At 56.3% G+C, this 70,070-nt stretch overlaps 2 protein-coding genes across 3 annotated transcripts; both read right to left on the reverse strand.

Annotated features, from left to right (window-relative positions):
• Window positions 1–6,970: 6,970 nt before the first annotated feature.
• GNAT1 (G protein subunit alpha transducin 1) lies at window positions 6,971–10,192 on the reverse strand (the record flags this gene model as incomplete). Its single annotated transcript, XM_079713091.1, has 8 exons — window positions 6,971–7,161; window positions 7,276–7,429; window positions 7,723–7,852; window positions 8,111–8,239; window positions 8,325–8,482; window positions 8,585–8,726; window positions 8,833–8,875; window positions 10,087–10,192. The coding sequence occupies 8 exons, from the start codon at window positions 10,190–10,192 to the stop codon at window positions 6,971–6,973; spliced, it is 1,053 nt and encodes a 350-aa protein (XP_079569217.1).
• Window positions 10,193–19,640: 9,448 nt separating this feature from the next.
• On the reverse strand, window positions 19,641–44,041 carry SEMA3F (semaphorin 3F; the record flags this gene model as incomplete). Of its 2 annotated transcripts, XM_079713349.1 has the most annotated exons (18): window positions 19,641–20,964; window positions 21,666–21,799; window positions 22,071–22,138; window positions 22,329–22,486; window positions 22,670–22,711; window positions 22,844–22,932; window positions 23,570–23,792; window positions 24,654–24,798; window positions 24,964–25,033; window positions 25,194–25,308; window positions 25,428–25,567; window positions 25,783–25,902; window positions 27,281–27,374; window positions 28,939–29,031; window positions 29,717–29,836; window positions 29,959–30,021; window positions 30,117–30,277; window positions 43,930–44,041. In XM_079713349.1, 18 exons carry the CDS (start codon window positions 44,039–44,041, stop codon window positions 20,554–20,556), a joined length of 2,358 nt encoding a protein of 785 aa, XP_079569475.1. In that variant the 3' UTR covers window positions 19,641–20,553. The 2 variants fall into 2 exon arrangements, with proteins under 2 accessions (XP_079569475.1, XP_079569476.1); XM_079713350.1 differs by lacking the exon at window positions 28,939–29,031.
• Between the last annotated feature and the right edge of the window lie 26,029 nt (window positions 44,042–70,070).

The raw sequence follows: 70,070 nt of genomic DNA on the forward strand, positions 1-70,070 counted from the left end.
AGCAAAGGGGCAGCCCGAGCGCTAAGGAGCCTTAGGAGAGCAGCTGCTCCGGGAGGGGCTCAGTTGAATCTTGTTGGGGGAATGCTTTAGTCCAAAGCAGATTCTCTCTGAGGTCTCTGAGCGCCCCCTAACCCCTGAAATGCTCTGCCCTCACTTCCCTCAAGCCAGAAGGGACTCTTCAGCTAAGAGGAATGGGAACAGGGCCATGCTTAACCTCAGCGAAGGATGCCTTGAACGGGGGACTTTCACATCACTTAGGCACAAGACGTCTTTTCTGCCTGCCTCACCCTTCCCAAGCAGAGGTGGGATAGGGTGAGGACAGGGGCTCCCTGCATCAATTCTGTCTTCACCCCAGATACTCAGAAGAGATTGAGGGTAGACAAGGGTAGGGGCAGTGAGGACGGGGCGGGGGCGGGCAGGGGGTGCGGGGAGCAAGTCTTGGAGTCTTGGCTCACGCTGAGCCTTGTCTGGATCTCCCTGGCCACGCCCCCATTTCCTTATTTCTAAAGAGTAGGAGACAGCTGTGTCTGCCCATGGGAAGTGGGGCCTGGGACTTGGTGCCTCAGGGGAAGGGGTTTTAGGGTGACCCCATTCCTGGCTGAGGGCTCCTATCCCACCCCTGCCTGCTTCCCACCCAAGGCCTTAGTGCTCAGAGGTGGGTGGTGGGTGTTAAGGCCCACCAGCCCAGGAGCAACCAGCAGGAAGCTGGGGGAGGCCTTGACCTTGGGGGTGAGCTGGGGGGGGTGTTTGCAGAACAGCTGTGTCCCTTGCTTCTCAGCCACTGGCTCTGATCCGATTAATCCATGGCCTCTGCTGTTCCTAGTCAAGCTGGATGTCTCTGTGTCATGTCTGCCACCCTCCCTGGTATTGGGGAGAATGCCCTCAGAGGACAGGCCTCACCCCTTCCCTGTCCTGGGCTGGGAGTCAGGACTCCAGGATTCTCTTCCGCCTGACTCACAGCACCCCCGCAGCCAAGCCCTAGCGTACCTCAGTTTCCCTCTGCGTCACAAGGAAATGGCTCTGGCTTTTCCCCTGGCCTGAAGGCAGTGGGTTAAGGGGAAGCTGTGAGCCAAGGGGACTCAGCTTTGGCTGGGAGTACCAGGGGATGGGAGGACTAAAGAGAAAGGCATTGGGATTGTGGCAATCCTTGAAAACCTCAAACCATCTAAGCTCCCTCCCTGCTGATGGCTGAAAAATAGGAAGGGACTGGCTCTCCCCCTTGATCTGGGGCTGGCGTAATCCCAGATCACAGCTGACTTTGGTCATGAGAGACCCTAAGACCCTCACCCTTTGAAGGGGCTTGAGGACTGCCTGTGGGACAGAGTCAGATAGGAGAGGTGTTGACCAGGGTCTCAGGTGTGCCCCCACCTCCCAACTCCAGACATCCTGGATGCTCACAGAAGCTATTTGCAAAGGGCTGGGTGCTCCTATTGGCTGTTCCTGAGGAGCCAGGCCTGGCTTCAAGGTCATCCAGCATGTGTGTGTTGGGGTCCTCAACCCAGACTGGAGGGAGCAGGGGCCAGCTGGGCTGGGCTGCTGTGGGAGCCCTGAGGGTGGTGTGAGGTGGGGTCCCTGGGCCAGGCCAGTTGTGGCCAGGCTGGGGGAGGGGCTGCCCGATTGTTGATGCTAGGCCTGGGCCCCAGCCAGGGCAAACACGGCTCAGAGGCCTTTCCCACCACCTGCCAAATCTCCCAGCCCAGCCTGAGGTGGCTGGACAGTTGGCAGCCATTATGGGGCTCTGAGAGGTACCAGGCGCCTTCTCCCAGAGGCTGGAGGGAATGTCTATCCACGCAGCTGCTGTGCTGGGGGCAGCCACCTGGAGTGGAAGGTGGGGGGAGCTTTATCTCAACCTTCGGCCCAGTCCCCTACCTCCAATCCCCCATCTCCAGAATCTGAGACACAGGCCCAAGAAACTGTCAGATATATGAGACAGAACTTAGGATCCCAGGATCACTCAGACCCTCCTTCCAGGGTCCTGGCAGCCCTTTGCTCTGTTCCTCCCTCTTTAGCCTCCAGCTAGGCAGCCCCCTCTCACCACACCAGCACCTGCCCTGGCACACCATCTACACAGTGTCCCAAGACCCTCTTTTACAGTGAGGCCCCATCTTCACCTCCAACCCAGTCCTCCCCAGAGCCTAGCATCTGTATCTACTGATTCCTCGTACACCCTGCGGGCACCTGCCTCACACCCAGCTGGCCTGCCTGACATCCTCCCAACCTGCTCCTCTTCCCAGCTGGCCTCTTCACCTCCCCCACTGCCCGGCTGTTCCAAGAACATGCCAGCCTTCACCTCTCTGTGCCTCTGCCCTCCTGGTTCCCCATCCTGTCCCACCTCCTTGGCAAACTCTCACTTGTCCCTCAACACCCAAATGAAAGATCGCATCTGAGAACCGTGCCTGAGCCCCTGGAAGAGCCAGCTCGTCCTACCCTGACTGCGGCTGCTCTTGCCACCCTACCACACAGCCCAGGCTCAGTGTCTCCAAGCGCTCTGTGTGGGCCCTCTAGACAGGAAAGCTGCTGCCAGGCTAGAGTGTGCGGATCAGGAAAAGTCTGATGGAGAAGCAATCCGTGGGCTTGGCTCTGCCAAGGGGAAGAAAGGCACATGCCAGGGTGGGGAAGAGAGGGTACTGTGGATGGAAGGAACAGCTTGGCCACAGGGAACCTTGAGTGCATGTGGGATTGGCACTGAAAGGCGGAGGACTGTGTGCAGGGGCGGGACCCTTGGCCTGGAGTCATGCTGGGGCTTTCAGGGCCTCACAGGAGAGGGTGGTTCTCACCTCCATACCCCAGGGTTGAGGACCCACACCCATAGCTCCTGAATACACTCTGCCCATCTTGGTGTCCGGGAGGCTCCTCTCTGGGCACTAGCAGGGGTGCAGGGTTGTGGAAGTATAGAGGGCATCCAGAGGCAAACCCACCTGTCTGGTTCTCCCCTGGCCTGAGTCCACAGAGCTGGTGACCTCTAGGCTGGAGCCTGCCCCCACAGCCCCAGAGGGACCCCCCCTCCCCTGAGCTCTGGCACCCAGCTTCTCTGGCCACTGAAGCGGCTTAATGCGCCCAGGTCACGTGGGCCGTGCTACTGCCCGTGGGGAGGGCCCAAGCCCCCACCCAGTAGCCACCCGACCGGGCCCTGACGTCAGCAGCATTAACGGTTCGCCAGGCCTGTCTAATCTCTGTTCCGTGGCTGGGCCAGGTTAGTCCCGCCAGAGCCAGAGTCGAAGGCTGGGAAGGCCCCCAGGGGCACCTGAGGTTGAGGTCAGGCAGGGATGGTGGAGGCTGGAGGTGCCCACAGTAAACGCCCCCTGACTACAAGACTAGGGTGTAGTCACTGTGCCGACTCTGGGCCAGCTCCCTCTGATCCTCGTCCCTGGACTGTGAATCAGGCATTAGGCACCCATTGATCCTGCTGGTTAGGGTGCAATTACACAGGTGTGTTAAGCGGGGCTGAGGAGGCTTCAGGCCAGGAGACTCGACCCCCCACCCCCATATTGCTGGCCATGAACAGGGCAGCTTGAGGCCAGGCAGTGTCCTCAGTCCATGGGATCCAAGAATATTGGTTCAGAATCCCAGTCCCTAGGGGCAGAACCTGGAGCGTGGGGTCCAGCCCCTGCATGGTGTTTGGCCTCCTCTCTGTCCCTTGCCTAGGAAGGCTGGGGAGCTCATTACCTTCCTTCCAAGACAAGGTGACCATGCGGAAGACCCCGCAGCTTCCTCTGTCTCAAGCCTGCCACCGCCAGCTTCTCAAAGCCTTCTGTCTTCCACCTTGCCCTTCCCCATAAATCCCACCATCACTCTCCCCTGCCCCACTTCACTCCAGTAAATTGTTTGGGCAGAGGGTCCTTAGCAGGGATGAGCAGCCCAGCTCAGCCAGGCCCAAAACCACCCAGTGAGGTCCTGAACCACTGGCCTGAGCCTCATCCTACCCTCAGGACTCTAAGCAGCACCATTGTGGCTGCCCATGTGTCCTGGGCTCTCTAACCCATCCAGCGTCCCTCCCCTCCACCCCATGCTCAGGCCTGGACACCCTCACTCTCCCCTTCTAGCCCCGCACAGGCTCACAGTGCCACTTCCACCTGGACATTGAGGATGCTGCCCACATGCTGCCTTCTGCCCAGCCCCAAGTATCTGTCTGACTCCTGGACCTCTCCCCCAAGTGGCCACAGGTCCAGAAAACTCAGTCCCCTCAACACTCCTGTGCAATCCCAGCTTGGTGGGGGCATCACATGCACTTGGTCATTGCACAGATCCAGACCCTTGTCAGTGAGTCCCGCTCCTTGCAGATCCTGGCTCCACGGGGTAATGACATAAGTCTCTTCCTCATGGACCCTCCCAGCCCCACTCCTCTCCTCCCCCACGCCCAGCTCCCAGGAAAAATATGTGCCCCTATATACATGTTTTTATGAAAATTTTTAATGATTATTTTTTCCAGAAACAGATTTGGAAAATATCATTGATGATTTTATTTCCATTAAAGCCAAGAAAATAAAAGTATAAATTCTGTTTTAGGTATAAATAAAATATTTAATCTTAAAGTAATATTGTGAGTTTTAATATACCTACTTACAATTTGTTCGATGTTATTTCAACTATAATGTTCTGTAAAAAAAAATTAACCTTTAAAAATACATAAAAACATATACAGGAGTGGACATTTTTCCTTTTGCTTCAGGGTCCAATATGGCTCTGCAGGGCTCTCTTGGATCTTGTCTTTATTTAAAATTTTGATACTCTGTTCATTATGGATTTTTTGGCAGTAATTTGATTTTGAAAGTATTGTATTAATATTTATCTTGGTTACTGATATTTTTGGCATCACCTTAAATCTTAACACCTGAGGTGAGTGCCTCATTTGCCTCACCCTAATCCCAGCCCTGCAATTATGTTCTAGCTTCAAGGGCTTCCTGGACCCATGATCTTCTGGAGGAAGCACAGGCCCTTAGGCTGGCGTTTGACATCTGTCCAGTCTCCCCACCCCGTCTCCCCTTCCCTGCTCCTATTCCACTGAACTCCTGTGGCCCACCAGCCCATGTTCCTGGGCCTTATACACACTACAGTCCCTGCCAGAATGAGCTTCCACCTCACAACCCCCTCTTGATCCAACATCGTCCTTGTGAACATTTCCCATGGCTCCTTTCCCCCCTCTCAACCCCTCTCAAGACCCCAAATTGATCCCATGCCTCCAAGAGTGCCCCCTGCCATGTTAGGTCAGGTGCTTCTCCCTGGAAGGGACCACCTTCCCACTCACGTCCAGCCCAGCACTGGGCACTTAATAAATTTGCATGACTCATGATCATTAACACTCTCCCCCTCCCCCCAAGAAAGGACAGCTGGGGCCTGATGCAAAGATTTATTGCTGATTCTGTGTATCTAGCTGAAGGGAGTGCAAATTATGCCCTGGCCTTGTTAGCTAGGTGCTCCTTGCCCTCGACTACAGCACAGGCCCCAGCCCACGGGCATCAGCGAGGACTTGGTGCTTGATGAGGAAGTAGGGAGCAGGGGTGTGGGGACATGGATGCCTTTCTCACTGATGGTTCAGGCATGGACCTCAGTTTTTCCCACCAGGGAATGGGCCCTGAATGGGAAGGATGAGAGAAGCTGCTGGCAGGGACAAGAGGGTCACCTGGGTTTGCTTATGACCCTACCTGAGGCAGACCCCTCTGGGCACAATCTGGGCCTCCTTCCTGTCCCAAATCCCCTGCCTGGGGCTGATCGATGGGAGCCGGACTCTGATCCCAGCCACCCCTTAGGACAGTTCAGCCATTGGCCACAGCTGGTGTCAACAGTACCCTCCCTCAACAGACTGGCCTGGAGTACTGTGGGTGTGTAAGTGAGTAGGACATGAATACAGTGTCCAAGCATGGAGGGGGCAGAGCCTGTGGGGGAAGGGGTTAGGATATGTGGAGAAGGGTCCAGCTTGAGTCTCTTCCTGGCACCAGGAGCTCCCAGGCTTGCCCCCACTCACTAATTCGTCTATGTATGAGTTTCACAGGCCAGAGCTGGCTTGGACTTTGGACCCCTAAAGCTGCTGGGTGGGGCAGTCACTGGCCACTGGGCAGATGGGTGTCAGACTTGTCACATGGAGGTGGTAAGGCTAGAATGGGCTGATGGTAAGCAGCAGGCCTGCTTGGAGGAGGGTTCCCTTCCTGCCCCCCTGCCCTTCATGAAACTCTGGGAGGGAGGGCTGTTTGCTGAACCCAGACCCACCAGGTGAATCACGGGCCTCCTGGGGCAGGAGAGCAGCAGGAGATTGGTCAGTGGGGTACTGCTGAGTCACCGTGAGCTGTAGCTGCCCCAAATACTGCTTGCTCCTAGCTGGGGCTGGCTGTGGTGGGTCCTGGAGGCCAGTGCAGCCAGGCCGTGAAGGGCAGTGCTGGGGTGGCTGGGGGCACCGGACTCTGGGAGACCTGGGAATCCTGGGAGCCATGGGGGAGGGTAAGTCCCTCAAGGTTAGCAGGGCTTAGGGTTTTGAATCTGTGGCTGGTGGGGCCACAGGCTGGGGCCCAGGAGTCCTGGGGGGCTGATAGGGGTCATGCGGATTGGGGCTACAAGGCGGCAAGGGCTACAGGGTCTCAGGAACGCCATGAGTTCAGGCACCTGTGAAGAGAAAAAGGAACAGAGTCAACATTCCTAAGCACCCAAATAATTGGGTTTAGGCTGAGAGACAGGTGGAGGTGGGCTTGGAAGCAGTGACACCTGGGGGGTTGGGGCGGGGTCAAAAGAGCTTGAGTGGGTGGAGCTTGTGAGCCAGGGGAGGGGCCTATGGCCATGGGGTGGAGCCTGAGGAGTCAGGGTGGGGCCTGGAAGCAATAGGGTCTGGAAGTTGGGGGCCAGAGGGCAGGCAGTGGAGTGGATCTGGAGAGCTGGGGAGGGGCCTGCAGTCGAGAGGTGGGATGGGGAGCAGGGGATGGGGCTTGGGGTATTGAGACCAAGAGGCCCGACAGGGGAGCATCCCGGCCCGCGAGGAGCCACCTCAGAAGAGGCCGCAGTCTTTGAGGTTCTCCTTGATGATAATGTCGGTGACAGCGTCGAAGACAAACTTGACGTTCTGTGTGTCGGTGGCACACGTCATGTGGGAATAGACCTCCTTCACGTCGCGTCTCATGTTGAGCTCGAGGAATTGCACCTTGATGTAATTGCCCGCGTCCTCATATGTGTTGGGCCCTGGCGGAGAAGGGGGAGTTCTCCGGTAGGTAGCAAATCCTCCCCGCGGCGGGAGGAGCGCAGGCCGAGATCGTGGGTTTGCGACGCCGCCTGGCGGCGGGCCGAGGTTCTCACCATTGTAGTCCGGAAAGCAGATGCTGAGGTGCGCCTTTTTTATCTTCTCCAAGAAAACGTCCTTCTTGTTGAGGAAGAGCACGATGGACGTGGTGGCGAAGTAGCGGTGGTTGCAGATACTGTTGAATAGGTGCAGGCTCTCGTGCATACGGTTCTGAGGAGGGCAGAGGCTGTCGGGCACCGGGGACTGCGGCCGCCGCCCCCACCTGGCTGCGGCCGGCGGGCAGACCCCTGCTCTCTGGGCTCCGGGGCCTCCCTGCCCAGACAGCTCCAAGACCGTCTCCCCCTTCGCCCCCCTGAGCAGGGCAGCAGGCTGCCTCATCTCCTCCTTCAGACCGCTCTGGGTCGAATGTCCTCTCTCAGATGCTCCCCGCGCCCGCAGCGCTGTCTCTGCTCTCCGCTCTCCTCCTCCCCGCTCAAACGCTCAGGCCCTGCTGGAGCACTCACCACTTCGTCGTCCTCCACAAGCACCATGTCGTAGGCGCTGAGCGCCGCGATGAAGATGATGCAGGTCACACCCTCGAAGCAGTGGATCCACTTCTTGCGTTCTGAGCGCTGCCCGCCCACATCGAACATCCTGCGGGGCCGTGGGAACCTAAGCCGGCGCATCGAGTCCCCTGGACGTGCCCACAGGCATCCCCTGGTTTCCTAATGCTGGCTGGGAGGCACCCAGATGGGAGTGGCATCCGGAGGGGCCGGGCATTTCTGCGGGCGGGTTGTCCGAGAAGGGGCAGGGTCTCTCGTAGGGATGGGACCTCTGGGATCAGACGGGGCCTCAGGCAGTGAACTTGCGGACAGGCCCCCGGAGAGCGAGAGCTAGGGCGCGGGGTCGTACCGGAAGTTGAGGTCCTTGAAGGAGAACTGCGTCTCAATGATACCAGTGGTCTTGACACGCGAGCGCAGCACGTCCTGTTCAGTGGGCACGTAGCCCGGGGTTACCAGGCGCTCCAGGTCCGAGAGGTAGCTGCGGGAGATCCGGGGTGTAGGTAGGGTTGGGTGGAGGGGCGTGGCAGGGTCCCGCCCGCCCCGCGCCCGGCCTGTGCTCTCACTAGCCAGCAGAGTCGTTGAGCTGGTACTCCGAGGCGCGATCGAAACAGGCCTGGATACCCGAGTCCTTCCACAGCCGCTGGATGATGTCTGACATCTCCTTGGGCATCGTGCCCTCCTCAATGGTGTCCGCCATGTGCATCAGCTTCCGGGCATCGTCCTGGGGGTGGGGCAGGGGAGTGGTTGGTGGTGACCATGGACTTGGGCCCATCCTCGCACCTCGAGTCTCCAGAAGCCCTGTTCAGCTAGTCTCTTGGCACACCTGGCGCGCAGAGTCTCCATACTGGATATTGAGCGTGGTCATGGCGCGCACGATGGCCAAGATGGACTGTAGCGTGTTGCCATATATGATGGCAATGAACTCGAGGCACTCTTCCAGCGAGTACCCATCCTGGTGGATGATCCTGCAGCCGTGGGGAGCCGGGTCAGCGCCTCTTGGGTAGGTGGGGAAGCACAGACCTCGTGCGTGTGCCCACCCCCAGGGGCCTCGGGTAGGGCAGGGGCACTCACTTCATCTGCTTGACAATGGTACTCTTCCCGGACTCACCGGCACCTGGAATGGAAACCCTACCTCAGAGACGCGCTGACCGCTCTGCCTCCTCTATCACACCTGTTTCGCCCCCAACCCTCAAAGTCAGGTCATGATGCCCTGGCGGCAAAACGTAAACGTCAGGAGTGACAGAAGGGGGCTGACGAGGGGAATCGACAACCTAGACTGTGCTGAGGAGCCTTCAAGAGCCGGGTATTTTCAGTTTTATTATTCTGAGGACAAAAATAAAGAAACCTGGAGCTCCACCTTGTGGAAGACTCTGGTACTGCATGCATGGGATTATTTGAGCCAGGTCAACCCCTGCTTTTCACCTGTGGTGGGAGGAAGTGTCTCCAAGAGGCTCAGAGGGAATTAGCACCTTTTGCTGGGGGAGAGGACAGAGCTAACAGCCCCTCTGAGCCTGTTCTCATGAGGGTGTTGGGCACAGTTAATGGGATTTCTGGCTTAGCCTCTCTCTCTTCCCTGGGGTACTCTGGCTTGGTCCCTCTGCCCACATCCAGCTGTCTGACTGGACCCTGGAGAGCCTGGGTAGAGCCTGCACTGCCCTCTCAAAGCAGCTCCTTCTTCCCTTGGGGGGAGGAAGTGGCCTTGGGGTACTAGATCAGCCCCATCTCCCCTCACTACCCATGGGACCAAGGACATGGCTTTCCCTATTCCCGGCTGGGCCTTAGTACCCCCTACCCCCTTTAACTGTCTGCAGGTCTGTCAACAATAAAGCTCTGGAAAGTGAGGGTCATTGTCTGTGGATCTGGATGATCCTAGAGGCTGCCCACTCTCAGGAGGACTGTGACCTTCTCCTTCCCAAGGGAGCAGCCTTGTTGTGGGGCTCCCAAGGAGGCCCCTGGTTTCTGAGCCCTGCCCAGCAGGCCCATCAAGCCAAAGCCTGGTGTTTGAGGGAGCACAGCCAGGGCAAAACTAGGCCTTGTACACACATCTCTACAAGAGTGAGATTGGCACACACTTCTTGGGAGGGGAGGTTGCCTGAGGCTGGGCCCTCTGGAGAGGGGTTCTGTGGGATATCCAGCCTTAGGGAGCCAAGACATCACTTGTCAAGGCTTGGCCAGGGCTTGCTTGGCCAGGGCTCCCACTCTGTTTCCTGCCAGGTTGCAGGCTCATTCTGTTTCCCAAGTCACACTTACTTCACAGAAGGGCCACCTGCCTGCCCCTGGGCCTCTGACTAGTAGCAGTGGCCTCAACGCAGCCCACACCCTTACCCAGAAGCAGCAGTTTCACGGTTCGAGCATCCTTCTCGGCATCTTCTTTCAGCTTCTTTTCCAGCTCCCTTGAGTGCTTCTCCTCAGCGCTGGCCCCAGCCCCCATGGTCCCGGCAGGAGGTGAAGGAACAGGGTGGTCAGTTGGCTCTTCTGGATGAAGGGGATCCCCAGAGCCAGGCTCAGGCCAGCCTCTGGCCTCCCCAGACACCCTTCTGACCTCAGAACTGGCAATCAACTGGCTGTCCACAGACCTGTACAGGCCCTGTTGGGGCTGCTTAGTAGGATTTGGGGGTTGTTGGTACCCAAGAGCCAATCAGAGACAAGGACAGGTGAATCCAGCTCAGCCCCCAGCCGCCCTAATCAGGCTGGCATGGCCCCAATCCCTCAACTGCTGACTCCGCACCCCCTGTACGCTGCTCCCCAAACCCTCTGGGAGAGACCCTGGAGGTAGTCCAGCCCTGCTCCAGAGCAGGGAGACATGTTCCATAGGATCCAGGCTCAGAAAGGGGAGGAGAGGGCCTCAAGTTCCAGGGTGGGGGCATTGGGGAGTAGGCCTGGCAGCAGGGAGTAGAGGGAGAAGCATGCAAGGAGCACCTGACACCTGCCCAGCACTGGGCTTAACATTGCTCCTTACCTAGCTCACACCAGCCCTGGCAGATGGGTACCCACATCATTTTACTGATGAGGAAGTGGAGGCTCAGAGGGTCACACAGCAGGATGTAGTTGAGAAGGGCTGTTGACTCTGAACCAGGGTTCCATGCTCAGCAGGGAGTCAACAGGGAAAGATGGACATTGCATTTGCCCTGTACCAAGGTCTAGATCTGACCTGGTCAAGGCCTCTACATGCCTCCATGATTCCAATGGACTTGGGTGGGTGTGCATGTCTGCTACGTGTACTGGGTGTGTGCATGTATACTTTACTGGCACCAAGCAAGGCAATGACATGACACGTTTGTCTGTGTATACTTGTGTGTTTATGTCTGCATTTTTATGCCTTTGTGAGTGCATATGTGTGTCTATGCTTGCCTGTGTACCATGTGTGCATGTGCATGGATGTGCTTTTGTGCATTTCTCTTCATGTGCAGATGTGTTTGTATGTGTACTTTATTGTGCTAAACTGGGTTAATGTGTGCATGGGTGTGCATGAATGTATAAGTGCATGTATACGTGCATGTGTGTGTGCACTTGCCTGTGTACATGTACATTTATGCATGTGTCTGCCTGTATGTGTGCACACTTGCACATACCTGTGTCTAGGTGTACCCATGGTGCAACACTCTGACCTGCAGATGTGGCCAGGCTCTTCCAGGGAATGTTTTTCAGGCCTGTTATCAGATGGGAAAACTGAGTCCTGAAGCAGGTCTGGTGTTCCCAGGGGAGGAGCAGATGAGCCTCACTCTTCTTCTGTCCTGTCGGTAATCTGGGACCTGCCTAGGGGTATCTCCAGGGCATGCCTGCCTCAGTTTAGGGGTCAGAGGTCTCTGTGGGGATTTAGATGGGACAGGACGTGCTGCTGAGTGGAAGTGGTTTAACTGAGCATGTAATGTTGAGTTCCAGCCTCTGGAGATTTGCCACCTCCCATCAGAAGACCCAAATCATGGGCTCTCAAGGCCCCCTCCTGGCTGAACTTCCCAGAAACCTGGCTGTCTTAGGACTCAACTCTTGCGGACCCGGAGTGCGAGGGCCCCAGATATTGAGCATTGAAGACTGTCCCTAGTGTTGGGAAAGCTGGACAGGTGCATGTAAATCAATGAAGTTAGAACACACCCTTACACTATACACAAAAATAAACTCAAAATGGCTTACAGACTTAAACACGACACCATAAAACTCCTAGAAGAGAACATAGGCAAAACATTCTGACATAAATTGTACCAATATTTTCTCAGGTCAGTCTCCCAAAGGAATAGAAATAAAAGGAAAAATGAACAAAGGTGACCTAATCAAACTTAAAAGCTTTTGCACAGCAGAAGAACTACAATTCTGCAGCCTGTGGAAGGAAAACCACATTCACAGAAAGATAGACAAAATGAAAAGGCAGAGGACTTTGTACCAGATGAAGGAACAAGATAAAACCCCAGAAAAACAACTAAATGAAGTGGAGATAGGCAACCTTCCAGAAAAAGAATTCAGAATAATGATAGTGAAGATGATCCAGGACCTCGAAAAAAGAATGGAGGCAAAGATCGAGAAGATGCAAGAAATGTTTAACAAAGACCTAGAAGAATGAAAGAACAAACACCTAGAAGAATTAAAGAACAAACAAACAGAGATGAACAATACAATAACTGAAATGAAAAATACACTAGAAGGAATCAATAGCAGAATAACTGAGGCAGAAGAACGGATAAGTGACCTGGAAGAGAGAATGGTGAAATTCACTGCTGTGGAACAGAATAAAGAAAAAAGAATGAAAAGAAATGAAGATAGCCTAAGAGACCTCTGGGACAACATTAAATGCAACAACATTCGCATTATAGGGGTCCCAGAAGGAGAAGAGAGAGAGAAAGGACCCAAGAAAATATTTGAAGAGATTATAGTCGAAAACTTCCCTAACATGGGAAAGGAAATAGCCACCCAAGTCCAGGAAGTGCAGAGAGTCCCAGGCAGGATAAACCCAAGGAGAAACACGGCGAGACACATAGTAATCAAATTGATAAAAATTAAAGACAAAGAAAAATTACTGAAAGCAGCAAGGGAAAAACAACAAATAACATACAAGGGAACTCCCATAAGGTTAACAGCTGATTTCTCAGCAGAAACTCTACAAGCCAGGAGGGAGTGGCACGATATATTTAAAGTGATGAAAGGGAAGAACCTACAACCAAGATTACTCTACCTGGCAAGGATCTCATTCAGATTCGACAGAGAAATCAAAAGATTTACAGACAAGCAAAAGCTAAGAGAATTCAGCACCACCAAACCAGCTCTACAACAAATGCTAAAGGAACTTCTCTAAGTGGGAAACACAAGAGAAGAAAAGGACCTACAAGAACAAACCCATAACAAGTAAGAAAATGGTAATAGGAACATACATATCAATAATTACCTTAAACGTGAATGGATTAAATGTTCCAACCAAGAGACACAGTCTCGCTGAATGGACACAAAAACAAGACCCATATACATGGTGTCTACAAGAGACCCACTTCACACCTAGGGACACACACAGACTGAAAGTGAGGGGATGGAAAAAGATATTCCATGCAAATGGAAATCAAAAAAAAGCTGGAGTAGCAATACTCATATCAGATAAAATAGACTTTAAAATAAAGAATGTTACAAGAGACAAGGAAGGACACTACATAATGATCAAGGGATCAATCCAAGAAGAAGATATAACAATTATAAATATATATGCACTCAACATAGGAGCACCTCAATACGTAAGGCAACTGCTAACAGCTATAAAAGAGGAAATTGACAGTAACACAATAATAGCAGGGGACTTTAACACCTCACTTACACCAATGGACAGATCATCCAGACAGAAAATTAATAAGGAAGCACAAGCTTTAAATGACACAATAGACCAGATAGATTTAATTGATATTTATAGGACGTTCCATCCAAAAACAGATTACACTTTCTTCTCAAGTGCACATGGAACACTCTCCAGGATAGACCACATCTTGGGTCATAAATCAAGCCTCAGTAAATTTAAGAAAACTGAAATCATATCAAGCATCTTTTCCAGCCACAACGCTATGAGATTAGAAATCAACTACAGGGAAAAAAACATAAAAAACACAAACACATGGAGGCTAAACAATAGGTTACTAAATAACCAAGAGATCACTGAAGAAATCAAAGAGGAAATCAAAAGATACCTAGAGACAAATGACAATGAAAACACGAAGATCGAAAACCTATGGGATTCAGAAAAAGCAGTTCTAAGGGGAAGTTTATAGCAATACAAGCCTACCTCAAGAAACAAGAAAAATCTCAAATAAACAATCTAACCTTACACCTAAAGGAACTAGAGAAAGAAGAACAAACAAAACCCAAAGTTAGTAGAAGGAAAGAAATCATAAAGATCAGAGCAGAAATAAATGAAATAGAAACAAAGAGGGACTTCCCTGGTGGCGCAGTGGTTAAGAATCCGCCTGCCAATGCAGGGGACATGGGTTCGAGCCCTGCTCTGGGATGATCCCACATGCTGCGGAGCAACTGGGCCCATGCACCACAGCTGCTGAGCCTGTGCTCTGGAGCCCATGAGCCACAAATGCTGAGCCCGCATGCCAGAACTGCTGAAGCCCACGCACCTGGAGCCCGTGTTCTGCAACAAAGAGAGGCCACCGCAATGAGGAGCCCGCACACCGCAACAAAAAAAGAGTGGACGCCGCTCGCCACAGCTAGAGAAAGCCCGCGCACAGCAACGAAGACCCAAAATAGCCAAAAGTAAATAAATAAATTAAAAAAAAAAAGAAACAAAGAAAACGATAGTAAAGATCAATAAAACTAAAAGCTGGTTCTTTGAGAAGATAAACAAAATTGATAAACCTTTAGCCAGACTCATCAAGAAAAAGAGGGAGAGGACTCAAATCAATAAAATTAGGAATGAAAAAGGAGAAGTTACAACAGACACCGCAGAGATACGAAGCATCCAAAGAGACTACTACAAGCAACTCTATGCCAATAAAATGGACAATCTGGAAGAAATGGACGAAATCTTAGAAAGGTATAACCTTCCAAGAATGAACCAGGAAGAAATAGAAAATATGAACAGACCAATCACAAGTAATGAAATTGAAACTGTGATTAAAAATCTTCCAGCAAACAAAAGTCCAGGACCAGATGGCTTCACAGGTGAATCCTATCAAACATTTAGAAAAGCGCTAACACCCATCCTTTCAAACTCTTCCAAAAAATTGCAGAGGAAGAAACACTCCCAAACTCATTCTATGAGGCCACCATCACCCTGATACCAAAACCAAAGATACTACAAAAAAAGAAAATTACAGACCAATATCACTGATGAATATAGATGCAAAACTCCTCAACAAAATACTAGCAAACAGAATCCAGCAACATATTAAAAGGATCATACACCATGATCAAGTGGGATTTATCCCAGGGATGCAAGGATTCTTCAATAAACACCAATCAATGTGATACACCATATTAACAAATTGAAGAAGAAAAACAATCCGATCATCTCAATAGATGCAGAAAAAGCTTTTGACAAAATTCAACACCCATTTATGATAAAAACTCTCCAGAAAGTGAGCATAGAAGGAACCTACCTCAGCATAATAAAGGCCATATACGACAAACCCACAGCAAACATCATTCTCAATGGTGAAAAACTGAAAGCATTTCCTCTAAGATCAGGAACAAGATAAGGATATCGACTCTCGCCACTATTATTCAACATAGTTTTGGAAGTCCTAGCCGTGGCAATCAGAGAAGCAAAAGAAATAAAAGGAATACAAATTGGAAAAGAAGTAAAACTGTCATTGGGCTTCCCTGGTGGCACAGTGGTTGAGATTCCGCCTGCCGACGCAGGGGACACGGGTTCGTGCCCCGGTCTGGGAAGATCCCACATGCAGCGGAGCGTCTGGGCCCATGAGCCATGGCCGCTGAGCCTGTGCGTCCGGAGCCTGTGCTCCGCAGCAGGAGAGGCCACAATAGTGAGAGGCCCGCGTACCACAAAAAAAAAAAACAACAAAAAAAACTGTCACTGTTTGCAGGTGACATGATACTATACATAGAGAATCCTAAAGATGTCACCAGAAAAATACTAGAGCTAATCAATGAATTTGGTAAAGTTGCAGGATACAAAATTAATGCACAGAAATCTCTTGCATTCCTACACACTAACAATAAAAGATCAGAAAGAGAAATTAAGGAAACAATCCTATTCACCATTGCAACAAAAAGAATAAAATACCTAGGAATAAACCTACCTAAGGAGGTAAAAGACCTGTACTCAAAAAACTATAAGACACTGATGAAAGAAATCAAAGATGACACAAACAGATGGGGAGATATACCATGTTCTCGGTTTGGAAGAATCAATATTGTGAAAATGACTATACTACCCAAAGCAATCTATAGATTCAATGCAATCCCTATCAAATTACCAGTGGCATTCTTTACAGAACTAGAACAAAAAATCTTAAAATTTGTATGGAGACACAAAAGACCCCGAATAGCCAAAGCAGTCTTGAGGGAAAAAAACGGAGCTGGAGGAATCAGACTCCCTGACTTCAGACTATATTACAAAGCTACAGTAATCAAGACAATATGGTACTGGCACAAAAACAGAAGTATAGATCAATGGAGCAGGATAGAAAGCCCAGAACTAAACCCACGCACCTATGGTCAACTAATCTATGACAAAGGAGGCAAGGATATACAATGGAGAAAAGACAGTCTCTTCAATAAGCGATGCTGGTAAAACTGGACAGCTACATGTAAAAGAATGAAATTAGAACACTCCCTAACACCATACACAAAAATAAACTCAAAATGGATTAGAGACCTAAATGTAAGACCGGACACTATAAAACTCTTAGAGGAAAACATAGGAAGAACACTCTTTGACATAAATCACAGCAAGATCTTTTTTTGATCCACCTCCTAGAGTAATGGAAATAGGGCTTCCCTGGTGGCGCAGTGGTTGAGAGTCCGCCTGCCGATGCAGGGGACACGGGTTCATGCCCCGGTCTGGGCAGATCCCACATGCCGTGGAGCGGCTGGGCCCGTGAGCCATGGCCACTGAGCCTGCGCGTCCAGAGCCTGTGCTTCGCAACGGGAGAGGCCACAACAGTGAGAGGCCCGCGTACAGCACAAAAAAAAAAAAAAAAAAAAAAAAACCAATCAAAAAATGGGCAGAAGTCCTCAATAGACATTTCTCCAAAGAAGACACACAGATGGCCAAGAAGCACATGAAAAGCTGCTCAACATCAGTAATTATTAAAGAAATGCAAATCAAAACTACAACGAGGTATCACCTCACACCAGTTAGAATGGGTATCATCAAAAAATCTACAAACAACAAATGCTGGAGACGGTGTGGAGAAAAGGGAACCCTCTTGCACTGTTGGTGGGGATGTAAATTGATACAGCCACTATGGAGAACAGTATGGAGGTTCCTTAAAAAACTAAAAATAGAACTACCATATGATCCAGCAATCCGACTACTGGGCATATACCCAGAGAAAACCATAATTCAGAAAGACACATGCACTCCAATGTTCATTGCAGCACTATTTACAATAGCCAGGTCATGGAAGCAACCTAAATGCCCATTGACAGACAAATGGATAAAGAAGATGTGGTACATATATACAATGGAATATTACTCAGCCATAATAATGAATGAAATTGGGTCATTTGTAGAGACGTGGGTGGATCTAGAGACTGTCATACAGAGTGAAGTAAGTCAGAAAGAGAAAAATATCGTATATTAACGCATATATGTGGAACCTAGAAAAATGGTACAGATGAACTGGTATGCAGGGCAGAAATAGAGACAAGATGTAGAGAACAAACGTATGGATACCAAGGGGGAAAGTGGCGGGGGGGTGGTGGTGGTGGGATGAATTGGGAGATTGGGATTGACATGTATACACTAATATGTATAAAACAGATAACTAATAAGAACCTGCTGTATAAAAAAATAAATAAAATTAAATTTAAAAAATAAAAGCTTTTGCACAACAAAGGAAACCATAAAACAAAAAGACAACCTACAGAATGGGAGAAGATATTTGCAAACGATGCGACCAGCAAGCGCTTAATTTCCAAAATATACAAACAGCTCATGCAGTTCAACAAAAAAAACACCAATAATCCAGTTAAAAAATGGGCAGAGGAACTAAATAGACATTTCTTCAGAGAAGACATACCGATGGCCAACAGGCAGATGAAAAGACGCTTAACATCGCTAATTATTAGAGAAATGAAACTCAAAACTACAATGAGGTACCACCTCACACTGGTCAGAATGGCCATCGTTAAGAAGTCCTCAAATAACAAATGCTGGAGAGGGTGTGGAGAAAAGGGTACCCTCCTACACTGTTGGGGGGAATGTAAGTTGGTGCAGCCACTATGGAAAACAGTATGGAGGTTCCTCAAAAAACTAAAAATAGAGTTGCCATATGATCCAGCAATCCCATTCCTGGGCATATATCTCGACAAAACTATAATTCAAAAAGATACATGCACCCCTATGTTCATAGCAGCACTATTCACAATAGCCAAGACATGGAAACAACCTAAATGTCCATCAACAGATGAATGGATAAAGATGGGGTACATATATACACTGGAATACTACTCAGCCATAAAAAGGAACAAATGATGCCATTTGCAGCAACATGGATGGAACTAGAGATTATAATACTAAGTAAGTCAGAAAGAGACTTATATTCCACTTATATGTGAAATCTAAAATATGACATAAATGAACTTTCATGAAACAGAAACAGACTCACAGACACAGAGAACAGACTTGTGGTTGCCAAGGGGGAGTGGAGCGGGAAAGGGATGGAGTGAGAGGTTGGGGTTAGCAGATGCAAACTATTATATACAGAATGGATAAACAACAAGGTCCTACTGTATAGCACAGGGAAATATATTCAATATTCTGTGATTAACCATAATGGAAAAGAATATTTAAAAAAAAAGAATGTATATATAACTGAATCACTTTGCTCTTCAGCAGAAATTAACATCGTAAACCAACTATACTTCAATAAAAAAATTCACACACACACACAAACGCTGTCCCTAAACGTGTGGGAAGTGGATACTGGCTCTGTGAGCTGGTGGCTTCAACATGTACCCTGTTGGGTGAGGAGAGATCTGTCCAGGAGCAACAGATCATTCGTGCCACCTTCAACCTTTAGGCCCCATTCGTCCTCTACCCCACCACCATGCTGTAAGTGGGCCCCGGGAGTCTCTGCAGCCCCTACACACTGCCCAGGGGGTTGGGGTGGTGCAGGAGCCCAGGTTAAACCAACAAGAACCTTTCTACATATTGGGTTTACTTAAAGTGGGACCATTCCACTGCCTCCCCGTCGCCACCTGGCTCCCCTTGCCTGCTACATATGGCCCTAAGCCGTCCTGGATCCGTGCGCCTCCATAGCTATTGGCTTCTCCTGCCAGAGCTTGACTCGTTAAATTTGGCCTGGGGCCCCCAGCCCCACCTCCTCCTCTCCAGCAGCTCCCCACATATCCTGGTCTTCCCCGCCTCTGGACATTTGCTTGTGCTGGACCCTCTGCTGAGATCTGGCTGGAAGGATACAGGAAGAATGGGAATTTTGTTGATTCCCAGGGCAGGGGCAGCTGAACTGTAAGGGCTGTGGATTTGTCTTGCCAATTCTGAGTCCTGAGTTCCTGGCAAGACACAAAGCCAGGTGAGAAAGCAATGTGAACGAATGATCAAACAACTGAGTGAGTGAATGGACGCTGGGCTTGCAAAAGAGACGGTGGGGGAACTGGTGGTCAAGCCACATTGGTGGGGGGGGGCAGGAGGGACAGAATCTGGGTGTGGGCTGAACCCCCGTCCTCCCTCCTTTGCCAAGGAGAAAGCCAAAGTCCAGTCCCAGAGCCAGTGTTTATTAGCAAGATGGAACCCAAGGGCAGGTGTGGCCTGGACAGCAGAGGGCTGCCAGGAGCCCCCACCCACCTACCCAACTGCCCCCCAGAGCTATTTACACCCATCATCTGAAGTGGTGGGCAGAAGGGAGCCCTGGGGAGCCCCTGCAAGCCCCAGGCCTCCACCATGACCCCCTCTGCCCTCAGCGCTGCCTGAGCCTGGCCCCTCTGCTTTACTCCCAGCCCCTGCATCACAGCAGCACGGAGAAAGCAAAGAGGAGGTAGAGTGGCCAGGCAGGGAGGGAAGGAGGGGCTGGAGGGGCTGCCCCACCCAGGCAGGGCTCCTCTTCTCCTGTCCCCAATAAATAGAGAATAAATACCCAGGAAAGGGCTGGCCTTGACTGAGTGCCCCTCTCCCAGGCAGGGGCCGGCATCCTGTGCCAGCCCCTTCTTCCCTTCTCTGAGCGCATCTGAGCCCTCAACCCCCACCCCCGGTCTCCAAAGCAGTCCTCGCATCCACATGTATGCCACCAGCACACATGGGCGAGGGTGTACAGTCCGTGCCCCATCCAGGTAGAGCTTGCTCCCTCCCTGTGTCCTGTAGATCCTGGCGGTGGCTGTCGAGCAGGTAGACTCCCAGCTGAGCCTGGGGACTGTGTGGTCCTGGCCCGGCCCGGCCAACTGGCCGGGCCTGGTTAGGTGGGCTCTGTTTTCTGCCGTCTCTGACCAGCATGGGTCTAAGTTTTGGATGATGCTGCCGCTGAGGCAGGCTATTTTACAACCCACCAATAAATACTGTCTTTGCAGGGGCAGGGCGTATATAGAATATAGATATTTTATATATATATATATATTTATCTTTTATATTAAAAGGGACGAGGACTAGGCCGGCCCATCGCAGGGCTCAGACAGCAGGCCTCATGTGTCCGGCGGGTGATGGCGGCGGTTCCGGGGTTTTTTCTGGTCCTGGGGTTCAGGAGGCCTGGGTGCCCCTGGGGCCTCCCTGGGACTTGGGGGCACATGGCGCCAGTAGCCCTGGCAGTACTGGTGGATGAGGCCCACTTCTGGCTGGGCCAGGAGCTGGGCCAGCTCCTGGTAAGGGGGTGTGGGGGGCCCAGCGCCTGGGGCTGGTGGGACGCTCACAGCTGGGGGTGGGAAGAGGGCAGCATGGACGGCATCCTGGCCCAGTACATGCAGCTGCACTCGTGTGATGACATGCTTGAAGTTGTTCTCAGTGGCTGTACAGGAGTAGAGGCCGCGATCACCAAGCTGCAGGGCACGAAGCAGCAAGCCCTGTTCTGTGCGCAGGAAGCGGTCGTCTGCACGCATCTGTGGGGGCAGGGGCTGGGGCTCAGGGGCTGCAGGACCACCCTGTTGCCCCGGCCAGTTCCCCGATCAGACCACCTCTGGGGCCACCCCATGCAGGGGCACCCATGTGGAATTTCCATATACCAAGAAAAACAAGTTTCCGTATAACATCTGAATAATAAACACTTCCATTTTAGGAGGAATGACCATAAGGGGATTCTGTACAATGAGAGAATTCTGGAGCATACACACAATTTCTATTTAATGAGAATAAATAGATGTTGGGGCACCCTCATAGAATTTCCATGTAGAAGGGATTGCCTAGAATCCCTTCCATGTAGAAGGGATGGCCTAGAATCCCTTCCATGTAGAAGGGATTTCCACAATAGGAAGGCTACCCCACAGAATTTCCATATGCTGGAACTCATCCACGTGACATTTCCATAGAATGAGGTATACTGCCAATAAAGTACACATATGGAATTCTCATATAAAAAGGCACGCCTACAAGTAGTTTCCATGTAATATGGACACACCACAGAGTTTCCATATAACTGGATTCACCCAAATGATCTCCACATAGAGAGGGGAGCTTGGAAGGACTTTCTTAGAATGAGGGCTGCCCCAGTTTGGTTCCTATACCACATTTCACCCACGTAGAATTTCGACTGTACAAGGGACTCTCCCAACCATGGTGAGGACTGTGGGGCACAGGAAATCACCTCTCGGCGCCGGTCACTCGGATCTCGCTGGAACAGCCACTTAACGGTAGCCTGGGGCGAGCGGGGCTGGCACTCAAGGAAGGCTGCGCTCCCTGCCACGCCATACTGCACAGACTCCACGGCATTCTTATTGGCTGTAGAACACGAGGGTGCCACATGAAAGCAGCACTACCTCTTGGCAGACTGCAGGCTGGCGAGGGGCATATACAAGGATACCCACCCATACAGGCAGGGCTGTGCCATCAGGCATCCACTCCTTGAGAGGGTAGCCGAGGACAATCCTTCTCCAAAACCCCTCACCCCCTCACCCCCAGGACCATGTGAGAATCCTTCCAGTGGGGGCCCCACGAGCAGCTCTGTGGGCTCCACACCGAGGAGCACCCAGTGGTGAGACACAGCACTCACCGTTGGAATTGAACCCACGGCACTGCCTGATGGGGTTCCCGTGCCGGACGTCCTGACGGCGGCTCCGCCTGGATGAAGATAGCTCCTGAAGGAGTATTCCCGAGAAAACTTGCCCCCCAAGTCTCTATAGCCCCCAAACTCCAGGGTAGGATGTCTCACCCATAAAGTCCCCCAGGGTAATATCACATCCACCTCTAGACCTCCAGGACAGAGCCCTGGGTCTGGTGGCCAAAATTCCAAGGGTCTCGGGGTTCACACCTCTTAGAGGACGCTGTGTAGCGGGAACAGGCTTGGCCATCCCAGGCACAGTAGGGGTCCCGGGCAAGGCAGCAGTCGGCACAGGCGGCCCCATATGCCTGGCAGCGGTGCAGGCTCAGGTGTGTGACGCCCACGGCTGAGGCCACGTACAGTTGTTGCTGCGGGCAGGGGTAGGAGCTTGTCAGTTCCCTCCCCATAGCCAGCATTCCTTAGGAGCCAGTTGGGCCAGGCTCCTCCCCTTCTTGTTCTGTGCCTCAGTGTCCCCATCTCTTTGCCAAGGGCTTGACCCCAAGGTGAAGCAGCCTCCATCCCTACCCTCAGCCCACCTCGCCAAAACTCACCCTCTTGGAAGAGATGGTCATGGTCTTAACAGATGCTGGGTCCTAGAAGAAGATAGGGATTAGCTTATGACCCTGGGGACCCCCTTCCTGTCCTGACCTGGAGGTCTGAGGTCAGGAGGTGGTAGTGAGGAGGGCCATGGTGAGGAGGACAGGACTGGGTGGTGTCACACCCACCTTGAAGACCTCCACCTCCTCTAGCATGAGCTCCTCCATCTCCTGGTCATCCTTAGGCAGCACAATGACCTTCTGCACTGTCCCGCGGTCTGGAACGGGCCGGGCAGGGCCTCAGTGGGGCTGAGGACGCTGGGAAAGGGGCACCAGCCTCAGCCCCTTCCCCCACCAGGGCCCAAACCCCCCAAGGGCAGTGGAGTGGGAGAGCTCTGTGCCAAGGTTGAAGAGTTGCCCCCAGATGAGGGGAAGAGGTCTAAGGGGACTGGCCCTGGACAAGGGAGGAGTCACAGCTAGAGTCTGCCCCTCTGACCCCAGACCCTCATTTTGGGAAGCTGCGAACAGGCTGCAGGAAGTGTTCCCTTATGTTGAGGGCTACTGGAACAGCGGTGGGTGCAGTTTGCATGTGCACACGAGAGCATGTGTGTCAGTATTTGGACCCAGGTATCCTGGAGGTGTCTGGCTCTGTCCTCCCTCTTTCCGCCCAAACATGGGTCCCCAGGCACCCAGTGTCCCTGCTCTCCCGGCCACCAGGGATAGGGATGAAAATGGGGTTTCGCCATCCCCATTCTCAGTTATCCTGGTAATAGAAGCCTCCAAAGGATGAAGGTGGCAGAGCTGACATTGACAACCCTGTAATAACCCCCTAGCAGGGCAGGGCCCAGCCCTATGGATCAGTACCCTCCACCCAGTGGGCCCAGTGTGGGAGGGGCCGGGAGCAGCAGTGGGTACCTGTGCCCAGGAAAAGCACCTCATAGCGCCCGTCGGCTGCATCCACCTGGTCCACAGCAACGGTGGTGAGACGGTAAGGAGAGCCTGTGCGGACCACTAGGGGCCGCCGCTGCAGAGGGTAAACGGCCTGGTACATGAGTGGGTGGGTGCGCATGAAGTTGATCACTTCATCAGGATAGTCCTTGGTGGACTTCATGGATGGTGTGAAGGTTCCACCAGGGCACTGCAGGCAGATGATGAGCGTCAGGCCCAGGCTGCCCAGGGCACTCTGGACCCATTAGCTTCAGAAGAGGTCTCTGCTCTGTCTGTCCCCACCAGCTCCACCTGCTCCGCTTCTCAGAACACCCATCTGGGCTTTTGCCCAATACCCAACCTCTCTGCAGGTCCTGTACCAGCTGAGGTCCCAAGGTCTCACATGGTCAAATCCCATGGCCATCTCCCCAGCTTCATGTGCCATGACTTTGTGGCAGCATATGGCAGAGCTGACAATGGCCTTTCTAGGTCCTCATCCCCACCCGCTTGTCTCCTTCCTCTGACTGTTCTTCCAGTGCACCCCTTCCCCAGCTCCACCCCTACTCAGCAGGATGGCAGGCCCAGAGCTCCTTTAACACCCTAGGCATGTGATCAGATCACGAAGCTCTCCTGCTTAGACTCCCGCAGTGGTCCATGTCACACCAAGATCAGGTGAATCGCCTCCCACTACTGCAGGGGCTCCTGCTCACCCCCACCTCCAGCCTGCCTTGAAAACTTCCCTACAACTTTCAGCTTCCAAACAGCCTCCCAGAGGGAGCAGCCTGCCATACCCAGCCACCATCTTTGTTTCAGGATCCTACCTGGATTCTTTCACAGCCCGACACTGTGTGTAAATGGTGGAGTTTTCCTTACAGTGTGTTTTGTTATAACTTCAGCTTTATTGAGGGTGAATGGTGAGTTTATATGTGTGTATGGTCCACCTCCGCCCCCGCCCCCGCCAACTTGGCTGTGAGTGCCACGATGGTGCGGCCCATGTCTGCAAAGGGCCTGACCCAGCACAGTTCTCGTGGAAAGAGAGGAAAGGGAAAGGTGGAGTGAGTGGGGTCCTCACCGTGCCGGGCCGTGGGTAGGGCATCTTCCCTGAGAAGGGCATCCATTGGTAGTTGGGGCCCTCTTTGTGGGCAAAGGGCCCATTGAAGACCATGCGAATGTCAGCCATGGAGTAGACACACACGGCAGAGCCTCGGAACACAGAGCTGCGGGCAAGGCAGGCTGCTGCTGCGGGTGGGGCAGACCCTTGGCCCAGGGTCCCTCCCCAGCCTACCCTCACCCACAGCTCCCCACCAGGATGGGGTCCTCCACAAATCACAGCCCCCAACTCAGCCATACCCTGCCACTGCTGGCCCCAGCCCCAGTCTCACCCCGAGGAGGTAAAGACAGCGTAAATGACTGGGTTCCTCACATCCTGGGTCTGCTGGACAAACACATCCTCTGGGGACAGAAGGAGAGGGGGCTGGGAGGGGTACCTTGGCCACGAGCCCCAAGGCCCTGCCCACTCCTGGGTGGGGGGCACCAGGCTTCCCCTGACCACCCATCCGGCTGCCATCCCCTGAAGTAGCTATAGGCCCCTGCCCGCCTGCCGGGTGCTCACGGAGCTCGTCAAAGTGGGTCTCGATGCCATCCTCGCCTGGCACAGAGCAGACCAGCCTTGCCTTCAGGAATGTGCTCCACTTGTTGACCAGGCAGCAGTGGCCGCCATCATCGTTCTGGGGGGGAAGGGGCAGGGGCTGGGTCAGATCAGCTCACTCACCTCAAAGACCCTGCCAGAGCAGGGCTGACGGAACCAGGACTGGGCCTGGGGAGGGGGCAGCAAGGGGCCTCATACCAGGCAGATCCGCCCGATGCGGGCATACACGGCGGGGCTCTGTGGTGCCTCCGCGGACCGCTCACGGAAGAAGAAGTAGAGCTTGTCGTCGTTGCGCTCGGCGCTGTCAGGGATGAGCTCAGCGTGGATGAATGAAGGGTCTGCAGGTGTGCAGGCATCAGTGAACCGCACCCTCCTTGGACAAAGCCTCTTTCCCAGGCCAGGTACAAGAAGACCCCCGAGTCTTCCCGGGATAAGAAACTACCCCCGCTCTAGCCAGTCAAGGGCCAAAAATTCTCCCATGAGTGTTTCTTTATGATCTCTGTGCCGCACCCCAGACATGCTGCCCACTGGAGGTGTTGCAGGCTCTGCTCACCATTGAGCCACCGGGAGTTGTACTGATCCGTGCGCATGGCCGTCTGCTTTCCAAGCGTGCGGAAGATGGCTGCGTCGGTGCCCATGAAGTCGATGTACACACCCGCATAGAGCTCCTCGTCTGTGGGTGGGCCAGTGGGTCAGTCAGGGGGACGCCCTTGGCTAAGGCCGGTGCACAGCACACATGACCTCCAGAGCAGGGTCCCATCTCCCCCTCAGGTTCTCCAAGGCGATTGTATCAGTGGGGCGTTGGTGAATGTTTTAACAACTGGCTCTGGGAGGACTGGGATTAGCAGCAGTTGGCTCTGATTAGCAGTCAGAGCCAATTTCTGTGGTGTAAATACTCCCACCATGGCTGATTTCAAGCTACTAACCTGAGGTCACTCACTGAAAGTAGAGTTGGGAAGACCTGCCAAAACCACTGTCTAGTATTTCCACCCCATAGATACGAGAAATGTAAATAATCTCAAGGACATAGATAATAAAATGTAGTAAAATAATTAGCAAGTAATGAGTTTTGAGTATTTTTACCTTTGTTTTTAAAGTAATTTATTTAACTATAAGTGTATATAATTTACTTTCTAATAATAGCTGTGTTTAACAGCTGGCTCACAAAATACGTGAAAATTTAAACAGAAAATTTGACAAACACACTGGCTCCAGCACACCACTCCAAGTCTTCCCTCTAGACTCCCCCAGGGCAGGCCCTGTCTTCCCCCATCAGACTCCCTGGTCTGGACCCTGCCATCCGGCTAGGACCTTCTTACTCACCAAGAGGGAGAGGATAATGCCCACCCTCTGCCTTTCCCAGGCTTGGAGGTGGCACACTGCCCAGCAGCTGCTGAGAGGCAGATTCGGTTGGGCAGCCAGAAAGTAGGCAGAGTGCAGGGACCTGGGTCAGCAGTGGGCTCGCCCAACCTGGGGGTAGGGGAAGCAGCTGCTTCTGAGGCCCCAGGCAGGACTGCTCCCCAGAGAACATTCTCCCAACTCTCCCAGACACTTGGCCAGACCAGAAACAAACTCCCCTAGTTGGTCTCTGGGCCAGGACTCTCCATTGGTGCTGCCTGTGGGCCTCTCCCAGCCTCCCAGACAATCCGAGAACACGCTATGGGACCACTGCCTCATACCACCCTCAGTACAGACTCCGCTTGTCTTCTCTTCCAGGAAGCCTGCGGCCAGGAGGGTTCTGGCCTTTGCATGGACCACACTGTGGATTTCAGGGTAGAATCTGACCCCTGCGCCCACCGCACCCCCATTCGAGGGGCTGGATGGAGGCTCATACCACCTAGTCTCTGTCCCTCAGCGCACACTGGGGTCTGGTCTGTACCCTTCCCCTTGCCAAGTGGGGCCACATTGCGGGGGTGATGGGAGGGCAGGTTTCAGACGCAGCAATTTCACGGTCTCTTCCCTGGGGAAAAGTGTTGGTGCCATGCTCCCTGCTCCAGAGGCAGAGGTCACACCTTTAGGCTTTGGAACCAGGGTGGGGTGGGAGCACTCACTGATGAGGGCTGAGGCTGTGTCCAGCTTGGGATCGTAGGGACACTTGCCCTTTCCTGACTCGAGTTTCTCAGGCTCCAGGTAGAAGATGTAATCCTGCAAGGCAGAGAGGGGCTCAGCATCATCCAAGCCATCCCGCACAGGAAAGACAAGGGTCATCAGGCTCCCAGGGTGAGAGTGAGCCCCCAGGGAAACCCTGAAGCCACCCTGCTTCACTCCCCAGATCTCACTGGGTTTTAACTCTATCTTGCCAGGTCTCCCAGGGCAGGGCGGTGCTGAGGATTCCCAGGGAGGTGCTTCCTGGTCTAGATCTCAGATAAGACCTGGGAATCATGTCTCGGAGGACTCTGCTTTGGGGACCATGAGAGGGGCATCAGGTGGGCTTGTAGGGGCTGAAGCCCCTCCATGCCAACTAGTTCAGGAAGACTCTGGCCGGGGCCCCCTTGGGCCACAGAGGCACAACTCTTTGAGCTGTGGCTGCCTGTCTCGGGCCACGAAGGGCAGGGGTACTGGCCAAGGGCCTGGGATCCTGTCCTTTGCCATCAGGTCCCACCGGGCCAGAGGGCTCTGAGGTTATTGTGTCGCCGGTTTTTGTGCCCTATCTGTGGTCCTCAAGATAGACTAATAGGCCAGGACCTTTTCCCTGCCCCTCAGCAGAGCCCCCAGCTCCACATGTCTCCGCAGGGAGCCGGGAGTTGAGGGGTCCAGCCCAGACCACATGGAATTCACAAAGCCCCCCACATGCCTCCCAGCCCATCCCTGAAGATGCTAGGAGGAAGGCTGGTGAAGGCACTGGGACCAGGACGAGCTCATGAGGAGGTTAAGGGAGGAAGAGGAGAGAGGCACAGAGGCAGGAAGGAGGTGGCAGCAGGTGGCAGGGATGGTGATGGGAAGGTGTACACAGGCCTGCTTCCAGTTACACTCTGCACACATGACTTCCTGCACACATGGGGCTGCACACACAGCTCGGCACGCATCACTGCCAACACACGGAACCCACTGTTCACACCCTGGGCACACACAGGCAGAGTCTGAGCGGCCCCACTTCTCAGCACTCCCTGCCACAGACACGCGAGCTCAAGTGACCACTTGCTCTGTCACTCACCGGCAGCCCCTGCCCCCCTGCCCGCCCCTGCCCAGCCCCAGTGCCCCCCAGCCCCGGCCCAGCCCCTCAGCCCTGTCCTGGGTCAAGTCTAGTAGACACACAGCTCTGCCCCTCCCACCCCAGGGGTTAACCCATGCCCCAAGCGAGGCATGGGGCATGGACTCCTAAGAGCTATGTGTCAGGCTGCACACATGTGCCATTTTCCCACGCTGGGTGCTAAGTAAGGTGTGGGCTGGAGAGTGCCCAACGCGTGCCCACGCATGTCTACACACGTGTTCTGAGGGCGGAGGCATGGCTGTCCCCAGGGCTCCTGTCTTTCCCACCTGATGGCTTCATGATTTCTTGTCACACTGAGGCTGACATGAGTCCAACTGGGAATGCCTTCAGAGGCTGAGGGCACTGCAGGGGAAGGGGTAGGAGGGGGGCACAGAGGTGGACGGAAGACCCTGGAGAGGCTGGCCTGGGGTGCAGGCTCCTGGCTGGAAGGCCAGGCCCAGGATGAGTTCGGTTCAGAGGCAGTGCTGCCTGGCAAGAGCCTGAAGGGATGAGGCCCACCTGGCGTGGGGCTGTGGGCGTCGGGTGGAGGGCACCATCGGTGGCTCTGCTGCCTCGGCCTCTGACCACCTGCATCTGGGTCCAGGGAGTGGCCTGAGAAGACGAGGAATACAGGTTAGAGCCAGGGGTGGCAGGGGCTGGGGGAGCGGGCTCGGGCTGCCAGCTTCTCACACCACACATGCCAGGAACACATGGGAGCACCTGAGCCCCCAGAGCACATATATGCACCCCTGTGTGAACACATACACACAGCTGGGGCACACCTGCACACACCTGTGCCCCTTAGGTCCAATCGTTCTCACACACTCCCTACAAGGTCACACCAGCTCACACACATGCCCACATGGAAATGGAGGAGGGCAAAAGCGGGCGGGGTGGGGCAGAGCTGAGGAAGGGGCAGCTCTCCCCCAGGCCGTATGGCAGAAGCTGACCCAGGCATCCAGCCTCCTGATGCTGAGGCCCCCGCCAGGCCCTCTGGCTTGGCTGCAGGGGCACCGTCCACATATGGAGGAAGCGCTCACTACATGCCAGGCACAGTGCTAAGAGCTCTGAGAGCGTTAGCTCACTGCCTCCTCCTCACACCAACCTGTGAGAAAGGCAGCTATTAGCCCCATTTTCAGGAGAGGAAACTGAGGCTCTGAGAGGTGGAAGAAGTCACTCACCCAAGGTCACAGGGCCGGGAAGTGGCAGGGCTGGGGCTCAAGCCCATCCTCCCATCAGAACCCTGGAAGGTAGCTATCAGTGGGGGCAGCACAGGGCCAGGGTGGGCGAGGCTTACCTGGGCACGGCGGCCGCGGTTTACATAAGTGCACATGGGGTTGTAGGCGCCGGTCCCGCACACATACAGGTGTGTTCGGTTCCAGGGCTGGATGAGCCTGACGAAGTTCCCGCACTCACCCTGGGGCCAGAGGGAAAGCCAAGGAGGTGCCCAGATGCCTGCCTGGCCCCAGTGCCTTCCTGGAGTCCCCTGTCCCCCGCCACCACCTCCCCCCACCCCACCTGTGACCCCACGGCACTCACGTTGCCATCCTTGCCTGAGAGCACGCACTCCTCAATGCGCTGTGGGGAGGCTGCCCAGTGGATCTGCCAGAGATGGAGGTCAGAGGGCCCGCTGGAAGGGCCCCCAGCCCTGGGGCGCGCGTCCCTCATCCCCCCAACACATCTGGGCTGGCCCTTACAATGAGGGGCTCGCGGTTGATGTCATGCAGGTCCAGGGACAGCACGTAGTCCTTGCTGCCCACATACATGCGGTCGTGGTCCTCGTCCTTGAGCAGGATTCGGTAATCAGTTGTGTTGAGCAGGAAGTTGAAGAAGTGGGCCGTGCCTGTGGCCTTAAGCTCTGTGGGCAGAGGGCAGAGCAGCAGTGAGGGCTCTTGGAGACCATCCACCCATACCCCCTTTGACAGAGGGGTAGCCCCACCACACGGTCATCTTAAACCCCCAGCTTCCCCTCCAGGGCCTGCTTGGTTCCCTCTCTAGTCCCTGACATTCTGGGAGGAGAAAGTGGGACAGGTGGGCAGGCCAGGTAAGGGGCCACACCCAAAGCCGGGGCCCTGATTCATCGGCAGCCCAGCCAGTCTCTGGGTCCCAATGAAAGGGCAGCGGGCGTGGGCCAGGGTGCGTGATGGCATCAGAGACTCTCTGCTCAGGTGAGGGGTTAATGTTCCCATGCTCAGGGTGGGGCCAGCTTCCCACAGGGGCCTAAAAGGGTTAATGAGCAGGGGTGTAGGGGGCAGGTGCAACCAGGACAGCTCACAAATGCTGGCACAGAGCCAGGGTGCCCTGTCCTCACCCCAGCTGCCAACAAGACAGAGGGCAAAGCTGGCACACAGCAAGGTCCCCACCTTGTCTGAAGCAGGTTAGCCAGGACACCGGAAAGCGCTGCTGGAGCCAAACTGCCCAACAGACCTTGGGCTTCCCCCAGACCCCACAGGGTTGCTGATGGTGGAATCCTCAGGCCACTCTGAACCATCCAGGAAGTCTTTCCCAGGAAAGAGGCCCTCCCCCTAGTGCTGCAGCATCCCCGGGGCTGGGGACAGGGTCCAGCTGAGTCCTCAGTTTCCCTTCTGCGTGAGTCTGGCAGCCCTGGCCCTCTCACCCTCAGGTTGCTGGGGGAAAGTCCTCCTTTCTGGGGATGAAAGACAGGAGGAAACTAGGCTAGTGATAGGCCAATGACAGAGGACTCCAGGAAACTTGGGAACCTTCCTCTGGGAGAGGGAGTTCCGAGGGGTCCCCTTGGCAAGTCCCTCCTCCACCTACCCCCAGCTAGTTTTAGCTCCGCAGGAGAGAAGAGATTGCAATAAGGGTGATGAATATTCACCAGCACAGGAGGCTTGAGATGGCAGCACACAGAAGAGTATGTATGCATGCACATGGCCCAGGTATACACACACGCACATATGTGTCCTACATCAGATGATGCATCCACCAAGGGGAACATACACCTCGCATCTCCCTGCCCCACATCTGGTAACCCATTTCACAGGTGGGGCAATCAAGGGGGAGGTCTGGAGAGGGAGAATCTGAGCCCTGGGATCTGAGGTCACTGAGAGCCATAGATGCTGCCTGAAGGTGGAACCAGCAGGTGGCCCCATCCCATTTAGTCAAGGCTGCTGTCTCTGACTGGCCTGGCTGACCTTGACCCCTGCTGTGTGCTGGAGACCCGGGAATGGAGCTGGAGGGGCTATGCCTGAGAGCAGCTCTGAATGGGAGCTTCAGGATGTGCTGAGATGGGTGTGTGAGGTGGACTGGGAGCCAGGGGAGTCCCACAGCAGACCCAGAGCCCACATCTGAGGGCTGGGCAGGGCAAAGGCCTTGCCCTGCCCAGCCCTGACTATGGCAGCAAGAGAATACAGGTGATGACCTTGGCCCACCACTGGGACGCAGGGACGCCAAGGGATCAAAGGGCCGATCCCTGCCTGGCTACAGCCTCATCGGCGGTGCCTCTGAAGTCCCGGGCAGGGCAGCCCGGGCACCTGTCCTGCACCTGTTGTTGGGCCACTCGGAGTCCCCCGCCTGGCCACCCGGCCATAGTGACAACAGGAAAGTAAACACTACCCCCCCTCGCCGACCCAGGGCCAGGAAGTGGCCAGAGAGGAAGTGGGGCTGCCAGCGGAGCCCCCCCAGGCTGGGACAGCCCGCCAGGGGTTATTTATACCCTGGCTGGGGGCATGGCCTTGACTGTGCCCTTACCCGTCCTGCTAGGCTAGGGGGCATTTGGGGGGCAATGAGGGGAAGGGAGGCGAGGCTGAAGTGGGCACCTTCAGACACAGACACCTAAGGTGGGGGGAGCTCCAAATATCTAGCCCCCGAGATGCAACCAGCCATAATGCCTACCCTCCCATCCCTGCCTAGCCTTGGGTCCCTATAATCCAGACCCTCCCCCTCTACAGTGCTACGACCCCCAAGTCCAAGTCCCCCTCCCAAGTACAGACAGAGGAGACACCATTCAGCAGATGAGGAAACTGAGACCTACGTGAGGAGCAGAACAGCCTTGATCTGACATCCTTCCTCTCAACTCTCCGTGCCTGAGCCCTTTGGTAGAGGTGGGAATGGAGGGAGCCTCTCACTTAGTCATCCAGTACCTATTATGTGCAAAGCCCTGTGCTCATTAACATCCAAATTACAGATGAGAGGCACAGAGCAGGGAAGTGACATGTCAGTGTGCATGGAGCGTGATATTCCCACCCAGGTCCATGGCCTTTTGGGCTAAAGGAGGGGCACGTGCCGGCAGAGCCAGTCCTGGTGGTGGGGACTGCCTGCTGGGAGGGCCAGGGCCGGAAGGTGACTCGTCCTCCATTGACAGGGCACATGACTCAGGACCCTCGGGACCCCTCCCGGTGGCCACGGGATATGGCGTCAATGGCTCTGTTGTCACAGGATGTGATGTTTTGGTCTCTGTGGAAACTAAGGTGGGTGTAGGGAGCCCCCATAAGGCTGTGTGGGGTAGGAAATGGGTGGGAGCAAGGGTGAGGAATCTTTGGCTCTGGCATGGGCTTCATGACCCCAGTTGCGGTCTTGGAGTGCTCATTTCCCTCATGCCAGATTGTAGTAAAGAATTCAAATAAGGGTCCCCATGACAGCCCTGCACCCCCAGCTCCAGAAACGAAGACTGAGGCCCAGGGGAGAGTGGTGCTCACCTTAGGTCACAGGGTGAGGAGTGAAACTGGTGTGCTGTCCCCACCTCCTCACTCTGCCGCAGGGTAGAGGAACAGGGGGCCTTCACTCCTCCAAGAAGGCCAGGTCAGGGCAGATGGTGGTTGAGTAGCCCTGGGCATCCTGCTCTGACACCTGCAGTGTCAGCAGGGCTAGAGCCTACTGGCCCCCAGCCCCACTGAGGAGCAGGGACTTGGGGCAAGGGGACCTGGGGGCCTGAGGGGGCATGGATGTATGTGGGCGAGCTGACATGGACTGAGGTTGCTCCTTACCTCAGGCCAGTCCCCACCTCTGCTCCACTTGCCCCAGGCCCAGCTCTGATAGCAGGAGTGTCGCCCCTCCCCCAGCCCCAGGACAATACAGAGGGAGGAGCTGGGGCACAACCAAAGGCTCTGTGGGTGTCAGGGATTCAAGTCTGTATAAGCTTTGACCTTGGGGAGGGAGGGTGGTGTGCCTGAGTGATGCTCCAGGGAAGAGCTCCCCACCCCCATGCCCTCATCCAGGCTGGGCACAGGTTGGGTGGGGTGACATCCGGGAAGGCTTTTCCCGTCATGGGGAAGGAAGAGCCTTTTCTGGCATCAGACACCTCATTTCCGCAGTCGTTTCCAGCCTCTAGCACTCTCCCATGGCCATTAGACACTTGGGGTCCTGGCCCAGAACGGCCTGGCAAAGGTCCAGAGGCAGGAATTTTCTCAGTGTAAAGGAGGCTTAATCCTGGGGTCTCTGTTTCCTCCTCTCTGGGAAGCAGCTGATGACGCCTTACTTTAAAGGAGGTGGTGGACGAGGACAGCACAGAGGAGGCGTGTCTGCAGCCCTCGCCCGCAGACCCCGAGTGGGCGGCCCCCGACCCCTGCTGCCCGTCTCTAGGACACCAGGTCTGCTGCCAGTGAGGCAGGGGCTGCTGCAAAAGGGGGGTCTTGGATCAGAGATGGGTATCCCGCCCCCTTGGTTACAGCCCTACAAAGCAGCAGGCCCTGACGGACAGTGTCACCTCTCTGGGCTGTGCTTGGGTACTGGGAGGTGATGGACAGGTCCCGGCAACTCAGCCCTGACCTCTGACTTCATGTGGGCTGGTCCAGCCTTAATCCCTAAGATGAAGAGAAATGAGGCTGGGGGTGAGGGGTGGGGGTGCTGGCCGGGGTCTCTGGTTAGTACTTTATCCCCCTGCCCTTCTGAGGAGGGAAACTGAGGTGGATAAGGAGATGGCAGCAGTGGCAGCAGCAGGAATGGCAGGGTCCCTCCTGGACACCCCCGTGGGCTCTAGGGAGGGTTGGCCCCCAGCCCCTTTACCACTCCCTCAAGCTGTGAGGGGCCCCAGAGGAAGGCCCAGGGGCTGGGCTGACCCACTGGCTCTCGGCCTAATCCTCTTTTAATGAGCGGCCAGCCGGAAGGCCTCAGCCCCTGGCCACAGCCTTGTAACCCTGGAGCCCCAGCCAGGCGAGCCGGGGGCAGGGCCTCCCTAAAGCCTTTGCATGCACCTTTCTCCCTGCTCAGCACATCCACCTCACTCATACCTCAATGCCAAGACTCCAACCCTGGCCAGGCCAATCCAGGGCCCCAGCATCTGCCTTGACATACCAGGGTGACATCTGCCTTGTGCTCCCATGGACCCTCTCCTAGGCATTTACCATTTGTTCAGGTCCAGGTCCCACATGGGGCTGGGCAGAAGAGGCTGTCACCTTTGATTCAGGGGCTGGCTCTCCCAGTCCCACCTCCCACCCCACCCCTAGAGATGTTCTAGATGGGAACCCCTAGAAGCCAGACCCAGGGTTTCGCCTGGGGCTTAAGCGGCCTCCCCCCTGGGGGGTAGGCTCCAGGTTCCTTTGGCCCCAAGTCCCTCAAAATCTGTCCTCTTCAATCCCATCTCTGGATCAGGCTGTCCAGATCGGAGACCCAGAAGCCTCCCTAGGAGCCATCCATACTCGCCCCTCTTCCCCCTAGGCAGGTGAGCCAGGTCAGTGCCAACAAAACCAATTACAGCCGCTCTCACCCAATTAGCAACTAATTATGGCCTCATAGTCCATTCAACATAATTAACATGTAAATGACTCCACGTGTTTATATTCAATAACGGCTCTGATTGAATTTAATTTAAAAGTCTGAACTGGGGACCCAGTTACCGTATTTCATCACTTAGAGCTGCCACTTCCTGGGAGAGGGACCCAAGGCCAGAGTGAATGGTGGAGGGGCAGGTGCCAAGACACTGGCCCAGCGCTGGAGAGGCTGGAGATGTTTGTAGTCCCTGCCACCCTGACATGCCTATCCCAGGGGTGCGGGGAGGTGGTGAGATCAGAAGAGCCCCCAGTGGGACCCGCAAGATGGGAAATCCTCTGGAACAAGGGGCCCCTTCTTAAGGGCTACTGTAAACATCGCAGCTGTTCAGTAAACACCAAGCTGGAGCTGAGCTGGAGCAGCCCAGCTGGGCTAAGCTCTGCTGCAGGCTTCCCTCCCATTTTGGGGGCTAAGGGCTGGGGGTTGGGGGTTGGAGGTTGGGGGTTGGGGGTTGGGGCCTGGGACCGGCAGGCCCAGGCATGCTGTTCCCACGCCCGTTCCGCCCCAGCGCCCACCTGCTCCGCCCAGGAGAAGACAGGCTGGGGGCACAGCTCATCCTGACCTGGGAAAAAGCCAGGTGGGAAGGGGCAGCAGAGTCACTCCCTGGCACACACACCTGGCGGACAGCAAAGGTTCTACATCTCTCCCCACTAAGGATGTCCAGTGACTTTAGACCATTGTGTCCCAGCAGGTAGGGAGCCCTCCAGCCTCGGTGCTTCCATTGATCCCTGACCACCCCCAGGACCACATGGTGCCTGGCTGTTCTAGGTCTGGGCTGGTGGCTCAGGGGGCCAGGATGTCCTACCTGGACCCGAATGGCGTACATGGCTGCCTAGGAGGACACCTTTGGGCATTCGCAGGCCAGGCAAAGTTCAGATCTCTTGCCCAGCTTGGAAAAGACACAGTGTGGTCAAGGAGGCTGGCTTGAAGGGGCAAGGCGGTCCCTGAGCCTGGGGTGGGAGGAGGGGGCCTGGGCCAGGCAAGCAGCTCACACTGGAATGTGCCCCAAGAAGTGGGAAGGGGGTGGGAAGAGGGGCTGGTCCTGAGGGGAGGGTGGCACCAATCCATTTCTCAGGTGGGCAGAGTGTATCAGAGCCTCCAGTTCCACAGGCCTCGGGGGCCCACCCCTCCTCCCACATTCCAGACCTGGCCCGGAAACCCCCCACTCCTTCCTCCACCACCTCCTCCTCCCTGTGACTGCAAAAGACAACAAACTCTCCATGGCTCATTTACTCTGATAAATCAACCAGACGGACAGGCCAGGATGGGACCAACACGCTGGTGGGTGTCAAGACCCTCCCCCTGCCCTGGGCCCAGCCCCCACCTCTGCCCTCCTCAGACTCCTGGGGTCCCTGTAGCCCCTCCACATCACCCACCCAGAGATTCCCAGGATGCCCCAGACAGTCTTAGCGCCCCCCCCAATATTCAGATGGGGAAACTGAGGCACCGCACAGACAGATGTGTGCTCAGGGTCAGCCTTGAGGGATGTGGTGAGGCTGTGTCAGGACTCCAGGCATGACTTAGCTGGTCGTCAGTCCAGAAAGGCAGCGGGTACTCCACACAGGCCTGGTGCTAGGACTGGAGGATGCTAAGCAAAATGACAGTGTGAGCAGCCTTGAGCAGAGGAGCCTGGAATGCCACCCATTCCACCTCAGGTGCTGCAGGAGCCCAGGAGGCCCGCATATTCTAGCTGTTGCTCTACAGTTGTAGTGTAGGACCGACAGGAGCCACCCAGGCTGGTGGACCAGGAGGTCCACACAGTGGACTCTGCCCCTGGAAGGAAATGAGGGCATCAGCACTGAGCCCTAAATGGGAAGAACAAAGCTCTTGGCTGGGTGCAGAGACCTTAGAGGAAAGAGCATGTCCGGGTAGGAAGCCACGGAGGGGTCATGGTAGTGGTGGGAGGAGATGCAGACAAGGGGGGATCAGGGGAAGGAAGGAAGGAAGAAGACTGGGGGAAGGGGGGTGGAGCCAAGGCCTCACGCCCCAAAGGCCTCCTGGTCCCTGGAGGGGCCTGTTGCTTTGGGGCTGTCCCTACCCTGTAGAGATATAGCAGATAGGCAATACTTGCCAGCAGCCCCACTGAGGATGCCACAGGTCAGCCTAGCTGAGCCACCCTCCGCCATGGGCTGGCCTCCTGGAACCTAGGCCAGCAGCCACCGTCCAGACCCCATTCTTTGCCGGGTCAGGATCAGTAAGCAACCCCAGGAGGCCTCCACCCTCTCCCAGGGGCTGCTCAGCAGCCTGGGGGGCGGGGGCCTGCAGGCCTGCCAAGCTCAGGCACCCACGTGAGCTGGGCTTTGGATTCAGATCGGAGCCTTCTGGCATCCAGGCCTCTGGCAAAGGCCCTCTTGCTATTTCTAAGAAAAATGCAGCAGGAATCTTCTCTGCTTCTACAAAGCACCAAGGGCTCCCTTGAGGCAGGGCTCAGATTCCCAGGACAGCGCCAGGTCAGGCCAAGAAAACATACTCTCGGGCCAGTCATGTAGATGCCCAAGTGAGCAACCCAGGTCTGGTCACCCCTAGCACAAGCTGTAGGAGCTAGAACAGTGCAGGGTGTGGGGGCGGGGGAGTTGCGGGCTGTGTCACTGCAGCAGATCGTGGGCCCCAACCAGACTGGGACACTCATCTCCAGGAGAGCCCCCTCCATGGCATCCCTTCCCCAAATGCATTATCTTTTTCCCAGTATGTATTTGGTAGCTCTGCCATGAAAAAAAGAGCTCAAGGGCTTCCCTGGTGGCGCAGTGGTTGAGAGTCTGCCTGCCGATGCAGGGGACACGGGTTCGTGCCCCGGTCCGGGAAGATCCCACATGCCACGGAGCGGCTGGGCCCGTTGAGCCATGGCCGCTGAGCCCGCGCGTCCGGAGCCTGTGCTCCGCAACGGGAGAGGCCACAACGGTGAGAGGCCCGGGTACCGCAAAAAAAGAAAAGAGCTCAAAAACCACAAGGAGAAAGTGGAAACTCTATATCCTAGCACCAAGAGCAAGACTCCATCTAGCATCTCGCCCTTCCCCAACTGCTGCACCGCACACACCCCGCCTCTGCTCCTGCTCTTCCCGCTCCCGAAATCTCCCTTCCCATTTGTGATATAGCTTCCTCCACAAATCCTGTCCAGACGCCCATGGTAGGCATCCTCCTCCTCCTGAGCCCACTCCACCCACAGGGCTCAGGGTCCCTCTTGCAGTCCTTTCCAAACACCAACTGCTTTACCAAAGGTTAGAAATCTAGAGGGAGAGGTGAGGCAGTGTGGACTTCTTGGGCACCCCCAGGATCAGCCCTCAGCCACCCTCACAGTAGCTCTTAGTTTCTGAGACTTCCTTCGCCAGAGCCATAACTGTATTCACAAAAAGTTAATGCACAAAACATCATGAAGTCAGCACCATTTTTGCCCCCATTTTACAGATGAGGCAGCAGGGACACAGAGGGACTTCACTACACAAGGTCTACCCATGGCCAGGATGCAAGCTAGGCAGCTTGAGACCTCAGGATGCTGTTTCCATGGGGCCACTGCTATCCCTACCTTACATGGAGAAACTGGGGGTGGGAGAGCCTAAGCTACTTGTCTAAGATCACACAGCTGACAAGGTAGGATAGAGGTTTGCCTGCCTTCAGGGCCAGCTCTCTCAACCACCACAGCACCACCTCTTCATTCTACCAAATTAAGTGTCCCACTGCCTGCCCTGGGGGAGGAGCTAGAGGTCTCCCAGGAGTCAGAAGCCAAGTACCCACGGCTCTGAAGACACCCTCTGGGCTCCCCACCACCTCTGGAGAGGTCACAGGGTTGGAGGTGCACACACACAGGTGCAGACAGCCAGGAGCCCACTCTGAGGCCGCCACCTCCCAAGCCACAGGGTGAAAGATGCCTTTATGGGCCAGGATGAGATTTTTATCTTGGTGGTTTCTCTTTAAATTCTTTACGATTACGAAGCAGTGGGGGCTGCCAAGGAACATGATTTACTCCTTGAGCATGCACCAGCTCCTCACTCCGTGCCAAGGGAAGCTGGAGCCAGGGAGGGAGGGGTGGGCATCGTGCCAGGGAACCAGAGACAAGGCCTGTGCTGCGGAGGCCCAGCCAGTGGCGGTCCCATCTGAAGCTTGGCTGGACCTGGAAGGACCACAGCTGAGAGCCTCAGGCCCTGGCCTGGCTGACCCAGGCTGGGCCTCAGGCAGGCTCTCGGCAAGCACAGGGACCTGCCCCGCTCTCTCCGAGGGCTGATCCTTGGCCAGCTGAGGGGCAGCCAACCAGCACCCAGGACCTCCCAACTCCCAAAGCGGCCATTTCCAAGTCCCCTCTCAGGAGTGAGGCGGCTCCCATTTCCAGGAAAACTGAGATCCGAAACGCAGGGATCTCGGCTCAAGTTCATGCTTTGGGTCTTCCTTCCTCCCTCATCAGGCTCATCCTGGAATACCCACGCCTCCCCAGTTTGCTAGCTCCAAGTCCCCCTGTAGCTGTCAAAGCCACCTACCCAGCTCCCTGGTGCCACCCCTGGCCTCCAAGCTCCTGGGCCTTCTCACCTGTCCCTAGCAATCTGAAGCTCCAAGCCTGTTTGGCTGGCCAGGGAGCCCCCCTGGTGGGCAAGGGAGGGTCCTTAAGCTCCCCAGCCCCACTCCTCACACCATGCAGTCAGGCCAGCTAAGTCGAGGCTTGCTAAAGGCACTTCCAATTCAATCCGTATTCACCCCATACTCACTCCCCCTTGGGTAAAGTAAACAGACTGTGACCCTTCCTAACCTCCCATCTCCTCATTTCCTAATAAGGAGACCTGGCGACTTTGGTTCTCGAATGCTACACGCAAACGATGTAAGTGGTGGCACTGTTATGGGCCTAATAGCCCCAGAGGCTCAGGAGCTGGGCTGAGGAGGGCTGGTGGGCAGTCACCAGCACCAACCCATTCACCCTCCACCTGCGAAACATCCTTCCCAAAGAGCAAGCCAGATACGCCCAGACTCTTGAGAAGGTTGAACCCCAGGGCTGCTCTGATCATAGAAGCCCTTTCCACTCCTGGACCCTGGTTTTCCTTCTCCAAAGGGAGAGAGCTTCCTAGAGGACTCTCATCAGTGGAGGGGCTGGGGAGATGGACAACTGAATTCATAGGAAATAAGCAAACCCAAGTGCTGTTTCTCCAGTGGTAGAGAGCACAAGAAGCCTGACCAGTGCGAACCCAGCCCTTTCCTTGGGAAGTGAGGCTGGGCAGGCTAACGCTGGCACTGCAGGGTCCTGGAGCTCGAGCCCGAGCCCGAGCCCTAGCCCATGGGAGAGGGCTGTGCCTGCATCCCCAACCTGCCCTCCACCCCCAGTCCTGGAACAGGTTCAGACATCAGGCAGAGCCAGGCTCCACCTTAGTCCTGCTCCTGAGTGACCCGGGAAAGCCTCTGGGTCTGATTCCTCACAGGATACCCAGGCAGTCCCCCTCCCCAGGCCTTGGAGGGACTACCACTTGGTTATCATCATGGGTACCTACTGTTACTTCTATTATTTTCATCTTTCCTGACCTCCCCTGGCAAGGTGACCTTCCATTCCATCTCCTTACTCCGGCCTCAGTTTCCCCAGTAGCCCAGCCACCTTATGTCATCACAAGACCGCTTTCCCCCTCCAAACACCTCTTGGCCTCAAGTCCTGGCCAAAGCCAGCCCAGGCAGCAGCAGTGTATTGTGGGGGTGGCTTCCTGGGAAAAAGTAAACATTCCCCAAGCTAAACAAAGGAGCTGGCAGGGCCCTCACACCTCCCTCTGCAGGGGGAAGTGGTACCCTAGGGCTTGGACCATCTCAGGGTGGGGGAAGGGAGAGTTTTTTTTCTCCCAGACTTGGCCAGTGACTCTGGGGTTAAGGGGACTCCAGGCCCAGGCAAGGATAGGTGGTGAAAAGAGGGCCCTGCTGCCCAGGCTCTCTAGTTCTAAGCATCCATGAGCTCTCAAAAAATACCTCTCCTGCTCCTGAAAATCCTCCTCACTTGACCCCTCATTTCTGCATGACCTTGGCTGTGCTGCTGATGGAAGCTCAGGAGATGGGCCATAGGAGTCTCCCCACTCTGACTGAACACTGGGTCCCTTCTCCCTTAAACCCTCTCTCAGCTTTAGGCCTGGCTGGGGTGCCCAGGCGGATGGGCAGGCAGCAAGCCCAAGCCTGGCCCAGTTCCTGCCTTTGTTCCTTTATCTGCCCTGGGCAGTGTGGCCCCTCATACCAGAACCTCCGGCTTAGAGGGTCTGGCCCGACTAGGCCGGAACTAGCACCTCCCAACTGCAGCGGGACCCAGGCAAGGGAGGGGATGTGCCTAGGGTAAGGGAGGCCCTGAGGGCTGGTATGGCAGCTGCTATATCCATCCAAGGCACAGATGGAGAAACTGAGGCATGAAGCCACAGTGATCACCAGTGTTCCCAAGAGCAGCCCTCTCTATGCCCCTCTTGTATATCCAGGAGGAGAAGCTCCCCCCAGCCCTAGCCACAGCCAGGCCAGGGCCCAGGTTCTGTAGGTCTTTGTCTCTATTCTCACTCCACAAATGATCAGTGAGGGCCTACTCCTCACTGAGGGCCACATCGTAGGCATGAGTTGCCTGAGACCATCCAGCACGAGGGGGGGAGAGGGGAGCACAGGGCCTGTTGCACAGTAAGTGCTGAGCTCCCAGGAGGCACCGGCCAGCTGGGTGTCCATTGTCCTTTCAGCCACTTTGTCTGTGAGCACCCTATCTTGTTCACTGCACAGTCCTCAGTGCTCAGCACAGGGCCTGGCACGTGGCAGGTACTCAAGAATCTGCTAAACTAAGTGACATCTAAGCATAAATGTAGGACAGGAGATCAAGTAGGAAACAGAAAGGTCATTCAGGACAGGGAAACCTGCCCATGCAAAAGCACAGAGGCCTGGGGTTGGGGTGGCCCCAGGCAGCCTACAGCCCCACCCCAGGCTGCCACAAGAGTCGCGCCACAGGCTGGCTGCCAGTGAGTTGGGCTTTTAGTCACTGTGGGTGTCAGCTTCAGAGCTAATTGAGGGGGAATCGACCTGACCGATGTGGGCTTCAGGCGTCAGCAAGGCCAGAGCACCAACACTATTTCTGGCCTCTCCTCTGCCTCCTGCCTGACCATGGCCCTGCCCTTGCCTGAGCCTCAGTTTCTCTCTCTGGAAAAAAGGAACAAAAGCCTTTGCCCCTTTGCCCCTGCAGGTCCAAGAAGGTTTAAAAGGAGTGTACAGAGACCCTCCCAATATCTTGTTTCTTCTGCTTCCTCTCACGGGTCTCCAGGGTGATGACAAAAGTAATACCCAGAGTGGATGTCTTGGTTCCAGGATCCCAGGGGTGTGGAAACCAAGTCACCCGCCCTGCCCCTGTGGGGGGAGGGGATGCTCTATTCTCCCTGCTGGCACCATGGGCTTGGAATGGAGTGAGGGGGGACCAGGCCCCTTCAGTATTTATTAATCAGCTCCGAGGACTTCCACCAGGAAAGGGTAGAGATAGCAGCAGAATAAGTATCTCACCTTCTTAGGCCCAGGAGAGGAGTTGTCTTTTACAACCCAAACCAATCAACCCTTCTGCCCATTTCTCAGGCCCTGTGCAGGACTCCTTCCAGGCACATCCTCAGAAATTCACTCCCCACTCCCCCATCAAGTTGCACGGGTAATATGGGGCCAGGAGAGGGGCTCTGCTGGGGGACATGGGAACATGGTGAGGTGGGGGCTGGGCCTCAGCCAAGCCTGAGGAAGGAAAGGTTGGCCCAGCCTTTCACCCTTATAAGTGCACCCAGAAATCTGGTCAGCCAGGGCTGAGTTGGCCCCACCCAGGGCAGGCAGCTGGACCAAGTGACCCTGGGCCAGAGGAGGGCCAAGGGTGAGAACTCAGCGGTGACCCCAGGTCCCCCAAGCATGGCTGCTGTCCCTTATCCCAGGCCGAGGGTAGACTCTTGGATCATGCACACCTTCAAGGAAGTGGCTGGTGAGTGAGCCATCGGTATGCCTGGATAGTTTGTGTGGCACGCGTGTTTACCTGCCTAGTGGGTTAGCTGCAAAGGTGATGGAGCCAGGGGACTAGCATCTCATTCTGCAGACCCCAACTCATCATTAAAACGTTCCAGTGACTTCAAGCAAAGTGCTCACTGGGGATCTCAGGCCTGTCACAACAGCACGTGCTCTCCCTAAACTCACTGGGTGATCTAGCCTCTAGTCACAGCCAAGAGCCCCCTCCCCAATTCCTGGGAACCCCTCCCACATGGAGACCCACAGGAAGGTTCCTCAAGCACCCACAGCCCAGCAGAGCAGGTCCTGCTCCTCTAGCTTTCGGAGGCCTCAGTGTCTGCCCGATTGTCTCACCAGGCAGGGCAGGACTAGTGGCAGGGAAGGGCTTCTGCAAACACAAGTTTGAAAGGCAAGACACCTCTGTCACCCCAGTTATCACACAGAGGGAGATGCTCTGCAGACTCAAACCCAGAGGCCACACATTCTGGCTCTAGAAGCGGCCCGGGGACCTCCCTGGCGGTCTAGTGGTTGAGACTCCATGCTTCCACTGCAGGTTCGATCCCTGGTCGGGAACTGAGATCCCTCATGCCATGCAGCCAAAAAAAACAAAACAAAAAAAAGCAGCAGCCCAGACTCAGGACACTTCTCCAAATATCTAAGTAGTCCAGTCTCCAGCCTTTCCCAGCAAGTCACCACCTCCTTTGTCGCCCCCAACACACCCAGTGTGACCCACGTGGCTGCACAATTTGTCCTTTTTTGCTCTGACCTCTCTTCTCTCTCCTGTGCAACAGGGCCAAGTGCTCTGGACAGAGGAGGATGCTGGGGAACAGCAAGGAAGCCTCTTACCTTTAAATGAGAGCCGGACCCGGGGCGTGGCCGGGAGGTAGTCCTGGGTTGGGGTGGCTGGCCAGGCCCCAGTCAGCAGGGAAGCCCAGAGGAGGAGGCCAGCGACAGGCATTGTGGGAGGGGCCTAGGGCCCAGGAATCAGGCAGCTGGCTAGACACCTGGGAGGGGGAGCAAGATTGCAATGTGTGAGGCAGAGTGGGGTATCCTGCCCTAACAACATTTCCCTGTGTAATTCTGCCCAAGGTGCCTCAGTTTCCCTATCTGAATAAAAAGGGTGGTGGGTGTCTCCTTGCTCACACCCTCAGACTGGGGCCATGAATGCCTCAGTGTGAAAACCTCATATTCTTTCTTGTCCCTAACAATGGGTCTGAAGACCAGCCACTGAGTGCAGCCTAGGGTCACCAGGACTAATAGGGACCATGGGAGACTCAAACCCTCCCCGCATCACAGCTTCCTGACTTCCATTCACAGTGCTCAGCTCAAGGAGGTGATCTTACAGCCCTCTCTAGTTCCCTTGCATCCACCCCCAACCAAATGGGCTGTTCCTTCCCTCTCCCACTTCAAGGAATGAGGGAAGAGATGGGTCCAGCCCTGCTGGCTCCAGCCAAATCTCTCCTTCTAGTATACGGAAATCTGAACCTGATTATTGGGGTTGGGAGCATGAGTGGAGGCTGAGTGAGACACACATAGATGGCCTAGAGTGAGAGAGAGACAGCAGCCAGAAAAGGAGAGTCAAAGAACAGTAGGGTCTACTTTTACTGAAATCACAGCAGGAGGGATCCAGGTCAGACATACAGAAGGACTTCCTGCCAGGAAAATTTCCAGCTCTGCCTACAGCGGGCAAAGAAGGGGAGCGAGGACGGCCAGCAGGCCTGGGGCAGGGTCTGAGCCAGCCTCAGTGTCCCCTGCAGAACTCCCATACCCCCAGCAGGCCCAAGTTTCCATACAATGTTGTTCAAATATTGTCTCCCCAGGCAGACTGGCTGTTGGGTAAACGCAGCCCAGCACCAGTTGTCTGAACATATTGCTCCCTCCAGGCGAAAACCAGTGCCAACTTCCCAACCGCGCCCCCCCCCACCCAGATGCACTGGGGGTGGGGGCACCAAGAATGACAATGTGAGCCCCATCCCCCAGATCTGTCTGGCCTACTTCCTTCTCCCATGGGAGACAGGACCCCAGGCCCACTTCTAGGACCCTGAGGTGGGGGTGGGGTGTGAGAGGTATCGTGGCCTGTTAATCCCCTGAACTGGCTAACACATACTGAAGCAAGGCCCAGGCTCCACATCTGACTGTCCAACCCCACTCGACAGACCCTGATGCCCTCCCTAGCCCACCTCCCCCGAGACCTTGACTCTCCTGCCAAGCAAACCACTGGTGGTTCCTCAGACAGGAAGTGCAGCTTCAGGCTGACTGACCCATTCCCCATGTGATGCCCTCTGTGGGAACACCCTCTCCTGAGTACCTGACACACCTCTCATGTTCCTTCAAAATCCCCATCACAGGTGCTCCCTCCTAGGGAGGATGGCTGAAGGAGGGAGGGGAGAATCAGAACCAGCCCTTCCCCCAGTCTGCTGGGGCACAAAGCTGGTGCTGAGTGAATGGCAGGCCCTGATGAGGCGGGCAGGTGGGAGAAAGGGCTGTGCAGCTACCAGCACCCTGGGGTGCACCTGGGAGGCCCCCACTAACAGTTGTGGATATACACACGTCCACACTTACATGCCCACACTCGTCCTTACAAGCATATGTTTGTTCAAGAACTTGACCTGCTAGTGGGGTGGGGCTCAAGGAAGCTGGGAGACACTGTCCTCGCTTGGGGAGGACAAGATGCAGGCTGGGTCCCTTAGAGAGCTTTGATCCTCTGTATCAGGGGGTTCAGGGTGACTTGCCTCCCGTCCTCCCTGTGACCACATTTCTCCTACAGCCATTTTCATGGTGACAAGGTCAGGGTCACCAAGGACAGTGTTGGAGTCCCCCAAGGTGTCCAGAAACGTGGAGGGCTTTGCTCTACTGGGTCCCTACAGGGACCTCACACAATGCTTTGGCCCTTTAAAAGGGTGAATGGGGGATGTTTAAATCTGTTGGGGCCTCAGGCCCAAGTCTAGGCCCCCTCCTTGGCAGCCTGAGGGATGGAGGAGAGAAGGAGAAGGAAGGAAAAAGAGGAAGAGAAGGACAGAGAGAGGAAAGGGGAGGGCATTTCCACAGTCGCTTCCCCTCTGCCAGCCCCTAGATGCATTCCACTCAGCCCCAGCCCTGGAGAAGCCCCCAGTCTGGCCCAGCCCAGGTGGGTGGACAGAGAAGGAACAGCCACCGCCACCTGGGAGCCCACCAGGAGGAGAGCAGAGAAGGAAGGAAAGAAGGCTGGCGGGAGGGAGCAAGGGAGGGAGGCAGGCGGGAGGGAGGAGGAGAGAGGGAGGAGAGAGGGAGGGACGGAGGAGAGACGTTCGAACAAAGAACCGAGGAGCTGGGGCTGGCAAGGGGTGCAGGGAAGGGGCGGCCAGACGAGGGGGTCTGGAGGCACCTGGGGGTGGGGCAGGGGGCTAGGAGGTCGAATTGTCCAGACTGATCCAGACTTCTCAGGCTTGGGGGGGTTGTGGGGGACAGCCTGCCTCAGGGAAGGAAGGTTGGCTCCTTCGAGCTGAGAACTGCCTGGATGGAAGGGAGGCAGGAGCAGGGGCTGCGGGGGAACATGGTGAAGAAATTATTAACAGCACCCCACCCCCCACCTAGCTGCTCTCATACTCCCCCCCAGCAGGCCAGAGCTCCTTCCTGACTCCTTGGCTTCCCCCTCCCCCAACACCCTATGGACCAGGAAGCAGAGACACACCAGCATAGCTAGGATTGAAACCCCCCCTTTCATGGCCAGGGTTTCCCAGTCAAGGTCACCTGGGCTTGGCTCCATCTTCCCCCTCAAGGTATTCCTGGAGCGGCAGGGGGCTGAGGCTGGGTTCCTGGCCTTCTCTCCCCAACTCCCTGCACTTCTGGGCCTGGCTCCTTCAGAACTGAGGGGCAGCAGCAGGGGTAGGCATGCCCAGTGTCCTCACCTTCCAGGACACCTTACCCCAAGGGTCCAGGCACACTCCCTATGCAGCCTGGGAAAAGGCTCCAGCTCCATCCAACCCCCTGGACTGGAATGAGCCTACCAACCTCTGGGTGCAGTTTCCCTATCTCTCCAACTAGGACAGGGGCTTCTGGGAGACAATCTGGATGAATTCAGGAGGACAGGAACCCCCAACCTCCAGAGCGGACACATCGGTGCCTTCAGTTCCCCGCCCCCCCACCCCCGCAGGTGTTCATGGGCTGGTGTTCACAACACAGTTATCTCAAGAATTAGAAGTTATTTGTCCAGCCAGGCCCCCAGCCCTAGCTCCAGCTGACCCCTCCTGCCAGTCCTGCCTCATTCCTGGGCCACCTTGACACTCTCTGGTCCCACCTGCTCTAAGCAAGTCCACCTAGCTCCTAGTGTCCCCTGCCCACTTAACCACTGGGGCCCCAGCCTGCCCAGATGGGGGGGCTTGACTGCAGGCTCTCCCAGCTCACTTACTCCCCACATACAGCAGGGCCCCTAATCCAAGCAAGACTCCCTGCTGGAAAGCAAACCCAAACTAGCAGCAGGGGGTCAGGGGACTGGCACAGAGCTGGGAGAAAAGCCTTGGGGCTGGCAGTCCTGCCCTGCTGATCTTGGAGACCCTCCACGTGGGGGCTGCCAGTATAGCGCTTCCCTTCCAGCAGACGATCGATCCCTAGATCCGGACACTGAGGCAGGGCAGGCGTACTTACTGGGGAAGAACGCTGCCTGAGGTGTTAGTGGGAGAGCTCTGCCAGGAGAAGGGGCATGAGGGCTCCCGCTCCAGGAACAAGGTGGTGGAGGTGTATGGGAGTACCCACCCAGGAGCACCCACCCACCCACCCAGAACCTTTCACAGAAAAAGTTGCTTTGCACACTGGTGACCCCGCAGGCCACATCCTCCACACATCTCCACATCGCTTCGATGCTGAGGGTCGGGGCAGCCCGGCCAGGTATAGGCACCCACTCCAGTCTGGTCACCCCTGCGTCCGCGGGAAGCCCCCTGGCTCTCTGAGCCCCAAGCCCCGGACACTTCCACAGAGTTGCAGTGCCGCGGGTCCCAGAGGGATCGCGGGGTGGCCCAGCTGCCTGACCGCTCCCTCCCGGTTCCCGCCGCACTCACCTCTTCCACGGCGGAGGGGCCTGGGCTCCTGAGCAGCGGCGGCGGCGGCAGCAGAGCGGCTCCCGGTTGAGCCGGTCCGCGCTAGCGGCCCCCCGGGGCCATGGCCCTGCCCGCGCCCTCTCGCCGCTGTGCCTGAGCCCGGGTCGGGGCCGCGGCCCCGGCTTAACGGGTTCTGCGGGCTTCGGGCGCGTCAGCAGTCGAGGCCCCGGGCCCCATCCCGGGCCATGGGAAGGCTCAGGGGCGCTCGGGGCCGCCTCCCCCCGGGTGGGCTGCGGGCGCCCCCTGGCCGGCGCGCCGAGGGCGCATTCCCCGGAGCGGGGCGCGGGCGACGGCGCGCGCTGGGCTTCGGGGAGCTGCGCTCGGCTTGGCTCGGTGGCGCTGTGCTCGCCTGGTCTCTGGACTGGGGCCGGCCGGCCGCGCTGGGCTGCGCTAGGGGCTCACCGGACCGCGGCCGTTCGCTCGCTCGCTCGCTCGCTCTGGTCTCGCGGCCGCCGGCGGGACGGGGCGCTCGGAGCCGCGCGGGGAGAGCCGGCAATTGGCCGCCCGTGGGCGACATTTGCATAGCGCGGCCCCGCCCCGCCCGCCCCGCCCGGCCCCACCCCCAGGGCGGGACCCGCCCGGCCGCCGTCCCGCCCCCTCTCCACCTGTCCGCGGGCTGGGCTCGGTGCTCCCAGGCGGTGGGGCAGCCTGCGGCCAGGGAGGCTAATCTGCACCCCGCGCCCCCGCCCCGGCTTCGCAGGCGGCGCCCCCGCCCCGCCCTGGCTTTGTCTATTCGTGGATACACCGCGCACACCGCGCCTGGTGTTTACCCGGGCACTCAACTCCCTGGCGGGAAGGGCAGGCGCGCCCGGGAGCAACGAGCCTGCGCTCACCTGCGCACCCCCTGCCGTGTCCCTCCTTCCCACTCGCTGCCCGCCATGCCTGGCCCGGCGTGAGACCCGCAGCTCAGGGCCCGGGACTGCCCGGGCCGCTCAGCAGGTGGCAGTGCAGCCCCTGGGACGGCACGGCGGGACCTGCCCGCCGCCTCCAGCCCAAGCCAGGTCAGCCTTACAGCTCCGTTCAACCGCTGTAGAGCTCCCTGAGACGCCCTCAGCAGCCAGTCCTATTTCAAGCCAGTAGCCCCACGGACCCACCCCCTTACAGTTCCATACCCCAGAGAAGCCGGATAGGGGTTCCTAAAAGGGACATTTGCTTTCAAATGGCCTCCTGATGAACTGAGGGCCCTGCAACTGATCCGAGGAAGGGACCCTCCACCCAACCTAACCCAACTCCCAAGGCCGTAGCCTCACCAGCCAGGACCACAGCCTCAGCCCGGCCCCATGCACTTTGCCAAGGTCCCAGTGGGCATAGGCCCTCTTTGTCCTCCTTCTCCTCCCTCTTCTCCTATTCCTTCCCCTTCCTCCTCCTCTCTCCTTTCTATTCTTTCCTCTCTCCTCCTCTGCCCTCCCCTCCTCTTCCCCCTCTTTCCTCTCCCCCTATTTTTCCTTGTCTGCTTCCTCCTTCTCTCCTTTCTCCTCCTCTTCCTCTACACTCCTCCTTTCTCTCTTCCTCCTCTTGTTCCCCCTCTCCTCTCTCTTCCTCTCCCTCTTCTCTTCCTGGCTAACAAGACACCCCCCCAAGACATCTCTCACTCTGACCTATTGGCTGGTTGACTGCAAATGTAGGTTGGGGTGGGATGTTAGGGATCCTTCTGAGGGTCTCCTGACCCGGACTTGGACTTGGAGTGCTGGCGCACATGCTCCAAGCAGAGGCTGGCCACTGGATCTAAGGAAACACTAGCCTGCAGGGTTTTTTTGTTTTTTGGCCGCACCGTGTGGCATGCGGGATCTTAGTTCCCTGACCAGGGATTGAACCCGTGCCCCCTGCATTGGGAGTGCAGAGTCTTAACCACTGGACCACCAGGGAAGTCCCTTTGCTCTTTTTTTTTTGGTTGCAGCCTGCAGTAATGGTGGCTGCAGTGACAGTGTCTGCATGTCTCTCGCCGTCATGTCTCATTTAAAAACACTGTGTTGGGACTTCCCTGGTGGTGCAGTGGCTAAGAGTCCGCCTGCCAATGCAGGAGACACGGGTTCGATCCCTGGTCTGGGAAGATCCCATATGCCGCAGAGCAACTAAGCCCGTGCGCCACAACCACTGAGCCTGCGCTCTAGAGCCTGCGTGCTGCAACTACTGTAGCCCGCGCATCTGGAGCCTGTGCTCCACAACAAGAGAAGCCACCACAATGAGAAGCCCGCGCACCACAACGAAGAGTAGCCCCAGCTTGCTACACCTAGAGAAAGCCCACGTGCAACAACGAAGACCCAACGCTGCCAAAAAAATTGAAAAAATAAAAAAATAAAAATAAAATCACTCTGTCAGTCATTCCTCCTCATCCCCACTTCTCTGTACCAGGGTCACCCCTGAGGTCACCACCGCTGCACCACCATTACCAGTGCAGCATATGACACCATTACTGTGGTTTCCAAAGCCATCAATTCCAATGCCACCCCACAGCCTCCCTGGCCTTCTCAGGGCCTGGCCTCCTCTGTCACCACCACCAGCATGATCATTATCCTGCTCTCTAAAGCAGAACTGTGAGGACTTGCCAAAGACAACTCCAGGGTTCTGGGTTAGGAAGGAAAGAGACTCAATTGATTTGTCCATGGAGCACCTCTCAGACACACAGATTAGGCCCAGCACACAGAGGTCTTTGGTGGCAGGGGGGTGGGAGGAAGGGGACAAGGAGAGGGAGGAGAGCTAGAGCTGGGCTTGGCTACACACAGTGGAGTGATGCCACTTCTCTTCTAATCAGTGTGAGAAGGCTGAGTAATCAATAGAAATCAAAACAATTTTATTATTGCCACAGTGAAGCCACACTGCACCCTTGCCCTGTGTGTGTCATGCTGGGATGAGCATTTTGTAACACTATATGTCATTTTATATATAATATGTATCATTGGGAGGAATACTGTAGAGCCTCCTGTGATTTTGCCTTCAATTGCAGGGGTCCAAAGACCCCTTGAAACCAGCCCCTGATGCGGGGTCGGGAGGCCCTGCATGCCAACAGGGTTTATGGTCTTTTGCCCCCTCCCCAGCACTTCACAATCCCACTGAGAAGCAAGTCCTGCTGTCCCCATTGTACAGATGAGGAAGAGGAGACTGGGAGAAGTGGGTGAGGCCTATAAGCACCAGGCTGTGGTGTGGGAAAGGTGGCATTTTCGGGAGCTATGGGAAGGCTCCAGGAGGGAAGAGCCAGGCCGCAGGGCCCACATGAAGCCAAGGGCCTGCAACTCAGACCGGTGCTGGGGGGCTGGCAATGAGTGCTAGAGCCACACGTGGCACTTAGGGAGTTCAATAAATCTTTACTGAATGAATAAGAGGGCAAATCCCTGCAATACCAGATCCAAGAGGGTGTGTGAGCCAAGAGCCAAGAGCCCAGGAGCCCAGGAGCCAACTCCGTGCCTACGACCTAGCTCCTCTGGACTGGCTGCCCCCACCTGACACTCTCCCTGCCACCCAGAGTCCTTCAGTCTTTCCCTCTAAAAGCCACTCTGCTGTGCTAGCTCCACCTGAGAACCACCCAGGATGCCCTGTAGGGTTGCCTGAACGGAGGCCAGGCCATGCTAACAGCTGCCTGGCCTCCATCCCTCCCTCCTCTGCAGACACTTGGACCCCATGCATGCTTCTTTTCCAGCTCCCCCATGGCCCACCCTGGTACCAGTCTGGACACGCAAGGTGGTAGGGAGTTCAGAGATGGTTACGCCAGGTCAGGTTCCCCCACTGACCCAGCCTCTGGAGCAGCCCCCTCTCCCTTCCCAGATGGGGATAGGCCCTTGGGGTGATATCCTGGCTGTGTAGCCTTGGGCTCATGGCTCAGCTTCCCAGAGCTTCTGAGGTGCCACAAAGCCCAACAATGGGGGTTACACCTGGGAAGGAATTGGCCCCCTTTGTCCCAGCCCCCGCCCTGGGTGATGGTGCTGCGGTGGGCAGGAAAGCTGTGAAGGTCTTCTCCCCCAAACACCTCCAGCCCTTCCACCTGGCCCAGACTTTGTTTCTGGCAGCGCTCATGCCTGTTTCGTTTCCTTCTGGCTCTTCCAGCCTGTGCTGCTGGGGACTGAAGCGCAGCCCTGGGCCTCCTGCTGCCTGTCGATCCTCTGTCTGTCTACACTATTTGTCTTTATCTGGCCTCCCCTGTGGGGACAAGGCAGCCTGCTGTACTGGGTAACCTTGAGAGAAAACCTGCCCTCCTGGCCTCTGCATCTGGAAGGATGGACGACGAAGGTCTGGGCCTCAGGGACCGGCCATGCCCCCTTGATGAAAGTGGCGACTAAACCAGCGCTCTCTCCTCTGACCCGGTCTCTGGGGAACCTGTTTCCCGGGCCTAGCAGGCTGAGCAAGCCTCGGGCTGAGCAAGCCTCGGCCCGCCCAGCCCCAGCGCTGCTGGCTCAGATTTCCCCGCTTTCTGGTTTTCTCATCTCCTCTGCCCCAGGCGCTGCCTGCTTTCTGGCCCAGCCCCCACCCATCCGGAACTGGATCCCACAGAGGGGGTGTTGGAAAGGGGGCCCGGGAGGGGGCGCAGGGAGGTGCTCAGCCATACCAGGAAGGGGCGGGCCATGAGGAGTCACCCACGGCCAGGGTGCAGGATGGGGTTCAGCTTAACCTTCCCCTGCCCAGCCTGCCCCAGGAACTGGCTCTGAGCCCATCAAAAGCTGGAATGACCCGCCTCCCTGGCTGCTCCCCAAAGCTGCCTCTAGGCCTTTTCTGCTGTTGTCCCCTCTACGGGGAATGCTCTTCCCGACTTCAGTGCCAGTGTAAACCCTGTGTTTCCTCTAGCCCAGAGCCCTCGGCCACCTCCTCCAACCCCAAACACTGTCCCTTTCTGCACAAAGGACCGGCATCCCTTCTTGAGGCTGCTTCATCCTCCCTTTCCACACCAGAGCCCTGCAGGCATCCCAAGCCTCTTTGAGGAGCTCTGCCCTCTCTTTCGTCTCTGGGTCTTTGCACATGCTGTTCCCCTGTTCCTGGAATGCCTTTCCTATTTCCTTCTAGATTCAGCAGGCTTCTAGAAAGATATTACCTCCCAGAAAGCCAATCCTAGTGGCTGGGTCAGGAGTGTCCTTGGGCCCCTGCGGGTCCTGCATCCCCATCCAGACATTAACAGACCCAGGCCTCTCTGCGTTCTCCTGGCTGGGTCCCACGTAGACCCATCAGCAACTGCTTCTCGTGTGCATTCAGACTGAATAAGAGAGGGAGCCACGGGCTCTGAGTTGCCACATACTCCCTCATCCCATATTTGTATTACTGTGTGTGTGTGTGTGTGTGTTTGTATATGTTGAGGGAGGTGGGGGTCGGGTGGGCCCAAGCTTGGCTGGCTGCCAAGTGACCCATGACCGTCAGCCAGCCTGAGCATATCCTGTTTAGACAGAGGCCAGACAGCCATCCCTCACTCACTTGGGCCTGTCCTGCCCCTGCTGGGGAGCCCAGGTCTCAGGCCTAGAGCTCAAACCTTACCTGCTCCAGAGAGGCCTCCTTACTAAGAATTGGGACGGGGATTTTGCATTTCCTCTGCCCCCCATGGTACAGACCTTTTTTCTGGGTGCCTGGGCCCTGGGTCATTTATGGTTGGGCAGCCCCAGCCACTGGCTAGGGGTGGGGGATGTGGAGCTTGGCTGAAAAGACCTTGGATCTGGAGCCCTCCTGAAAAGACCTTGGATCTGGAGCCCACCTGGGAGGAACCACCAGCCACTCTTTGGCTTTGCTCAACTCAATTGGGACAGCCCCATCCTTCCAGCTGCTCTGGCCAAAAAGTCTTTGAATAAGCCTGGACTCTCGTGGATTCTCTCTCACATCTACATCTAAACCATCAGTAAATACTTTCAACTTCACCTTCAAAATATGCAAAATATCAGGAGACAATTTCCTACCTTCTCCCTGGCCACCAGCTCTGCAGCCACTGTCTCTGCAGCTTCCACCTCCACAGCCAACCTCGTCTCTCACTTGACAAGTATGGGAGACTCCTTACTGGGCTCCCAGCTTCTGCTAGCCAGCCAGGATCCAGAGGGACCCTGTTAAGATGGAAGCCAGGGCATATCTCTTTCTTATATAAGATTTTAAAAAATATTTATTTTTATTTATTATCATTTATTTTTGGCTGCATTGGGTCTTATTGCTGCGTGCGGGCTTTCTCTAGTTGTGGCGAGCGGGGGCTACTGTTCGTTGTGGTGCGTGGACTTCTCATTGCAGTGGCTTCTCTTGCTGCAGAGCACGGGCTCTAGGCACGCGGGCTTCAGTAGTTGCAGCACCCAGGCTCAGTAGTTGTGGCTTGTGGGCTCTAGAGCGCAGGCTCAGTAGTTGCGGTGCACGGGCTTAGTTACTCCGCAGTGTGTGAGATCTTCCCGGACCAGGGATCGAACCCATGAACCCTGCATTGGCAGGCGGATTCTTAACCACTGCCCCACCAGGGAAGCCCCATGTCTCTTTCTTGTCCAAAGTTCTCAGTGGCTCCGACTTCGTTGAGAGTCAAAGCCAAGTCCTTGCAGTGGCTGTCTCCCCAGCCTGCTCCCATCTCTGACTCATGTCCTCCTGTTCTTGGCCACAGCCTCCTCCCTCTTCCTCCCACATGAGGCACTTCAGCCTCAGGGCCCCTGCAATGACTGTTCCCTTTGCCTGGATGCCCTTCCCGTAGGCACCTCTATGACTTCTCCTTCACCTCCTTCAGGTTTTTGCTCAGATAGTACCTTCTTAGTAATATCTACCACCACTACCCCAGCACTCTTGACTTTCCCTTCCCTTCCTCTCTTTTTCTATACGACATCTTTTGCTTCTTTTTCTGCTTGTTATTTATGGTCCATTTCCTTACCCCGGCTAGACTATCAGCATCAAGAGGGCAGGAACTGTTTTGTCTGTTTGCTGCTTCTCCAGCACCCAGAATGGAGACTGGTATATACCAGTCTCACTGAATGAGAGAGGGGCTCAACCCAGGGCCTCTCTGTACTCTGATCAGGGACCGGGAGCTGCTTTCTACCCTGGTCTTTGGGTCTCTGCTCACACTCCCTGGAGCTGAGGACAGGGCAGGGATAGGTACCCATATGCTGTTTCCTCCTCTATGGAAGAGCTGGCCTGAGTAGACAGTGTCTCAAGCTACAGCCCCAGAGGCTCAAGGTAGACTCTGCCTTGACTTGAAAGGCAGGGAAGCTCCAGCTGTGAGCCCCCCAGGGGCAGGCATAGTCCCTCAGGCAGAGGTGTGTCTCAGAGCTAGGGGAGACCCAGGCAGCCCCCCAACAAAGCTGACTGCGCCGGGCTCTGATCCTGTGGGGTTTCTGGCTGCCTCCCAGGCCCACATCTGCTGCACACACCCCTTCCATGTGTCTGTGTGGCCACAGTCCTGGGAGGGGGGGCCCAAGGAGGGTCCTGCAGCCAGGCCTGCAAGCTGGGATCTGGACTTACTTAGTTCCAAATGACTGGGGAATGTCTCTTCCGTGACAGCCACGGCATGGCCTCCCCTGGTCTCTCATTCCCAGCAGGGAAGTGGGGCCCAGATGAAGGCAGCCCCCCGGAAGGGGGAGGGGCAGGTGGGCAGACCATGGGTACCCTGCCATCCTGGCCCTCTTCCCTAAGCCTGGCTTCAGGTCTTCCCTGAGGTAGGGCTACAATATGAGGTCACTGTCCATACCCTCAGAGCAGAGGTCTAAGGCCAGAGCATCCCATCTCGGTCTCCATCCCCCGTGAGCCAGGAAATGGAGGATCTTGGCCAGCACCATTGCCTATTCCGGGCTGTAAGGCATCTGTGGCACAGCAGCACTGGGACTGGCCAAGGAGGAATGCTCCTTGCAGAGGATCTCTCCTTTACAGCTCATAGCCTCGTGCCTTAGGGGAGTGTCAGGTAGCAGGGTTCACGCCAGGCAGTGGAGAGCTGGGCCTGCCCTGGCAAACCTGGTGTCCTAAGCACTCCATCCAGAATGATGAGCCTCTTTGCTCCAGGTATGTGGTCGGCAGGGCAATGACGCCAAGCCCACACTCCCTACCCTGGGATAGGGTGCCATCCTGTCCTGTGAGGGTTTGATTTCCAAACATAATTGGGTAGAGTGGACACCTTGGCCTTACCTGGTCTCTGGACCTGCATCCAGGAATTGGGGGCTCCACTTGTGCTACCTGTGGAGTCTTAAGGAGGATGAGGGCCTCTGGCTCACCTTGGCCAAAACACTGCTCTGTACCCATTTCATAGAAAGGAATACTGAGACCTCAAAGGAGCAGGGGCCTGGGCAACCTTTTCTGGGGATTCCAGACTAGGGCTGCCTTAAATATTGGGGTGTGGCCTCTGATTGAGGAAGGACTAGGACTGGCCTGAGGGTAATGAGGCCAGTATAGTCTGATTTAAGATTTTAAAGGATTCCTCTGGCTCCTAGGGGGCCAGAAAGGAAGCTATGAGCCTCCAAGAGAGAGGGGACAGGGACCTGGCTACATTACTAGGGGTGCTGCTGGGTATCCTCAACTCAGCCAGGGTCCCCTCACCTTTCCCTTGAGCCTATGTATCAGATCTGACCCAGGATTTGGGAATGGGGAAAGAGACTTCCTTCCTGGCCTCATACACCCTCCACATGTGGTCTGGCTGGCCAGCCTCCCTGCCCCCGCTCCCCTGAAACAGTGGTTTAAGCTTTAATCCGAGGACAAGTTTCTGCAAAGCTCATGTTTGCTGCCGGAAGGAGCAGGGACCAGCTGAGATGGAGGGATAAGGTGGGAGGGGGATTTGGAGGAAGGGAGGGGGCAGGGAGAGATCAGAAATCCACACTCCACCCTCTGCCCTGCCTGTCTCCTGCTCCTCCAGACTAACTTGGAGGGGCCTTGTTCTTGCCACCCAGAGGGATGCATTCATGTGTCCACAGTCTGCCTGAGTACCTACTGTGTGCCACCTCTATCAGTCACAGCCACTCAGCTCACAGGGGAGGGTCTCTGGGACCCCAAGCTGCACCCCTTGGCCAGCCCAGCCCTGGACAGGTCCTGACTCCCCAGGACACTGGTCAGGGGCACAGAGAGGGGCACTACCTCCTCGAAAGGAGGCCGTTGCCGTCCCCCTCCCTAGTTTCTGGTCTCCTCACAATCCCTGAGGGAAAACTGCGGCCTGCAGCATGCCCCCGCCCCTTGTCCTCTTGTGGAGTACCCCTTTTCCTGTCCTCTAGCCCAAGTTGCCCCAACTTCTTTCCACCCCACTCCTCACTGCAGCCCTCCCACACCACCCTCCACCGCGAGGCTGCCTTCTCCTCACTCTTCTCTCTGTGCACCCAGCCCCTGCCTGGGGCGCCCACCACTCTGGACTCACTGCAGCTTCCCCACCAGCTGAGTAGCCCCAACAATCAGCACCTCCCAGCCAAGAATATCTGTACCCCAGCCTGAGAAGAATCTTAGCCTTGGGGTGGCTCAAATATGGCATCTTGGGCAGCAACTCAAAGTCCTGAGTCAACACCAAGCCTCAGGAAGCCCACATTTCCCAGCCAGGGTCTGGCTGGGCCCAGGCTAGGCTACGGGGCCCCATTCCCCAGGAAGGGGCCAGGCAGGGCTGCTGGGGCCCAGCCTCTGGTTAACATGGTGTCCCTTGCTGCAGGTTTAGTCACCCAGAGGGGGGACCCAGTCCTGGGTGTTGGCTTGCTCCTGTCTCAGGCTCTGCGGTCTTGGGGACACAAGGTGGTCCAGTTCAGGCCTCCATCATCCTGGGGCCTTCAGTTGGGGAAGGCTTCCTGGAGGAGGAGGTAAGGGCTGAGTTTGGGGTGGGGACACAAAGCATGAGAGCCCCCCCGCCGACCCCAGCCAGAGTTTGGGGTTAATTCTGTATTGAATTCCCCCAAGCAATGTCCCTCCTCATCTGCTGCCCTGGACCGGGTGTTTCCTCACAATGCGACTTGTTGTGGAGGATACCTTGGGGCTTCCAGCTGTCCAGGCAGGGTCAGTTCCCACTCCCTCTGTCACTTGTTGATCAAAGGCACAACTCCTACCCCCACTTCCTCATCAGATAAGACTGCACGCCCTGTGAGTCCTGGGCTCTGGAAAACTCACTCCTACCCATCTGCTCTTCCAACAGGGCCACCGGACGAGATCTCCACAGTGTCCCATGCCAGCGACCCCTCACCCCCTACCAGGCCAGACCTCAGACAAATGTGCCACTTGGCAAATGGGGAGAATGAGGGCCCTGAGAGGGTCCCATGGAAAGTCTGAGTCAGAAGCAGCAGAGCCCAGTTTGCCTGCACTGCTCAGTCAGTCAGAGGGGTCTCTACAGGGAGGGGTCTCCCAGGCAAACCTCAGTGCCTGGAAGCCAGGTCCTTAAGCCCTAGCCAGGTGGCTCCTTGGGTCACTCCAAGGTTCCTGGAGGGCCACTGCCCCATCACACCTAGTACCACGTTGCTCTCAAGCCCTTGCCCAGGCTGTTCTCCCACCAGGAATGTCTTTCCCATCTCCCCAGGGAGGTTCTCCTGGTCCTTCTGGCCTGATTCCAATGTTGTCTCTCCCCAGAAGCCTCCCCTGACTGCCCAGCTAGTCTCTGTCCTCTGAGCTTCTAGGAAAGAACCTCTCTACCTGTGTCTTGGTCAAATGTCATTTATTCATTCATTCTGCAGACATCATGTGTGCCCAGCCCTGTGCCAATCGTTAGGTCACAGAGGCTGACATCTCCACACATCTCACACTCATTCTGGACCGTGAACTTCAGAGGGCCTGGTGGAGTCTCCTCTGAGCTAAGGGTGCAGAGCTGGTTCTGGAAGGATGGGCAAAATGGGCCAGACTGCCACTGAGCCCCTGCTTACTGGGTGAGTAAGCCCTCAATCCCACCCCCCATGCTGATTCGACACCCCGGTGTGGCCTGACATTTTAACAAAATTGTCTCTAAGGAGTGGTAGGCTAAGCTTATAGGCCTGGGGCTGAGGGAAAGGGGTCACCTCAGAAGACCTTAATGGCATAGAGTTTGGGGGATCAAGTCCCTGCAGGGCTCAGGCCCACCCTGGACCCTACACCTTGGAGAGGCCCCATGAGGGCTGGCAGATGGACTAGAGAAGCATGAGTCCCACAGAAGTGTGGAGACCAGTGTGCAGCCTGGGCAGTGACAGAAGCCCTGCAGCTCCGGCCTTGCTCTCTAAGCAGCCACTAGAGCTCCTGTGGACACGGGAACATGGGCAGATGCAGGCAGGGCCACTGAACTCTTTGATCTCACTATGCCTCACTCTACCTACCCAAACATCGGGGCCAGCAAGGCTGGGGCTGCAGTATGAGTGCACACATGTGTGGGAAGGTCCCCACTGGCCCCATCAAGGACCCTCTGACTCCAAGCCTAGCGTCCTGAGGGTCTTACCCACCCATGGCCCATGTGCATTCATTTGCCTATTCTCTGGAGACCAGTTTCCTCATCTGTAAAATGAGAGCAAGTCCCTCATCTCAGGGTGCTGGGAGGATGAAATAAGCCACTAAGAGCAGGTAGCTGGGAGCAGCATCTTGTATATAGGGCACACTCTGCCCATGTCATCTGTGTTATGACTCATTGTTTCTCCCCAGTGGATGACAGAGAAACCCAGGGGCATGAGGGCTTACCTGAATTGCTGTGCCACAGGCTGGGGCCCCAGGAGAAAGTAGGCACCCTTCTCATCTAGCAGAAGGGTCCACTCAGGATGGGGCAGCCTTGAACCCCATATCCAGCCACTGCCTCAGCTCCTCAGGCATCCAGGACCTGTAGGGCAGCACACAGGATTGCCCCCACTGGAGCCTCCACCAGTAAAGACAACCTTACTGTCCTCCCTGGGAGAGGCCAGCATGCAAGTTGTCATGGGAGTGTGGTGCTAGCAAAGCAGGCCACCTGGACTCCCAGGCCACACACCTGCTTCCCTCCTTATATCAGCCAGCCCCACTCTGGGCCTGACCCCAATGTCCAACCCACAGTTCCTCCCAACATTTATGAGCCAGGAGCTATTGGAGTTGGCAAGGTGATGAGGCCCCAGATCAGCAGCCAGGGGGTACCCTAGCAAGTGTGTGTACTCAGAGGGCTAGGAGGGTGACTCAGGGAAGCCTGCATAGAGGAGGCGACACTGTCACTTGGTCTTAAATAACCAATCAGAGATCTCCCAGCTTGATGGTTGAAGGAACAACTTGGGCAAGAGCCTGGAGGCATAACCTGTCAAGGTGTGTCCTAGAGGCCAGATCATGGGGCTGTCTTGAACGGGACTCAGTGTCAGAGTCTACTAGAGGTATGCATGGGCCAGGGGCCGGGGCCAGGGCCAGGGGTAGGGGGTAGGAGAAGTGGCACAGGAGTTCCATTTTGACTGACACAAGAGCCAAGAGGGCCCGAGCTGAGCTCAGCAGAGGCAGAGTGAGGGCAGATGTGGACCCCGAAACAGTCCTTGGGGAGGTGTCAGTCAGAGGAAAAGGCCCAGTGAGGGGACAGCAGGTGGTCCAGACAGCTGGTGAGCTGGTCAGAAGGGGAAGCAGAGGTGCAAGGAACCAGGTCAACCCTTCACAAGGAGCTGGGCTTGGGGGCTCCTATTTTTTTAAATTAATTAATTAATTAGTTAATTATTTTTTGGCTGTGTTGGGTCTTCGTTGTTGCGCGTGGGCTTTCTCGAGTTGCGGCGAGCAGGGGCTACTCTTCGTTGCAGTGCATGGGCTTCTTGCTGTGGTGGCTTCTCTTGTTGTGGAGCACAGGCTCTAGGCATGTGGGTTTTAGTAGTTGTGGCTCGCGGGCTCTAGAGCACAGGCTCAGTAGTTGTGGTGCACAGGCTTAGTCACTCCGTGGCATGTGGGATCTTCCTGGACCAGGGCTCAAACCCATGTCCCCAGCATTGGCAGGCAGATTCTCAACCACTCTGCCACCAGGGAAGCCCTGGGGGCTCCTGTTGACTCCCGGCCTGCAAACCTTTCTGCCCCTGAGCATAGTCTACTGGTAGATTGTGAGTTATCCTCCCCAGAGAGCTAGGATGCCTCCTCTGGAGAAGATGCTGCTCTCATTAGGGATGGGCAGCTGGGAGGTTTTGAGATTTCCAGGAGGGCACAAGGCCATAAGTTGTGTCCCTATCATACCTTCCACACTCCTCAGCTTCCTAGTGTCCATCTCTATACACCTGACTGCCATTCAAGCACACCCCCAGATGTCACTTGGGCTGGGGCAGGGTCCACCTGTTTCCAAGGAGGTCTCGGCTACTCCTGTCCTGGTACTCTTGTTCACAAATTGTGAAACTGAAGCCCAGAGGAGGAGTGCCTTGCCCAGCATGCCAAGGGGCTGAGGGCTTCAGCCCTCTGTGGTGTCCATCGGCCTTCCTCCCAGGTCCCCATAAATGAGAATTCCCAGCAGAGAGTGGGCTCAGCCTGCCTTCCAGAGCCCTCAAACCCTCTCCACCCTCCTTGCTTTGAAATCCCCTCCTCGGGGGCCCCAAGCTTAGCTGAGCTTCCCTATACAGGGCGCTGCTCCTGGAGGGTTCCAGGCTGCCTGCTTTTCCCTGTAAAGACCCTCCACCCTGCCCCCTTGCCTGCTTCCTGTGGGCTCAAGTCCCTGACCACTGCTCTGCCAGCCCTGCCTGGGGACTCCAGGGATGGGGTCCGATGGGTTGTGGCTCCTCCAAGGGCTTTTCCAGGAAGTAAATGTGCCGAACCAGGTCCAATGCGAGACGGGGAAGTGTGGGGAGAGGGGGCCCAGTGGGGTTGCAGGGCAGGAATCGCAGGAAGACAGACGCCCAGCCTCAGTCTCCACCAGGGGTTGCCTGCGTTCTTGGTGTCAGACAAGGCTCTCGGCTGCCCGGCCCCCACCAGGTGTGGGGCTTCCGGCAGCTCAGAGGTCCCTTTGTCCCTTATCTTTTCTGCCTCCTAGGTGGCAGTATCCAGATAAGCATCCCATTTGGGGCTGAAATTCCAGCCCGGCTGCCCACTTCCCCACCTGGGGGTCTGAGACCTGCCAGCTGCACACTTTCCCCAGGACCCCCTCCCCCATCTGCACGCTTGGACCTGCACCCACACCACTTGGCCGGCCGGATCCGTGCCCCCCTCCCACACTCACTGTGGGCCACTTTGAGGCCCCTCCCCTTCCCCCATTTCCACCCTTCATAGCTGGGGGTGTAGAGGTTTGCGGAGGAGCCCCTGACCTACGAGGGGGAGCCTGAAGCTGAAGAGCTGACCCCTGTGTGATCCCAAAGACCCCCAGGCAACCCCCAGACACATATACATCCCTGAGCTTCCTGGACCACCCTCTCAGGGACTCTTGTCTCCATCTCCCAGCCCCACTCAGCTTCTCTTCTTCCCCGTCTCCCCCCTCCCCCTTCATTAAGCCTCCTAAACCCGCCAGCTCCCTGAAGCAGGAAATTGCATTCTGCCAAGATTAAATGGACTTGAACGCCCTGCCTCTGCCCGAGCGGGAGGGGAGCTGAAAGGAGCCAAGTTTGCTGGGGTGGGGGCGCCGCCCCAGGACACCGAATCCCAGGTTGGGGAGGGGGATCCAAAAGGGTGGGGGTATTTCAGGATGGGGTGGGGGCTTCCTGAAGGGCAGAGGGGAGAGGACAGGGACTGCAGGGAGGCAGGGGGCCGGGGTGCTGGCCTCTCACCGCGGCGGTGGGAATGAGACCACGCGGAGAGAGGCAGCCACTCTAGGGGGGGGTGGGGCCGCGTCCCGATTAGGTAGGGGGAAGGGGTGGGTAATAGAACAGGGGCAGGGGGAGGGGTGGGAGGCATGGTGATTGCGAGGTGAGAGGGGATGCCTGTCAGGTTGAGATCCGACCTACAGGAAATGGAAAATGAACCTTGGGGGATGCTCTTACTGCTTTACCCAGAGGGAGGGTCACCCTCCCCCTGGCTCAAGGTCATAGCAAGGATACAGTCAGGCTGGTTAGGGACCCCTGCGTACCCTCGGGTCACCGGGGAGTGACAGTCCTACAGGCACGCAGGACCCCACAGCCCCTGCCCCTGCACTGTCTGGAAGTCCCCTATCAGGAGACAGAGAGCACTGATAGTCCATCACGGGAAAGATTCATGAAGGTTGATGTGCCCTCTGCCCTGTGGCCCTAGGTAGCAGGGGAAGTGGAGGGTCTGAAGCCTTCTGAGGGGTGCCAGGCACAGAGTGCCCAGATCCTATGTCTGCAGCAGCCCCACACCCCGTAGATGGGGCACTATCATCCCCATTTCTCAGGTGAGAGCTCCGAGGCCCAGAGAGCCTGCTCCTCCCAGGTCACAGGGCTCTGCCCACCAAGGCCAATGCCAGATAAGAGGGGCAGGGGGGAGGAGTCATGCCAGTCCCCTCTTTCCCCAGGTAGGCAGGGACAGGGACAGCTGGACCGAGTGTGGACCTCACATGGGCAGTTCCCACCCAGGGGCCCAGCCCAGCCCAGCCCAGCTCTGCATCTGGGTCACGCCTTCAGCGCCTGATCAAGCCACGTGAGCTGGAGGAGCAGGAAGAACAGCTGGTCCAAACTGGTCAGGCATTAACCCTGGGACCACTCACCCCACAGTCATGACCACGGGCAGCAATACTTACTGAGCACCCACTGTGTGCCAGCCTGTCCTTGGCATCGGGACAGTGGTGGACACTGGGAAGGCCATCCTAGCTCGACTGGCGTGGTGGCAGGGAATGGAGGGCCATGGGCAGAGGCCCTTCGTGTACCAGGAAGAGACGACAGGTTGTCTGGGGAGGGCCCGGGAGAGCTTCAGCCTGGCTGAACATGGGCAGGCAGTGGTTAGCCATGGGGCTGAGGGGTGGGAGGTCCCTGTGGTCATCAAGCAGGACTGGGACAAAGGCAGCTGTGGGACTCTTGTGATCTCCAGAGCAGGGCTGGGGGCACTGCCTCCCCACCACCACCACTACCCCCAGCCCCACCCCACTCAGGGCTGTTTGTTCAGATGTTGGTGCCTGTTTCAGGCAACCTGAGCTGGGCAGATGGTTTCCCAGGAAGGAGGCTGGCTCCTGGCTCCATTCTGGCGGCTGGTGAAAAATGGGCTTCACCTGTCCAGATGTGGGGGAACTGATCCCTGTGTCGCTGGGAGGTGGGGCAGGTGTATGCCTAGCTAATGCCTCAGGGGTCACCCTGGCAGGCCCCGGGGGAGGCAAACCAGTCCCTGGGAATGGGGTGCCTGCTGGGAAGGAAGACAGCTGAGTCCAGATAAGGCCAAGGGGACAAGTAACCCTCCCACACCAGTCTGCTCCCCAGTGTTCCTGGCTAGAATGTCCCTGGTCACTTCCTGGTTGGGTTTTCAGTCTCCAGTCAGATCAGTGGAGCCAGCTGCCCAGGAGATCTGAGTTGGCCTGTCCTTCAAGTCAGTGACAGGCAGTGACCCGAGGCCCTGCCACTGCCTCATCCTGTCTTCACATCCCCAGGCTATCCATTATGAACAAGAGGTGCCCCCTGCACTCCTCTCTGATCTCCCCTCTCAACACCCTGCCCTGAGACCTCTCTCAGGGAAAGCCAGTCAAGACAGCTCCAGCTCTGAGGGGTTCTTCCCGGGTCCTGATGTGCCTCCTCCTCTGGCCTGCAGTTTGGAGGCCCTGGGACCCAGCCAGCTCAGCCCAGGGACCTCTCCTCAAAGAAGATAGCCTAGTCCCTCCTCCTTGGGATCCCATGTGTCCTGCATCCCTTATCACAGGTCCAACCACTGGATCGGCTCTGTCCTCCTTACCCATGGGACTGTGAGCTCTGGGAGGATGAAGACCACATCTGTCTCAGTCACACTTGGACCCCAGGTCCTGGAAGCACTGGGTAACAGCTCAGTCAACCGACTGACCACAAAGCACAGGTACATTTCCAATGCTTTAAGGCAAAATCATTCATTGCCTCACACACACAACTCCATGTGCCCCTCTCTTTCCCAGGCCCCAATGTGGCAGGCTGGATGAGCATTAGCATTAGTATGGTTTCTGCCTGCCCAGAGCTCAGACTCTTCTTGGAGGACAGGGCTGGGACTGAGAAAATAGGAGCCATGCCCCTGGGCCCCACAGAATCCTAAGATGAATGGCTTGTCAGAGCAACAGGAGACCAGGTGGGCTGGGAAGTTGGGTCTCAGGGGTGCTTCCTATAGGGGCTCCATGGAGCCCCTACAGGAAGGTGGGTGGGTTGGGAGGGCTTCCTAAGCTTCTAATCTCCAGCTTGCTCAGCCAGCAGTGGGGACCAGCCTCCATGACACCCAGTGCCCCCCATACTTCCAGCTCTGATCTGCTCCCTGCCCCTGTGGCTGGGTCGCCTAAGCAGCTGACAGGACAATTCATATCCTCCACTTCTTAGCAACCAACCCTATAGATAGCCAGACAGCCTTAGCTCCACGCAGAGGGAACTGGACTCCACTCCCCTCACAGGAGGTCTATTCAACCACCCTTTGCTGTTGACCAGGGCTGCCCAGCCTGGCCTGGGCTGAGAGCCCTGCCCTGGCCTTCCGAGTATATGTTCCCATCCCAGTGCCCCTCCCCAGCTACGCTGTGCCCTGAGTTAGGCATTGCCCCCGTCCTCACCGTCCAGCTCCCAGGGCTGTGCAGATCGTGAGCTGTGGGATTTCAGATAGGTCTGCTCTCTGAAGCTTTGGGGTCTCCTGCTCTAGTTCAGGGATGCTTGCCCCATGGCTGGCAGGTGGCTGGCAGGAGAACGAGGGCACGCATCCTGGGTTGGGGCTGGCATATCCCACAGGCTATAAATAGTTGCTGGCACTTCCTCAGCTTCTCTTTTAAATGCCCCCTGGGGAGTCAGGCTTCTAGGCCCCGATTCCTGGTTCTAAAGCCCCAGGGACCCCTTTCCACTGAGGCAGGGCAATTTGGCGTCTCTTCATATTCAGGCATCGGGATGGTCCAGGGATACCACCCATGGAGTGTGAGGCCTGTTCCCTGCCTGATGTGAGTACACAGGATGTGGGGGAGAGGGTGCTGCCTCTGACCCTAGAGAAGGTGCCCAGAAACTAGGCCATCAGGTGTCCCAGGATGGGGTGGTCTCTATTCCCATGCCACGGACACCCATCCTGCCTTGCCCTGCTGTTCCCCCTGTCACCTGCACCCCTCCTCTGACTCCGGATGGGGGCTCCAGTGCTGCACAAGCCTGCCAGGACCAGCAGGCCTTCTTGGAGGGTCTGCCCAGCTGGACAGTCCTCTAGCTGATGCCAAGCCCCCATGAGCAGCTCGCACTGGGTGTGGCTCGCTGGACGCGTGCTGCTCACAAGAGAAACCTCGGGCAGTGCTGCTCCTCAGTACTTCAGCTGCAGGCTCTCAAGTGTGCAGGCCCTGACGGAGCTGTAGTGTGGTTCAGTATCAGTTCCCTAATACTAGGAAGCTCCTCAGGAGCCTAGGAGCCACAGATGGCTGGAAGAGAGAGGGGTCTAGCCTCCTCTGGGTCCCATAACCCTGGGAGGGGGTCACAGGCTGTAGAGAGGAGGTGCCTTGGTGATAAGCAGAGAGACTGCAGGTGTCCACCAGCTGAGCGTGGAGCAGGGTGCCCCACCTGTGACATCCCCACTCTCACCTAGGGCTTGGGCTGGGTTCCCTCCTCCCCAGCCTAGCCTGGGGCTTCCCTGGTCTGGGAGCCTGGAAGGAGCAGAGACTGAAAGAAAAGTGGGCAGGTGGGGGTAGGGTGGCCACAACACTCCTCTATCCTCTTCCTCCCCAACCCCTGCCCCATCACCTCCTTCCCAGAAGTCTCTGGTTTAACCCCTCCTCCCCACCGCTCTCCCATCAGCTGACAGGAGAACAGAAAAGAGTTAACCATACTTGCTATGGAGAACCCTGTGGCTTTGTCTAGGCCAATGGAGCCTACAGGGCTGGTGGGAATAGTAAGTCATGAAAAGTGTCATTTATTATCCTGCATGTGGGGGGCCACAGACCCAGGTGTTCAGGCGCTTGTGGACTCTGTAGGGTCTTGTGGGTCCTTGGTGGGAAGGGCATGAGTGGCCCCCACCCACAGGTGGCATGGACCCTGGGGCTGGGGCTACTATTTAATAGAGGAGATTGGGAAGGGCAAGGCTAACCCAGACAAACCTTCCCTGCCTGGGGTGAGGGAGGAGCAGGAGGGAGCAGGCCCTCAGGCAGCGTGAGCCTCAACCTGGGGGGGTTCTCTGTAGTCTCCCAAGGTTGGACGGCCCATCTATGGCCTCAGAAGGGCTGTTGCTATAGGGTCTCGGCCCTTGAGCTCAAGGGACAGGTAAGCTGGAAGTGACTTCCCTTTGGCCTTGGCACCCACCTGCTGGCCCTGCAGTGCTTGGCTTTGGCACTCCACATCCATCCTGGGGGAGAAGGGCCCCTCTACCCAACTGACTGATGGAGTAGGAGAACAGGCATAGGGAGAGAACAGGGAAGGTGGGGAGGGCGCCCTTGCTGCAGGACTCTCCCCAACTTCTCCTTCCTCAAAACCTCTTCTTTGGGGGAAGCTCTGCCTGTGGGGCACAAACCTGCTACAGAGACAAGTCAAAGAATGAAGGAATTACGTGCACACGAGGCATGATGGGGCAGTGCGTGGGGCTTGGGGTCCCATCATCCCCTATACCCAGTCTACTCTGATCAGGGGGGCATCCACCTGTCTGTCCTGGGCTGTTGACTCCTCTTCTCCCAGCCAGGAGGCAGGCCAGGGCAGGGAGGGGATGCTGGGCCTCGTGAATTTACAATGACCAGAATAATGAAGCGGGTTCCTGGAGAAAGAGGACACTAGTGGGGAGGGGGAGGGAGAGGTACTGGACAGTGTCTGCATCCCTCTCCCTCCATCCTTCTCAGATGCCCTCTCCCCAAATCTGCCCAGCACGGGGTTCCACTAAGCTAAGCTCCTTAGCACCAGGACACAGCATAAACAACATCTGTCCCCTATTGTCCTGGGGTCTGGGCCCTGGTGTGTTGAAATCCTCACATGAGCCCTGGAGACACAGCAGGGAGGTCTGGGAGGGTCCCTGCTGACTCTCTCTGCTCCAGCATAGCCATAGAGGCTGTACCCTCAATCAGCCCTCCCAGGTGTGCTGGCCTCTGCCTGCCCAGCCATGCAAAGCCCTCATATTCCCACCGTGGACCTGGATCTGGACAGGGAATGGGGAAGAGGCTGCCCTATTCTCTGGGGTCTAGTCTGCATGGAGGAATCAGGGAGGAATGGGGCCCAAGTCTTCCCACCAGTCCCTCTGACCCTCCACCTCTGACTGGTGGCTGTGGGCCCCCCTCCCTTCTAAGACTCAGAGAAGAAAAGAGAAGAATGAGGTGTCTGAGGATGAGGATTCAGGGGTGGAAATTACCTCAACTGAATTTTAAAAACCCCTGGCTGGTTGCCATGGTAACAAAAAAGGTGCATCCCATTGCCATGGCAACAGGCAAACACCGAGGTTTGCTGCTGGGATTGGGGATTTGGGAGGTGGCCGGAGGGGGTAGGTGGAGGAGGCTGAGCCTGGGCTGGAGCAATTTGGGGGGGGGTTGCTATCCAGCCTGGGATCACCTACCCCCCACACTTCCAGAAGGCCAGGCTGGGTGCCTTCTCCTGGCAGTGGGGTCAGAGGAGAAAATATTGTCAGGAGTAATCCCCTAACCCCTACCACCCACTCCTTTCTCAAATGTCTCCGGCCTATAGGAGCCCTGAGTGGGATCTTGAGCCTGCTTAACCAAGCTCTTAACTGAGCACAGCCTTGGGCTTGGAGACCATCCAAGTCTGCGCCTGACCTCAGGGAGTGGCAGTCTGGGAATCACCATCACAGTCACTGGTCCCCAAGAAAGAAAAGTGTATGGCCAGGAATTAGTTCCATGAGGTCTGGAGGACAACTATGTGGTATACCCTGAGGACAGCTATACACACCTGGAGGGTTGCTCTGTACACCTGGAAGATGACAAAACACACGTGGAGGATGGCTTCTCAAGGTGACAGTCCTCTCCTCCAAGAGCCTATAGCCTCCAGGACTCCAGACCTATCACCAGAAACTTGGTTTAATGTAAGGGTTCAGGGAGGGACAGAAAGGCTCCTGTTCTGTCACCACTGAGGACACTCTCAGGAACCCCAAGACAGCCTGGCAACCAGAAGCACAAATCCCATTCAGTAGTTCCTGGTGTGGGCTCAGGACTGACCTCTGCAGCCATTGGGTCCCAACTGACCCTCTCGCACCACAGGCTCCATGCAAGGGGCTGGGCATTCAGGTTTACTGGCCCCATGGCCTGACATCCTACCATCAGAGTTGGTCTCTGGGGTTCCCAGTGACACCAGAAGATGCTTGTTAGATACACCTGGGAGCATCTTGGCTCCTGGAGTCTCAGGCTTTTCCATTAATGCATTAGTGTAGCCAAGTTCAGAGATTATATGGGCTGCCAGTGGCCTTGGAGAACTGGCTCTGTGTGTGTGTGTGTGTGTGTGTGTGCACGTGCAGGTCAGCAGAGGAGGCGGGGTTGTCTACCATCCCAGTCTGTCAGCCTCAAGCAGGCTTGTTACATTCTAGATTCCCAGACCCACGCCCAGAATTCCCTTCTGCTGAGAGCATGGCACAAGAGTTCTGAGGAGACACGGGAGCATCAGGGAGGCTATGTAGCCCCATGTGACTACCTGGGGTGGGTGGAGAGACGAGTGAGTCTGTCTAGGGGAAAAGCACCTCTCAGGCAGGTAAGAAATGCCTCCCGCCGCTGGAGAAGCAAGAACCCAAGGCACTCTGATGACTCTTGCCCCTCCTCACAGCTGCCTTGGCCTGGTCTTCCAGGAGGCTGGGTACTACTGGGTGAAAGAGAGGCATGCCTTCCCTCGCTCCCCGAGCCCAACTGCCCCTCTCTCTCTCGCAGGTAGGAAAGCTGAGCCCAGAAAGGGTCTACATCTGCAGAAGCTGCTCCACTCAGCCCTGGGAGGGGAGATCCAGCCCAGGGCTGCCCCCTCAAGATCCTGCCTCCCCACTAGCCCAGCTGGCCCAGGTTAAGGAATTCCGAGGTCTGGACGGTCGAAGCTAAACACAAAACCACCCTGGCGAAGGCTCCAGGCACCCCGCCACCCACATCCACCCTGCTCAGCCAGTCTGCCGGAAGGAAGCGCCTGACTGGGGTCAGATGGGGCGATTATCACT

The sequence above is a fragment of the Hyperoodon ampullatus genome, assembly GCF_949752795.1.
Source record: "Hyperoodon ampullatus genome assembly, chromosome: 10".
Taxonomy (NCBI): Eukaryota; Metazoa; Chordata; class Mammalia; order Artiodactyla; family Ziphiidae; genus Hyperoodon; species Hyperoodon ampullatus.